This window comes from Erpetoichthys calabaricus, chromosome 12 (genome assembly GCF_900747795.2).
Source record: "Erpetoichthys calabaricus chromosome 12, fErpCal1.3, whole genome shotgun sequence".
Classification (NCBI taxonomy): Eukaryota; Metazoa; Chordata; class Cladistia; order Polypteriformes; family Polypteridae; genus Erpetoichthys; species Erpetoichthys calabaricus.
Window position 1 is genome coordinate 129,243,034 of NC_041405.2, and position 59,515 is coordinate 129,302,548.

The following is a 59,515-nucleotide window of genomic DNA, read 5'->3' on the forward strand; positions in this document are numbered from 1 at the left end:
TGTTCTAATGTATAATGATGCTGTAGCCAGCAGGAGGTGCCAGCTGTCTCGGAAATTGAGAATGTTGCCAACAAGCATTTGTTTGCTTTTAGTAAAGAGAGTATAAAACTGTAAAACCAAGTAAAGATCTGCATGTAACTTTTATTTATTTTTATCTTGCTTTCTTACACTCTCCAGTAAGGACAACCAACACCAGATTCTTCACATCTCATCAGCCGATTTACTGAGGAGCAAATGCTGCAAGAAGGAATTGGTGGGAAGCTGAGCAAGGCAACATAAAGATGATGTCTTTGTAAAGTTGATATTTTCTGCTTCTTGTCTCGTCCTCAGAATTTTGTTCTCTTGTTTTGATAGTTTTTCACAATCAAATCGATATTGATACTAATTTGAGCTAATATATTTTGCTGCCATTTGTAAAATTATCCGGTATCTTCTTGCACTTGATTTAAAACAGGGGTCACCAACTCCAGTCCTGGAGGACCACTGTGGCTGCAGGTTTTCATTCTAACCCTTTTTTTAATGAGTGCCCTGTTTGTGCTGCTAATTAACTTGTGAATTCAGTTTAATTGAATTGCTTTTTTAAGATTTGTTCCCCTGAATTTCTTCATCATTCCTCTGAATTGCTTCATTTCTTTCCTCAAATGGCACCCAAACAGAAATGAAATGTGAAGTGAGTGAGCCAACAGAAGACCAACTATTCAGGGCCTCAAACTCCAACCAATTTCACTCCAATCAGCTGCATAATGAGGCACTGAGCCTTGTCACTAATTACACCCGTTCTTTAATTTCATGGCTTATTGCTGCTCTTGTGGTGCATTAGCAGACATTTTTGAAATTGTTGATTTTCTCTTTTCTAAGAGCTCTGTTAAAATGTTTTGTGGACCTGAGCAGATCATCATTCCTGAGACCTTCATCTTTCTTTATTTTCAGATATTGTATGATTGAAACCAGTTGTTTTGGCTCATTTTGTATCTCATTATTGTTTGGCTGCTAATTAAGGAAAAAGAAACAATTAAGGGGTCTGAGTCTTCAAGAGCAAGTCAATTAGCATGAGTTCAAAAGAAGTTAATTAGCAGCAAAAACAGGTCACTCGTTAAGAAAAGGGTTAGAATGAAAAGCTGCAGCCACTGCGGCCCTCCAGGACTGGAGCTGGGGACCCCTAATTTAATACATATCCCCACAATTCTTCAGCCTCTACCACTGTTGTCACCCGTAGCCCTCATTTTTCTTGTTAAGGTATGTTGCTTTTTAGATGTTTTTCACTTTGCTTTTGTTGAAAACTTATGTTTTCATTCCATCTAGGTAATTATTCATTATTGTATGGTTTTTATTATGTCATTTTGACACCATATTCTATCACAGGACTGCCATTTTTCTCTCGTTTTGTGGCCGCAGACATATTATTTGCAGTTATCATGTCCATTACTGGTCATGTGAGGTTTTGTGTGACATCATCACTTATTTCCTGTTTATGATAGCATCATGTAGCACTTTTGGATTCATATGACAACAAACGAATCTTAATTGATATCAGTGTTCGCCAGGCACTTAAGTAATGGTTAAATTAGAAAAGCTAGTCTATATCTTGATTCGATGTACTTTTCTAATGACATTTTTGTAGATGTTGTTTTTAGGTAATCATCTAGTTTAAAATTAATAACTGAAAATGATCCTTGCAGATCACAATGGCACATACACTAACAGAGAACAGCTATAAAAATATGTGTTTAGTGTGTCTTGACTTAGAGAACCATTAAGTTGATTGACGAATGTGGTAGAAATCAAATATATTAATTAAAGAAAGAAACTTATCCTCTATTAGGATAAGTCTGATTAACCTTTTTGAGTCAGTAATCAGGCAGGAGAAAAGCTCATCCATCTGCGTCCATTAATACGTTTGCAGCACCATGCAGAAGGGGGAGCATCCGTCACAGCAGTCTGTTACAGTATGATGAGAGTGGTCACAGAAACAAAGAATAAATAAAAGTTAATTTTATAAACTATTGGATTTGCATACAGTGTCAATCATTGCATATATTTTACACTGGTTGGATCATTGGTTTACACCAAAATGACTTATATACAATAAAAATCTATTTTATTATTTTTTGGTTCTTCTTATACCCTTTGGGTTGAGCTGCCACCATTGAAATTTCTGTGTATATAACAACTGTCCATTCTGGCTGTTTTATGGGACATCTAATGATTTCTTAGTCATCTTAGTGCACTTTGTGTATTACATCTTTGCCTTTGTTGTTCACATGGACCTTGACTTGGTTTCCTGATATGCCTGAACAGATTTCTGACATTTATGTTATTTCTTTTAGATGAATGCTATGTTTTAATATGGAAAGTATATCAGAACACTTTGTCCTAAATGACTATGTGACCCCTAAGTCTATTTTTTCTTCCACAAGGAACAGAAGAAACAGAAATACCCGTCTTTGGTAAGTGGCTGTCATTGTTCTTTCATCCATTCACAGGCCTTTGTCATTCCAGGCTCTGTGTCAGCATTTTTATTTCCATTGAAGTCCTTGGTCTGTTGGGTTAATATACAAGTTCAAGAGAATGCACATTGACTAGTGCAGACTGAAACTGATGTTGCATATGGGTATGTCAGACATATGTACGACAGCGCTGATCTCGTCACCAGACCATGTCAATTTAATTGCTGTTCAAGTCACATTTACTAATTGAGCACAGTTGTGCAAGCCCCCTTTTTATGACAGCCAATAGGATACTGCCCTACAGAACCAGCACTGTAAGAAGAGTTAACAGGTATGTCAAATTCAGTTGTAATCTCTGCCCTTTTTTAGTCTTTCTTCCCTTTTTTTGGCTACATAAAATACAAGATATCAGACAGAGAAGCTTCTCTTCTATTTGTGAGGTCCTAAACACCCACGTTCCTTATTCCTTGTCACTGCATTCTATGCATTGTGCTTCTGGCGAGGCATTCATTGGCTGTCCGCTCTCATGCACACGCACAGAGCTCCCCACTATGAATAAAGACAAAGTCAAACCTGTTTAATTGTATCAGACCAAATTGTAGAGTGCTGGAGTGAGTCACTGCGTATGTCACCTTTCATGACTGACTGCCTCCTGCCGATTATGTAAATCAAGGCTATGACTGAAATTTACTGGAAGAGTCGCGTACTCTGACAGCCATTAGATACCCACATTGTTGGGCAAAGTCATGCCTCATTCTTGTTTTAGCCATGAAATGCTTTAAGCTGTTTTCTAGGCATTTCTACACTTTAGCCTCATTTTGGCTTTTAACTTCAAAGATGATTTGTTGCTGAATCTTCTCTCCTGCCTTTCAGTAACATCTGGGTATGACTGTTTAAATTGGCTATTAAGTTTTATTTTATAGCACTAATTACCTTTTATACATACCTGTCTTTTTATACGCTACCATGGCTGTTCGTTTGTCTGTCGCAAACCGTTTGACCTACTGACCTGAAATTTGGTACATATATACTACGTGACGTCTACTGTCTGCTTTCAGGGTGATGATTTTTATTGACTCATTTTATTTTTATTTTATTGTAGAATCAACTCTCAGCAGCGCATGCGTACGGGCGCCATTCTCATCCCTACCACCTTTACCGTCACTTCCCCTCCCTCTTCATATCTCAAATCATTCTTGAGGCAGATTGAACACTTAACTGACAGCATAAGTGGAAAATTAAGAAAAATGTACTAAGTAATTGCAACACAATGCTAAAAGATACCGACGGAAGAAGAGAAGAAGCGGGCTGATAGAGTGGAGAAAACAAGAGCTGCTCAGGAAGCAGCAAGCGCATCAACTTCTGAGCAAACGAATGCTAAATGTACAGAGAAAGAGGATGAAAACTACAAGTCAAGTGTATTCATTGCACATTATCGCACATTGCGCCGTTACTGGTACATAAATAACACACAAACGTCAGAGATGAATAAATTAACTTTAGTGGTGAATAAATAATATGGTTAGATTGCTGAATATTGTAAATCAACCCTGATAATAAACTTAGGCTGCCAAGTAAGAAATAGTGTGTCAAAAATATTCAGATATGCGCATAGCAAATCATTTAATACTTTGTAATCTTTTGGCTCCCCGGTTCAGATTAGAACCCGGACATGTCCTATGTGTTCTTTCCTCTCACTCCTCTTGTGTGCTGAATAGGTGTTGCTCCCCTCTCACAGGCTGGACTGGTGAGGTTGACTGTGGCCACTCTTATGTAGTGAGATTTTATTGAAATGGTGTGCAGTAATACCTTAAAAATGTTATTCATTGGGACAAGACCCATTATATGACACTCAGGAATGTAGCAGAATAGAACAACATTCTCAAAGCCACTCAGTCCAATTAGGGGGCTGCAGCACTGGGTGCAAAGAAGGAGCCAGCCCTTGCTTGAAGACCAGTCCATTATCAAGGACACTTGGGCATAAGCCTAAATGGGGCAATTTTAGATTTTACTGATAAAAACCCAGGACAATGAATCTATGAAGCACCAGAACTAATTATTACACCAGTGGTCATGGAAAACAAGGGATTACATTCATTTAGAAAGTTTTCATCCTAACCATTCTTGTTATTTAGTGTTCACCCTGATGAGATGCCATAACTTTTACATTAAAGAAAAACCAAAAGGGTGCACGACGAAAAGCCCAGAGCAACATTCCATTGTCTGTAAAGATCTGAACGGCGGCTCTTCAGGTGTTTCTCCTCCATTCTGTCTAATCTTTTGTCTTGTGATTTCTGGAGGTGCCTTTTTTTTTTGAACTGGCAACACAGATCATAATAAAGTTTTATGACGTGTTTAATGAATTGATTGAAATTGAATTCAACACCAGTTTCCTTTATTTTTATTTGTTCTGGAACGCATACAAAATTTGTAGCCCAGATGTTTGAGCCACTGTCACCCACACACTCCTCGGCCTTGCCACACAGGTTTGTCTGTGTCTCTGCCCTGTTTACCCCAAAAATTATGGACGCCATGCACCCCCTCAGGTTTACTGTATGGACCTGAATATTCAGTCCCCTGCTGGTTTGAAAACACTCCTCATCTGGAAACAAGTTACAATCTTGAGAGACAGCAGATATAAGCTCCAGTTTAGGGGCATGGGGGGCTGGGGTCTGTCCCTTCAGCAGAAATGGATGGAGCACCAGCCCACCACAGGGCACACTTACCATCCTCTCCTTGGTGCATTTAGGGCCTTCAGGTGTGACCAAAGGTACTCTATGTATGCACCTTCTGGTTTTCCTCAGTTCTATGCTGAGGCATTAGTTTATGATTGTCAAGATCCACAAAATTAGGCTTTAATGCTTACAAGATATGAGGACAGAAATAAAATCAGTCTAACTACAAACCTGGGCCAAAATGAATCCACCTGAAAATACAAAAAGGAGATGGTAAACTGTATAAAACTCCTGACCCAAATCACAGAATAAAGTTCATTAATAAAGAATTTATTAACAAACAAAAAAAAATCAATAATTGTCAAAAAGGTAGACTACCAGAAGCAAACCCAAAGATTACCAAAGCCAACCATAAACCAGTTAATGAATCACAAAAACAGGGCAGATGTCCATTAACCAGAATTTTAAAAAATGGCACTGAGATAATGGAGAATTCCAAACACAAAATCCACAGTTCCAGAAAGAACTGAACAACAGGTAGTGAAACTAATGCTGCTGCACAGAACTGAGACAAGCAGAAGGAATATACTTGTATATTGTCATGAAGGACATGGATGAAATTCTTTAATAAGATTTGGGCATAAGTCTTCTTTTATTGGGAACTTTAAGTGACAAAAATGTAAAAATTTATAAGAGCTGAGGGCGCAGGAACTGTGTCTGTCAAAAGCATTCACAACGTGGGAGTGGGCTGTTAACCGGAAATGGTTGAGAGGAGGGCAGGACCCCATCTACCAACTTGAAAAAATCTCTTGGCAAAATAGTCTTGTCTTGTCTCAAGATTTTGTTTTATAATAGAGAGGCATGAATGAAAAATTTTCCTTTTTAAAAACTAGGAGGGCTTCGCTCGCCAACCCCTGTGTTTGGTTTTCCGGATACAAACTTTTAAGATTTTTTTTCTTTCTTTGAATTGTTGCTATTTCATTAGTTTCACTTTTATTTCAGAACTTATGTAAAAACAATATTTGAAATCTTTCGAGTCCCAATATGCTGAATCTTTTAAATGAGACATGTGTTTAATGACTTTGTACCATAATTCAGGATAGGTTTCTCTGTTTAGAATTTCAGCAGACAAAACGATCTACATCATCAGCAGTTAATAATTTTTTTTGCAAAGTAACCAATAAATGCATGTGAAATAAAACACATTTTTGAAATTCCCTGACTTAAAACTTCAAAGCCTTACAATATTTACATACTTCAGACATATCACCTATGTCCATATATTCGATCTCTATTCGCCTTTTAGTTATTTCTCTGAGTAATAATTTCTCTTTTTTTGCACTAATGTGATGTTTACTTTCTTTTTTTGACATTGTCATTTTTTTCTGCTTTCATATTCTGTATCTTGATTTGCATGTATATCGTGCCTATGGTTTTTTTTTTTTGAGTCTTTTGAATTCCAGTTTTCATTATCTCTAACCTGCTCTGCATGTGTTTGGCCCTTTTGTTTTGTAACCTCTTTATGACGTTTTACTTTGTTTTCTACTCTGTCTTTTATTTCTGACCTCGCTTTATCCTGCTTTTGTTTCAATGACACCTGGGGCCTCATGTATAAATGGTGCGTACGCACAGAAATGTTGCGTACGAACGTTTCCACGCTCAAATTGCGGTGTATAAAACCTGAACTTGCCGTAAAGCCACGCACATTTCCACGGTACCTCATACCCTGGCGTATGCAATTTCTCCACTCGGTTTTGCAGACTGGTGGCACCCAGCGTCAAAGCAGTGCTACTGTTCCTGTGTGGTTACCCTTTCTTTCTTAGACCCACATTCCTGACGCAGCTTTATCAATACACTTAAATTAACTGCATATTGTTTATTAGTGTAATGCATCCGATTGTAATTAACCTGTAGCAATATAATGGTCCAGGGAATAGCCATAGTATTCCAAATACCATAACTGCTTTAGCGTTGTTACGCTCACTGCATCTTCTTCTTCTTTCAGCTGCTCCCGTTAAGGGTTGCCACAGCGGATCATCATATTACTCTCACTGCACCACTTGGAGTATTTATATCACTGTATCTGAGTGGGGAATCACAGCAGCAGCTGATCGGAAAGAGAATTATCGGTATACAGTTTCAAGCACACACTACCTCAGCCACGGCAAAACGCATCAAAGGCCCTGTATGGACCTCGCATTTCAGAAACAGTTTAATCCCAAGAACTATAAACACACTCAATCAGTCCATCAAGTGCTCCTTGTAGAACTGTTTGTACTTATAAGTACAATTACCCCACTGTAAACTTGCACTACAGTTATAATATTGCACAACCTGCGCCACTTTATAAACCGCGTATGATGACGATATCATTTTTAAGATGAAATGCAGCAAAATATGTTGCTTATAGTATACAGATAAAACTATAACTTAATTTAAATAATCTATATTGTTAATAATTAAACATGTGAGGACATAGCTCCTGCCTTGCGCTGTATTATTGCTGGTGCTGACGCGACACTGGAAGGACAGACGATTAAACATGTACTACGAAGATATTTCAATGTTCCTTAAAAGTTTTGAAGAATCGGCGTTCTAAGCTTACAGATGGCTTAACATCTATTACAGAGCTGATTGTGTGGTGATTGGGTATTTGGAGAAAGAAAAGGACAGAAATTGGAGGTTAGTACGTTTGAAAGAGACAGTACTTCTGTAATAAATTATTTCATCGAAGGTCGCGCATGGCGCAGCAAGCCTCCTGTGTGAGATATCAACAATCACTGCGCCACCGTGTTCCCATGTTTAATAACATGCTTTCATTCCTATCATCATGAAAAAGATATCACGTATACATCTCAGTATTTTAATTATTCAGAGAGCTGTAATATCACGAATGCAATGGATTCTGTGTCCTGTCAGAGAAAGAGAAAGAACGGAAGCACGTAGTGATTCACACACATAGAGCACATAGAAGATCAAATACAGAACAAAGCATTTAACGTGCTACTTGAGAAACTAGTAAAATAAACGATTTTAAGATAAAGTTTATGATGTTCTACTTTAATGACAAAATAAACTACGTGATTAAAGTGGAAATTTCGAGATTAAAGTTGACGTTTCGTGCTTTTTTCCCCACTGTGTGCCTATTTTTTTTCTCTGTACCCTAATAAGCTTTCATATGACACTCAGACGGTCTGCTACGAGTCACCTTTTCACGCCGACTTTGATATGTGACAACTTCTTTTTTATTTCGGGCACTGTGCGACTTTGTGAACTTGAGCTTTCGAGTTTCTCCGACACTCTGTCACTCGATCAACTTTCTTTTGTTGATTATACCACTGTTTAAACCAACAAATAGTACGTTCTTTCTTTGCCTCCACTTGGTATTCGCTGAAATTCTTATATTTTCCCCCGTGCTTTTCCCATTGTCTTTTCACAGAAGGCTATTTATATCGATTTACATATTCAAAGAGGCATAATTCTGGGAGGAGTTGGGGCGGGACAGAAGGCGCGTGCATGTGCATTACTTTTCACGCTGATCTGGATTTATGTAGTGGAAGAACGTGAAAGTTTGCGTGCGCACAGATTCCTGCATCTGGATTTTTCTGTGCGTACGCACATTCCCGCTTTTGTGCTTACGCCATGTTATAGTGTGAGTTCTACGCACAGCGTTATACATGAGGCCCCTGGTCCGTGGTGATTATTTTCCCTTTTTCGAGTAATAATTTCCGTTTGTTTGCACTACTGCAATCTTTACTTTCTTTTTTTTATACTTTCTAATTTTCCTACTTTCATATTCTTTAACTTTCTCCACATTTGTATCGCGCATACGTTTTTTTTTTTTGAGCCTTTCGAATTCCACTGCTTTCATAATCTGCTCTGCATGTGTATAGCGCCAATGTTTGTGAATGTGTGTATGAAGTTCTACTTTGCGTTTTACTCTGTCTTTTAATTCTGAGCCCGATTGGACGTGCTTTGTTTCAATTGCACTTGTTACGGGCTGATAATTACTTTCCTTATTTTCTGAATTTGCACCTAGATTATTTTTTCTTTTTGCTCTTTTTTCTCTCCAACGGTTTTGAGTCTCTTTTCTCCGTGCTGTTTTCTTCTTCGCTTAGTCGTCGACGTTTCATTCATAACGTATTGTCCTTATACGCTTTATATGTGCTGAGATCCTGGATCTGTGTGTGCTCAAATCCTTCACAAGACTGAATGTTTTGCTGCCCCGTTGTCTTATTTGATATTGATTGTAAGTAGGTGGTGTCGTGCAAGAATCTCATGTTCTACGTCATCGCGAGACGGTCCTGGGTCAATCTCTTGGCATAGTGTCTCATGTTTAAGGTCCTCGCAAGTCTTTTAACTGTCTTCTGTGATCTTAACGTGAAGATCACGTCTCGACGCCCTACTGTTTCTCTCCAAGATTTTTTTTTAATAATAGAGAAATGCATCAAGTAAAAGTTGTGGGAAAGTAAAAATATCTACAAACTAAGTCTGTTTTTAAACCATCTCTAACCTGTTGTGATTCTGTATTTACAACAGAATGAGAAAGGTCTTGCTATTCTAGTCTGTGGTTATTTTTTAGAAGAATTATTAAAAAATAAAATATGTCCATTATTTGTTTAAAACATCTGAGCCATTTTTAGCAATAAAACATCATTAGATTATCAGCGAAAAGCCCAGGTACATCCCCTTGGTGACACCCCACCACACTTCATGCTGTCTCGCCATCTGCCCTTGTGATCGTTTACTGCCCCCCCTAGAGCTGATTTCCATCTTGGTTGTCTGTTTTTGCAACATATGTTTGACCACAGTTTTGCAGATGTCCACCACACTCCTATCCACGTTCTAAACCCTCTCTTTCTTAAGAACTGAATATTGTACTGACAAGAATAGGGGCAAGTCAGAAGGTCATGGCACCTGCTCAGATAACTCTAGGCTGGTTTAGAAATGTCCAGTATGCTGTCTCTGCACAGTAACTCAAGTTCATGTCAATTTCCTTTAGCTTCCCCTAAAATTCTAAATCCATATGTAGGCCTCACCTGAATATTTTTGTTCATTGTATTTCTAAGCCCCTTTTTATTTACAGGGCCATCTCCTAGGCCCATGACCTGTCCTGATAGCTTTGGACACAAGTCAGGAGCCAAGCCTGGCCAGGAAGCCATTCTGAATTATAGCTTGGTCACTCCTGTACTAGCAAGTTTAGGTTAGTTTAACCTATTAATTGTATCTTTCCACAGAAAGAAGTGGTGGCAGTAGCTCAAGAATATTTAGACACCAAATGGAGAAATTAATACAACTAAGTTGCCTACTGACATCAGAAAATCGATAAATTATTCATTCTTAATGCAGAATTTTATGTATAGAGGCTGTCAATACTTTAATGCTCAAAAGTTTGCATGGCAAGAGCTTTACAAAAAAAAAAAAAAAATACCTAGTGACAAGCAATGCATTTCAAAAGACACCATTATGTGAACTCCTGTGTTCTCATCCACTGTCACAGGAAGATGGAGCCAATCATGGCAGCAATGGCCAAAAGGTATGAACTGAGCCCAAATGGCATTTACAGCAGACAGCTTCACACCAGATTAATCCTACCCCATGTCTCCCCAGTGTTTTTATTAAAGTAGTCCACCCACAATACTTAAGAAAAACTTTGATAAAAAAATCATAGGCAGAATTTATTGTCATTGGTAAACTCATTACAGATGGCAAAAGTAAACTCCTGAAAGGTTTATCAATTAATTTGATGCCACAGACAAGTGGCAATGCTTTTGTCCTAAACTCTTAGTAGTGTTCAGTTGCAGAGCAGAATTCATTAAAGAAATTACCATTGTCTTTACGATTCATTAAACAAGGTGGTGTTAAATGGTGGAGCTTTCTGTTAATTAACACATCTTGGAAAAGAACTTCAACTAAGACAGTAATTTTTGTGATGGACTGCGGATCCTCCACATTCAGCTGGCTTTGACCCCTGTAGGAAAAAAAAGTGAAGGATGTGTTAGGAAAGTTTTTTGAAATACTGCTCACCAAAAGTTAGTCTTACTAGATGAGATATAGTGCCTTTCCTGCAAAGTGCTGCCACAAAACTATGACTGCTGCTAGTGCCTTTCCTACAGAGTACTGCCAAAAAGCAGTACAAAAGTTCTGATTGTACACATTATCTTTCCTTGCAGAATACAGCCAGAAAGCCATGATGGTATATTGTGCATTTCCATGTTGAAAATTGCCATACAAATGTATTTTATATAGTGTGTTTCCTGTAGAGCATCATCAAAAAGCTATAACTGTATGTAATTACTTTACGACTGAAAATATCCCAATGACACAATTGTATATAGCTACCATTTAGAGTTCCTCTTAAGTCTTGTGTTTTTGTGATTATTTGGTTCACATTATCATGTTGGTATGTGTACGTCCTAAACTGTCTAAGAGTGTCATTTAGCTTGTGTGGAGGTGAATTACTTACTTGGTCTGTGTTACACTAGCAGGGCTCTAGGGCAAGGGGGTTCTCAAAGGACCAGAATTGTGGAGAATTAGACTTGGCACACATACTCAAATACCGAGTTAATGGGCCAGAACTGGGATGTTTATTGAAAATCGTCATCTTAAATTGAGTACCAGTGTTATGAAAGCTACCCTACTGTACATAAGACAAACAGAATTCTGTCAAACTTGCACTGCTCCTCCTTTCCTTGTTGTAGGCTAATTCTCTATGAGTTCACATGCTGGTCTGAAGTACTGGGTCAGAGCAGGAAGGAGTGGCATAGAACTAAAACACCATTTTTGTCTGCAGGAAAGTCAGACAGGGTGCTGTGTGGTCAATGTCTCAGAGCCAAGATGATTAGGTTAGCTTGTGGACCACCAAGTTACTTAAAACCTGAGCTCCTGTCCATATTCTGTTACTGTCTGTTTAACTAACCAGTTATGATCTGTATGTAAGTTCAGCCTGTCTGTTATAATCCATCTTCCTCCTTCCTTTCTTTTCTTTTCCTTGTATCTCATAACAGCTGTATGCACAACAGCCTCACTGCTTTTCATTGTATTTTTTGGTTTCATCATGTACAGGTCTATGTTCTCCTGAGCCCAACAAATTAGCAGTTACATTTACTGAGGCTGTAGGGGCGTCTCTGATTTTAATTCTTTTTAGAGCTGTCTTGTATAAAGCTGTCATTTAAGTGGTTATTTAATCTTTGTGGATTTCAAGCTGGTCATTTCTGTTTTCTTTCTACTTCATCAGTAGAGGGGCCAAAAGTGTGCACGATTAGCAATTAACGGGAGTGTGGCCTTCAAAGATCCTGTACCCCACATATAAAAGCACTGCACTCCACCAACATCTCTGAGCACATCTGGGAAGAAGAAGAGGACTTGTTGGGCCCAAAGGCATTACATGAGGAGATGGGGAGTATCACACAGCTTTCAGACTGTATTCTTCAGTGTTTCATAAAGTACCCATGATCTGTCCATGGAATAGCAGTATCTTTATATACAGTATAATACACTACCATGGCTGTTCATTTGCCTGTCCAAGATTTTAAATCACTTGTAACTCGCAAACTGTTTGACCTATTGACCTGAAATTTGGTACACATATACTACGTGACATCTACTATCTACTTTCGGGGTGACGATTGATCTCCACGGTTATTTCTCTTTTTATTTTTATTTTATTTTACTGTAGAATCAACTGCGGTGCATGCATACGGGCGCCATTCTCATCCCTACCACCTTCGGTGTCACTTCCTCTACCTCTTCATATCTTAAATCATTCTTCAGGCAGATTGAAGACTTAAGTGCCAGCTTAAGTGAAAAATTAAAGAAAATGTACTAAGTAATTACAACACAAACACTGACTTAATCAGTTTTAACGCGAAAAGATGCCAACGAAAGAAGAGAAGAAGCAGAGCACTGGGATGGAGAAAAGAACAACTGCTCAGGAATCAGCAAGCGCATCAACCTCTGAGCAAACGAATGCTAAACATACAGAGAAAGAGGATGAAAACTAGGAATGCTCAAGTCTAACGTGCAGTACTCTGTTACTGGTATAAAATAAAGACTGATAAATTCACACATCTGATATTCACTTCTCTGTCAATACTGTCATTTGTATCATTTTTGATAAACATAAACTTTACGTCACACTTGAATGGATCTGGGTGAGATTTCGGCTGCTGAATGTTATTATTACAATAGATAATAATTGTTCATTTTATTAGACGCCATTGTTTTGAGCACACTTTGGCTGTAGGTCACATATGGCTAAACCAGTCGATATTATTTAGTGTTCCCCTAGAATTTCTCACTTAACCCTACAGCTTCCAGTACTCTCTTTTTAGTTCAAACTCTCCTGTTGTGGCCTCCCAGAACTCCACATCTACATTGTAGCACTCTGATAAAGAGTATCCATAAATACTCACCTTATAGGTTTTGCAGACCAAAGTAATAAGTGAATTCATGGCTTCCTGTTGTAACTCTTCTGTGTGCTCCTGAAACAATAAGAATAAAGACAGTCAAATGATGCCCCGTCTCCTGAACATTTAATCACAAGCAAATACTGTCTTCTTCTTCTTTCAGCTGCTACAGTTAGGGGTTGCCACAGTGGATCATCTTCTTCCATATCTTTCTGTCCTCTGCATCTTGTTCTGTTACACCCACCACCTGCATGTCCTCTCTCACCGCATCCATAAACCTTCGCTTAGGCCTTCCTCTTTTCCTTTTTCCCAGCAGCTCTATCCTTAGCATCCTTCTCCCAATATACTCAGCATCTCTCCTCTGCACATGTCCAAACCAACGCAATCTCGCCTCTCTGACTTTGTCTCCCAACCATCCAACTTGAGCTGACCCTCTAATGTCCTCATTTCTAATCCTGTCCATCCTCGTCACACCCAATGCAAATCTTAGCATCTTTAACTCTGCTCCCTCCAGCTCTGTCTCCTGCTTTCTGGCCAGTGCCACCGTCTCCAACCCATATAACATAGCTGGTCTCACTACCGTCCTGTAGACCTTCCCTTTCACTCTTGCTGATACCCCTGTCACAAACTACTCCTGACACTCTTCTCTACCCATTCCACCCTTCCTGCACTCTCTTTTTCACATCTCTTCCACACTCCCCGTTACTCTGTACTGTTGGTCCCAAGTATTTAAACTCCTCCACCTTCGCCAGCTCTACTCCCTGCATCCTCACCATTCCACTGACCTCCCTCTCATTTACACACATGTATTCTGTCTTGTTTTTACTGACCTTCATTCCTCTCCTCTCTACAGCATATCTCCACCTCTCCAGTGTCTCCTCAACCTGCTCCCTACTATCGCTACAGATCACATTGTCATCAGCAAACATCATAGTCCACGGTGACTGTCTAATCTCGTCTGTCAACCTGTCCATCAACATTGCAAATAAGAAAGGGCTCAGAGCTGATCCCGGGTGTAATCCCACCTCTACCTTGAATGCATCTGTCACTCCTACCGCAGACCTCACCACTGTCACACTTCCCTCGCACATATCCTGTACAACTCTTACGTACTTCTCTGCCACTCCCAACTTCCTCATACAATACCATGGCTCCTCTAGAGGCACCCTATCATATGCTTTCTCCAGGTCCAAAAAGACGCAATAAAACTCCTTCTGGCCTTCTCTAAACTTCTCCATCAACATCCTCAGAGCAAACATCACAACTGTGGTGCTCTTTCTTGGCATGAAACCATACTGCTGCTCACTAATCATCATCTCACTTCTTAACCTAGCTTCCACTTCTCTTTCCCATAACTTCATGCTTTGGCTTATCAATTTTATCCTCCTGTAGTTACTACAGTTCTGCACATCCCCCTTATTCTTAAAAATCACCACCAGTACACTTCTTCTCCACTCCTCAGGCATCCTCTCACTTTCCAAGATTCTAGTAAACAATCTGGTTAAAAACTCCACTGCCATCTCTCCTAAACACCTCCATGCTTCCACAGGTATGTCATCAGGACCAACGGCCTTTCCGTTTTTCATCCTCTTCATAGCTGTCCTTACTTCCTCCTTGCTAATCCGTTGCACTCCCTGATTCACTATCTCCACATCATCCAACAATCTTTCTCTCTCGTTTTCTTCATTCATCAACCTCTCAAAGTACTCTTCCCATCTGCTCAACACACAATCCTTGCTTGTAAGTATGTTTCCATGTTTATCCTTTATCACCCTAACCTGCTGCACATCTTTCCCAGTTTGGTCCCTCTGTCTAGCCCAGGGGTGTCGAACTCCAGGCCTGGAGGGCCACAGTGACTGCAGGTTTTCATTCTAACCCTTTTCCTAATCAGTGACCAGGTTTTACTGCTAATTAACTCCTTTTCCCTTCATTTTAATAGGCCTGTTTTTAAGGATTCAGTCCTCTGAATATGATTCTTTTCATCATTAAATGGTAACCAAACAGAAATGAAACATGAAATGAGCTGACAGATGACCAGGTAAATTGGGGCTTCAAAGTCCAACCAGTTTCTTAATGAGAAGCTGATTCTTGCTGTTAATTAAACTTGTTATTTAATTCAAACACCTTGTTGCTACTCTCATTCTGCTAAAGCAGACATTTCCAAAACTGTTGATTTTCTGTTGATCAACCTTACTGAGACATCCACCTATCTTTATTTCCACATATTGTGTGATGGGCACAGGTTAGTTAGTCATGCGGTGGCTTGTTTTGTGTCTCATCATTGTTTGACTGCTAATTAAGGAAAAAGAAACAACTAAGGGGCCTGAGTCAAGTTAATTAAAATTAAGGCAAAACAAGTTAATTAGCAGCAAAAACTGGTCACTAATTAAGAAAATGGTTAGAATGAAAACCTGCAGCCACTGCGGCCCTCCAGGACTGGAGTTCGACACCCCTGGTCTAGCCAAACGGTACAGGTCCTTTTCTCCCTCCTTAGTGTCCAACCTCTCATATAACTCATCATACACCTTTTCTTTAGCCTTCGCCACCTCTCTCTTCACCTTGCGCCTTATCTCCTTGTACTCTTGTCTACTTTCTGCATTTCTCCGAATATCCCACTTCTTCTTCGCCATCCTCTTCCTCTGTATACTCTCCTATACTTTCCCATTCCACCACCAGGTTTCCTTTTCCTCCTTCCTCTTTCCAGATGTCATGCCAAGCACCCTTCTTGCTGTCACCCTTACTACATCTGCTGTTGTTGCCCAACTGTCTGGTAACTCTTCAATGCCACCCAGTGCCTGTCTCACCTTCTCCCTAAACTCAACCTTGCAGTCTTCCTTTTTCAGCTTCCACCATTTGATCTTTGGCTCTGCCCTCACTCTCTTCCTCTTCTTGATCTCCAACGTCATCCTATAGACCATCATCCTATGCTGATTAACTACACTTTCCCCTGCCACCACTTTGCAGTCTTCAATCTCCTTCAGATTGACTCTTCTGCATAGAATGTAATCTACCTGTGTGCATCTTCCCTATGTTCCTCCCTCTTCTTAAAATACGTATTCAGCGCAGCCATGTCCATCCTTTTGGCAAAATTCACTATCCTCTGACCTTTTTCATTCCTCTCCTTGACACCATACCTACCCATCACCTCCTCATCTCCTCTGTTCCCTTCACCAACATGTCCATTGAAATCCACTCCAATCACCACTTTCTGTCCCTTGGGTACACTGTTCATCACTTCATTCAACTCACTCCAAAAATCTTCTTGCTCATCAATCGCACACCCAACTTGCGGTGCATATGCACTAACAACATTCATCATCACACCTCCAATTTCCAGCTTCATAATCACTACTCTGTCTGACACTCTTTTCACCTCCAAAACACTCTTGACATACTGCTCCTTCAGAATAACTCCTACCCCATTTCTCCTCCCATCCACACCATGATAGAACAATTTGAATCCACCACTGATCCACCTGACCTTACTCCCATTCCATTTAGTCTCTTGCACGCACAATATATCAACCTTCCTTCCCTCCAAGCAAACACTGTCATCTAAGAAATAAATCTTAAAAACAAACACTCACTTTATAAATAATAGTTAAATACATCTGATTTCTTCACTTTCAGGGCCTGCCTATTCTGTTACAGGTTCATTTGCTTATTTTGGCAATTCTGAGACTGACCCTGGACACACATCAAAATGGCAAGCAATCCAACCTACTTATCTTTGGGATGTCAGAGGGCAAAATCTGTAGACATGGAGACACAGAGAGAACATGAATGCCATACACCAACAGTGGCTTGGCCAAAATTTGAACCTCAGCTAGGACTAGTTCTACCTAGGCAAATTTTGGTGGGCAGAAGTTTTGAAGCAATACAGACCTATGAACATCCAGATTCAAAACGACTGTCCATTTGTATTGCTTTATATTATTTTCGCATACTAGTGATGTTTAGTGTTTACGTCTGATGACCCTACACAATCCAAAGATGGCATGAACAACAACACCAATGATAATGATAAATAATAATAATCCTCAAACTGTGGCACAGAAGACACAGACTTGACAAAACACCATTCAATTAAACAATCAAATTAGGAACAGGACTGCAGCTGATCAACACATTGCTTAAGGCTGATTTCATTCAGACTGAAAAGATCTTCCTAATGGGCTTACATTAAAATTTGACAGATGTTGCTCTCTTGGCATTCTAAAGCAGTTCTCCACATCCCACCTCTCGCAGGAATAAAGGTTGTGGACTGATTGGATAGTTAAATTACATTATTTGCATACACAAGGATACAGTAAAAAATCCTATCTTAAGATAATCATTCTTCAGTTTCATTGAATTTACATTTGTAAATGTATTTTATTAATTTGAATGACACTATATATATATATATCCATCCATCCATCTTCCAACCCGCTGAATCCGAACACAGGGTCACGGGGGTCTGCCGGAGCCAATCCCAGCCAACACAGGGCACAAGGCAGGAACCAATCCTGGGCAGGGTGCCAACCCACCGCAGAACACACACAAACACACCCACACACCAAGCACACACTAGGGCCAATTTAGAATCGCCAATCCACCTAACCTGCATGTCTTTGGACTGTGGGAGGAAACCGGAGCGCCCGGAGGAAACCCACGCAGACACGGGGAGAACATGCAAACTCCACGCAGGGAGGACCCGGGAAGCGAACCCGGGTCCCCAGGTCTCCCAACTGCGAGGCAGCAGCGCTACCCACTGCGCCACCGTGCAGCCCATATATATATATATATATATATATATATATATATATATATATATATATATATATATATATATATATATATATATATATATATATACATATACAGTGGAACCTCTAGATACGAGTTTAATTCGTTCCAGCACTGAGCTTGTATAGCGAATTTCTCGTATCTAGAACAAACTTCCCCATTGAAAATAATGGAAATCCAGTTAATCCGTTCTGCACCCCAAATATATTAACATAAAAATCAATTTTCCTAACAAATAACACTGATAAATTATATATACTGTAGTCTACCTTTAATAAATAACACTGGTAAATAATATAACTGATTATTAAAAGAATCAAAACAGGTGTCCAAAATGCAGTAGAGCATTCAATAAATCTTTAAATAAATAATCCTTAAAACAGTTGTGAAGTGGAGGTTTAAAATACACAAGAATAACAATCCTTTAACACGAGGTTAAAACGTCAAAAGGATGCCATCTTTAAAAAACAGATGACAATCCCCGGTGCTTCTTGTCTGTTAGCGTCTCACCTGCGGGCTCTGCAACATGCGAGACACTCTTAATGCAGCTGACCTTCTCTACACCGTCCTGCTTCAGCCGTTTGGCTCGCCTGTTCAGCTCACTGTTCAGCTACACGCGAGCCTGCCCGCCCGCCCGCCCTCTCTCTCTCTCTCTCTCTCTCTTTTCTTTTACTTTTTCTCCCCCTTAACCGGCTCGCGTTTCTCTATATATGCGGGGAGGACATGGCAGCTGCAGCCCATCAGCCACAGGAACAATCATGGATGTGGGCAGTTTCCCACCTGTGCACTTAAGTGAGAAACGCAGACACCGCAGATCGCGGCTCGCAACTGCTACCACGCCCCCTCGCTAAGCCGCGAGCTATACCCACAGCCTGGCTCGTGGCTCTTTTCGCAAGCCAATGCTTGTATTTAGATCTGAATTTTTCGCTCATACTTTCCTCGTATTTTGAATTTCTCGTATACAGAGGTGATCGTATCTCGAGGTTCCACTGTATATATATATATATATATATATATATATGAGACGTGTATTCTCAAATTTGGTATCCAAACCCCCCTCAATATTTCGCTGTCCCCAGCTCTGGCTCCTCTCTCATGCATCCAGGTTTCTATGTACGGGTCCAGCAGTGATGATTCCACTCAAAGCAAAGAGGATGGCAGGCACCATTTACAGCTTTGTCTAAATGCTAGAGCCAGCTCTGACCACATCTAAAGAGCAAAACCAATCAATATGTCCATTGGCCATTTACAGTTATAAATAATAAACCTGAACTTGGTTAAGAAGGTTTTAAAATGGATGGATGGACTATATTAACTAATGATTTGTTTATGTTGGCAGACTGTGAGCAGATTAGCATTTTGATTCTGTTAGACAGCATTTGATACTGTCAAGCATGATTTCTACTCTCCAGAATGGAGAACATGCTGCTTATCTCTGGCACTGCCCTCCAGTAGTTTTGGCAACAGCAGGTTCAGTTCAGGCTCTGTCCTTAACCCTCTGCTCTTCTGTGTCTACGTGCTTCTCCTTGGCCATATCATTTGTAGCTTTAGACCTGGTTATTATTTTTATGCAGAGGATGCTCAGATCTATGTCAATGTTAAAAGTGAAAATTTATCAGAGCTTTCTCAGCTCACAACTTACCTCAATGAAATTAAAACCTGGAAGGAACAGAACTCTTTAAAATTAAACTGTAACCATTGGCACTAAGCCTTAGCTTAAGAAAATGAGCTCCTTTTCAATCATTCTTGGTGATTCATAAGATCTTTATCTTCTACAGGGAATTTTGATGTCATTTTTGATTACTCCCTTCCTTATTCTACCCGCATTCTTCACATTAAGAAAGTTTCTTTTCTGTGTAACATATCACATGTTTGCTCATACTTCTCCTTTCCTAATGCTGAGAAACTTGTCCATTTATTTACATCCCACATCAACCACTAAAACTCCCTACTGGCAGGTACTCCTTCTAACTATGTCGCAGCTCCAGTGGAGTTCAAAACTCTGCAGCAAGAGTCCTTATGCAGATGAGACTATGCAACACTTATAGAGCGGATTATAAAATTCTATTAACCTATAATAAATGGCCTTGTATCGTATTGCATCAGTAACAGCCTCCATCACTTCTCCCCTTTTCACCCCCCAAGGTCCACTCATTGTGGCAGCGTCATCCTGCCCCAAACCAACCTGTGTTCTTTGGGTGACAGGCCTTCAGCTTTATTGCACCCAGACTTTGGAACATCCTCCCTAAATGAATGAGATCAGCTAACTCAATATATTCTTTAAAGAAACAACTTCATACACTTTTGTTCAGGAAGGCACATAACTTACCCTGATATTCTAACTCTTCTTTTGGTTTACTATCTTTGTCCAGGTGCTCAGGATGATTTGTGTTTGCATCACAAATTATATTATTTGTTCACGGTTTTCTTGTACCATTTTAATGTTATTCTGGTTTATTGTATCTTATCCTAATTCAAAGTTTTCTGTTTCATGTATTTATCTTTTTTTAGTGTTTTATGCGGGTATTATTTGTACCCAAAGTTGTATGTGCACTGTTGTTCATTTTGAATTTGGGTGAAGCACTTTGAGCATGGGAATAGTGATAAATAAATAAAATGTATTATTATTATTATTATTATTATTAATAGCAGCTGCTGGTTAACTTGTACATGTGCACCACAGAGTCTGTCATCACATACTGCATTACAGTGTGGTATTCTGGCTGCATCTCTGAGGACACAAAGGCCAGACATCGTATGATTAAAACAGCTCAGAGAAGCACTGGTGCTCAGCTACCATCCCTGGTAGATATCTTCACCAGTCGCTGCAGTAAAAAAGCAAAGAACATTTGTAAAGATCCAACACACCCCAGCCATAGCATTTTTACACCTCTGTCTCTCTGGCAGGCACTTCAGAGCCCTGCATGCCTGCATCACCAGGCTAAAGAACAGCTTTTACCCCCAAGCAATCGGCCTATTAAATGCACAACAATCAACGGCCCTTCCTGTAACAGAGACAGACCACCACTGATTGAACTGAACTTCTGCATCAACCACACATAGTCACATACTTATACAATACCCATGTGGAATTCATGACCATTGACTCATTGACTGCACTTCTCACTGTGACTTCATTTATGAGTTCTCTATTTGTGCTTAAATATTTACCTTTACTTTTACCTTGTGTATATTTGAAACTGTTAATAGTACTGTAACTGTGCTTCTCACATTCACTTTTAAATTTGTGCTTCTTTTAGTTTAATGTCTACTCTTTAATGTCTTACCTTTATCTAAGGCATCTATATATAGGTCTATTCCAAATGATATTTCATTATATTGTCCAGTGACAATAAAGGAATCTTACATCTTCTTCTTATTATTATTATTACTAGCTGTGTAAAGCATGGGGTCCTAGAAAGTATTGAAATCATCGGAAAAAAAATTGAAATGCAGAGATGTCAGGTAGTGGGCTGCATCAGGAGTGGGCAGGAGGAGGAGTATAGGGACCTAATCAAGGACTTTGTTAAATGGTGTGACTCAAACCACCTACAACTGAACACCAGCAAAACCAAAGAGCTGGTGGTGGATTTTAGGAGGCCCAGACCCCTCTTGGACCCCGTGATCATCAGAGGTGACTGTGTGCAGATGGTGCAGACCTATAAATACCTGGGAGTGCAGCTGGATGATAAATTAGACTGGACTGCCAATACTGATGCTCTGTGTAAGAAAGGACAGAGCCGGTTATACTTCCTTAGAAGGTTGGCGTCCTTCAACATCTGCAATAAGATGCTGCAGATGTTCTATCAGACGGTTGTGGCGAGCGCCCTCTTCTACGTGGTGGTGTGCTGGGGAAGCGGCATTAAGAAGAAAGACACCTCACACCTAGACAAACTGGTGAGGAAGGCAGGCTCTATTGTAGACACGGAGCTGGACAGTTTAACATCTGTGGCAGAGAGACGGGCGCTTAGGAGGCTCCTGTCAATAATGGAGAATCCACTGCATCCACTAAGCAGTATCATCTCCAGACAGAAGAGCAGCTTCAGCAACAGACTGCTGTCAATGTCCTGCTCCACTGACAGATTGAGGAGATTGTTCCTCCCCCAAACTATGCGACTCTTTAATTCCATCCGGGGGGGGGTAAACGTTAACATTATACAAAGTTATTGTCTGTTTTTACCTGCATTGCATCTAGCAGCTAGATGGAGAACTTCTGGCTGCTTTGTCTTTTACATCTTATTACTAAATAAGGAGCCATTAACACACTGAATGCAGCTGTTTAAGATTGAAATAAGCAATTAAGGGCGGGAAGACTTAACAAGCAAGACCACTAAAATGAAGCATCAAACTATCACTTAAGCAATAAGTGTTTCATCAGCAATAATTGATTGCTCATTAAGAAACTGGGTTGGAACAAAAACCTGCAACCACTGCGGCTCTCCAGGACTGACGTTGCCTACCCCTGTCCTAGGAGGATTCGTTTTGCCGACGTGTTCGCATTGTTTGTGCATTAGCAGCTAAGCGACTTTGTCTTACTTCAGAGGTTTCGTTTTGCTGATGTGCTCACCTCGCCTGTGTTAAGTGAGTTGTCTGTTTCCTCGGAGGTGGAGCCCCTACCCCGACTCCACCACTCACTTCTGGGACGGACAGACGCACACACTTTCACGCATAGATGTTTATATATAACATAAGATTATTATTATTAGTAGTAGTAGTAGTAGTAAGAGGATTATTATTATATTTAAAAAGCAAACAGATAACTAGTGGATCACATTATCCACTTTGGCGATCCAGCCAAGTTTGAGTGAGCTATAAAGATTGAATGTCTTGAATACTTTAAATAAGGTCTCTAATTATCTATCTATCTATCTAATTTTCTTTTAATTATATTTCTATTTTATGCAAGCCCATACTGGTTTACTTTTATGTAATTAAATTTTTTGTTTTTCTTTTCTTGCTACTTTCTTTTTGACATTTTGTAAGACACTTTGATCTACGTTATTTGTATGAAAACGTGCTATAGAAATAAAAGTTACTGTTGTCGTTACTGACGAATGGGCAGGAAAACACATCAAACACTTACATGTGAATATGGAATACAAAAATGAAGGACATAGAAGTGGATGAGGTGACAACACAAAGGGACAGTGCAGATTTCCACACTGAAGAGTTTAAAGAAGGAAACTAACATTTATGAGGCTTTGGCTGTTTGTTTGAAAACACAAACCATTTGCTTTTGTTTTCAATGATAAGATTATTACATTTTTAATAAAAGTGATTTCTTTGAAGGTCTTCATGGGGGGGGGCACTGCTCCAACAGACGGACTTGAATTCCTGGCCCAGTCACACTCTATTTGGAGTTTTCATGTTCCTCTGTTGTCTTTGTAAATTATTTCCCAACTCTCCAGCCTTCCGCCCAAATCCCAGAGACACCTCAGTTAGGCCCCATGGCCCATTGTGCACACAATGTCTTGAGACGGTGGGCATACACACTGACAAACATGAAGTGTAGCCACTTGGACACCCTAAGGTGTGCCACAGAGATCAGATGGCAGCCAGACCAGGGAAGTACATTTTCATGAAGAGGATACTTCATGAAAAGAGGATACTGTATGCTCTGATGTTGAAGGGCAGAGAGTGCCAAGATTAGTCAAAGAGAACATTTAGATATGCAAGGGAATGACAAGAGAGAGGAGTGAGGGCAGAATGATGACAGAAAAACCTGGGAGTAAAATAAAAGATCAAGAGGAAGGGGGGAAAAGGTTGTATGGAACTGGTTGTACAGCACAATGGACAGAAATGTGGAGTGAGGAAGAGAACAGGGACCTGGGAAGACCTGAACCAAGAGCCACACACAATATTAAGTGATGGAAAGAGGCAATCAGTCAAAAGGTGTCAGCCCCATTGTCCCGCTTTCTCCTAACTGTGTGACGTCAAGGCTGAGAAGCTGTCGTGAACCCAGCCGGCCACAGGCTCAGTGTCTGACATGGCGCTGATCTCTCATCCTGACCAGTTTCTAACTGTAAGAGTTTCTAAAAGATTCTTTATAAAGCCATAAAGTACAAGTAGATGTTATCTTTTAATGTGTAATATGATTTTTATTTGAGGTTTCCTTCTGTTTTGAAGCAGAGTTCACTTACCCCATTGATTGTTACCCAGGGCACATATTCATGTGGTGGTTTGAGGGCATCAGTCATCAGCGCATTGGCATGCATCAGCTTGTTACCCTGGTCACCCTTCACGCAGTTCATTATGGTATCCCACTGGACATCTGGCTGGTACAGCTTCAGACACTGAAATGACCCAAAAGAAAGAGCAACCATTTGGTACTGAGAGGCAGCCATGTTAGACTTAAAGTGAAGAGATTTGAAACTGGCAATGATGGCCAAGAATAGTTTACATTTGCTGTCATGTGTCTGCGGTACTTAGAAATTCTTACTTGCAGGTCTCCCACAGACTATTGACAATAGTACAGTACCAACAACACACCATGAGCACACACAGTGAATACAACATCAGGCAGCCTGCTCCTCATCAATACACTCCAATCAGAACTTGAGGCGCAGACGTTTGCAGCCCACATGGCTATATCTGGTAATTGAGAAAGGAGGGGTGTTGGGAATGAAGGAACACTTGAGTACAGTTTAGGGAGGAATTGGAGGGGCGGGAGGTGGAATGCTTCTCCCATCTTTGTCCACAGAGACGCTTACTTTCCTGCTCTTTTTCTGTTGGGCACTTGGAGGCCCAGAATGGAGAGCTGCTTGACTGTTTAAACTGATTAAGGAGGACACCAGTAGATGGCAGCACCGTACACTTTTAGCTGGTGTCTTCTTAACTGCACAGCAGATTCCTTTTGACATAATGCTAATTGTTTTCAGTCAAAAGAATTGAGTTACTTTTCACTTTTTACAATAATTGTAAATACGAACAATTCATCAAACGATTTCTCCTGCTCATTCAGAAGAAATCCTGTAGACTCACCGCTTCTGCATTGTTGACAACATCTTCAGATGATTCCATGCAAAAGATAATGGGAATGTACACGGAGGGTTTATGCAGTACGTTCATGAGACATGTCTGCCAAGAGAAATCGGTATTAACAACCATATCACAAGTGCATAAGGACAGTAACAAAGGCGTAGACAACCAGTGGGAGGGCAGGGTGATGGGTGCCCTGTAGTCAAGGGTGCCACCTCCTTCCCCAACCAGCCCCCACTAAATTTCACAGCTAGGTGATGGCATGACCCACCTCAATTAGGTTCCCCAGACACTCCTGTTCTCCATGCTGACATGTGAACTGCCACTGTTTACCATCAAATTGCTCCTGAAATCAAAAGACAAATCTTAAATATGGGACTGCCAGACACAAAGAACACAACACTGTCTCTCACCCCATCAAGGTGACAAGCCTATCAGATGGTAGAAGTCAGGAAGGACCCACCATGACCAAGAAGAGACACAGAATTCTCAGTTTTCTGTAGTCAATGATAGACAGACAAACAGATAGGATAAAATGCTTAATGTAAGATAGGCAGAAAGACAGATAGACAGTGAAAGGCTCTGTGTGATAGATAGATAGATAGATAGATAGATAGATAGATAGATAGATAGATAGATAGATAGATAGATAGATAGATAGATAGATAGACAGACAGACAGACAGACAGACAGACAGACAGACAGACAGACAGACAGACAGACAGACAGACAGACAGACAGCAATTGTATTTAAAAAGCTGACACTAACAGATGGACAGACAGACAGACTTCAAATGTCAGGGAGAACTACAAGAAATTAATCTGCCTATCCATGCTTGTTACAGATTATTAAATCAATGAAGAGGACAGCAGTATTGTTTTTATATTTAAAATGTAAATATATTGAAAAAGAGCAAACACCCAGCCCCAATTTACAATCATTAATCAAGTATGCAAGATGCCAACAATTCTATCTCTAAGCTAAAAGGCTGCCATATTGCACACTCATGTCACATGTTAAGCAATAAAGTCCTCATCCGTATTCGGAAAATGCTCCAATTCAAGGTTTCATGCACGTGTAAAGCAAAGATGTCAACGCAACTTCGTTACAAGGTGTAGTCATAAGGTCTATATCCCCAAGTCTCTCAGGCCACCGCTTTTCAGAACTACGACCCCCCCCCCCCCCCCCCCCTTCATCAGTGCCAGACATTAAAAAAAATTAAAAACAAAACTAAAATGCATCACGTAACTCTAACATCTCTGCAAAATACTGCAAACATGCACATGCTCAAGGTGGGATAGTCATGCTAAAGGTACAACAATTGGAAGACCTCACAATTGTCAAAGCAGGACATCCACCTCAAGTCGCATAAGACATTCTTGAGGTAATCACGTTAACTTCTGCCTTCCTAAGAGCTTTTTAAAAGCTATGCAAACTTAACAAACAACATTCAAAAATTTAGGAGGTTCTACAAACTAAATTGCCTCCAACACTGTAAAAGGATCACGGCCATACAGAGCCAACAGTTAGAATCCAAAAGACATTACACACAAAAGTTAGAGGACACAATAAAGAGCAATGCTTGATCAATGATAGTTTTAATATTTGTAAGATGGTGACTAGGAGCTGGCTCCTTTTACTTTCTCGTAAACACAGCATAGAGAACGTATAGAAACTGTGAAAAAATCTGACCTCAAGATTTTGATGAATCTTGACGTTTTAGACCTTCTGGATTCCGAAAATACCAATTTTGAAATTATGTGTCTGTGTGTAAATACGATAACTCGAAAACGCTTTGACCTCGGTCAGTTAGAGTTTGTACACCTGCTTTATATCAAAATAAGGAATCTTATCAACTTTTGGGTCACTTCTGGTAACCAGACGTGGCACTTTAATTGAATACCTTCGCAAATTTTCAAGTAAACTATGGTTACAATTACAGATAGATGATTCAAATTTTGTTTAGATATTTATAATGATAAAAATCAAATATATGACATTTTAGAAAAATTTCTCAACCGAAAGTAATATTTTATTTAAACAACCATCCAAATTTTTTGTTTCATGGAAATATAAATGTGTACACGATATTAAAAACTGTATTCGATACAACGCTTATTCTTTCAATTACTATTAATTTTATTTTCATTTATACATCAACAGTTTAACAATAATGTGTAAACATTGAACATGCCATGTAAATATAGAGATGTAATGGGAACAATAAGCTGCTACGTCCCGGTCGTGTTCCTAGTAATACATTTAATTTTATGGGTTTTTTTTTTTATTTCCGCCATTGCTATCGTAATTAAATGTAGCTAAATGCAGTTTTACTTATAGCAATTTATTGCAACAAATATTATATAATACTGACACTTTTTCTATGTTTTTAGGTGACTATAACTCTTTTTACTTTGCATGTAATCTAGGTAATGTATATGTAAAAATGAAAACATTCCATCACCATTTTCGACCTGCCTAAGTATGAAAATATTTTAATATAAAGTTTGCTCATAAATAGAGATAAATGATTGTGTATCGATATTATCAATTAGTTATGATGAGAAACAAAGACATATGATATTTGAGAAATATTACGCAATACGAGAAAATCAAGGGGAGCACACTCCCAATTTTTGAGTATAAAGATATTTAATAATAATTTTTATATAAAATGATAGCCTTGTGCTCTACTCTGATGTATGTATAACTACAGCAGATCTTCATTCAGCAGTGATGCTTTGACTGTTGTGTTATGATTATTATAATAATGAAGCTATTTGTTAATCTGTCTTTGTTCAAGATGACTCTCAGTACACACCTCATCTGATTCTTAACCGACGTTATCCACTACCGGGTAGCCAGTAGCCAAAGCCTATCTTGACAGCGCTGGGTGCAAAGTAGGACACAGCCCTGAACAGAGCGCCAGGCCATCACAGGGGCCGCTAAGGAATCCCTCAAACTATATGAGCTGGCTAGAGAAGACTACAGGAGTGAATGTATCTTTGTACCATTCAATCTGGGCTTGTCAGAGATGATTCGAGAAATGAAGCCATTTGTCTGCCTACACCTGTTAGTGGTGTACGCTGGAAGGTTTCTACATATCTTTCTTTGTATACTTATTGGAGATGAATGCAGGAGATAATCTACAGGATCTCTAGTCTTACAGGACTGTGTTTGTGTCAGCCTGTTAGAAATGACCATAGTAATGGATGTATTTATGGCTGTTAACTGGATAAACAGACAGATGAAAAAGTGCTACTGTATATGAAATAAAATCTATGGTGGTATCTAAGCGGTTATGGGCAGATGGACAGGTGCCACTGTAAAAATATGCTGTCTTCATATCTCATTGCCTCTTCAAGGATCTCTTTGTACTTACAGCACATGCAAAAAGAATATCTTTGACAAAATGGTTATGCTCAGAATAATAGGAGGTGAAATGAAACTCCCAGAAAATGACTTAGCCAGACACCTGGAAAGAGTGGGTCTGCCTGTACTACATATGAGTATGTCTTTGGTGGAAAGGCGCTATACTGAAGTGGGCCTCCTCAATTTAGCCTCTTAATTTGTGCTTAGCCTGTTGAGACACAGGGCTTAAGATGGAAGAGGCAGAGCCACAAACACCTTGAAAAGGGAGGCACACCCCATAAACAGGACATGAGGCGGCACCTAAGAACTTAATTCATTTGACAAGCAACAGAATGCCATTCAGTCCCTTAATTAAGCTCATTTTACCGTCTCCCAGTACGTCATCCGATTATATGCTTAAATCTGGCAGTGCCAGAGCTTTGTTTTGTGCTTATTGACACCAGTGAAACGTCTTTGAAAGAAAAACATCAAAAGCAGCTCTGTAGTGTGCCTCTTCTTATTGTGCTGCCCCCCGTGTCTTGTCTGGCTCTTCTTTTGTCACAACCATCAAGATACTTTATATGACGCCTTTACCATTGATGAGGATAAAGAGGAAGGCGTATATGATGTTTAACTAGTAGGGGGTGTCACTAAACCCCAAACCCCCAGATATCAAACAGAAGCAAAACGGTCCCAGGTTCAAATAAAGGTTTTTGTCTATTAAACATTTACAAATGAACAAGATCCACTTACACGGCCACTGATAATATGCCGTCCGTCCGTCCCTCCCTCCCTCCCTTCCTTCCCTCCTTCCTTCTGCCTCCTGACTTTGACTTAACTGGAGGAGGCCGGATGGCTTGCTTTTATGTTGGATCCTGGAGCACATCTGGTGCCATAGCACTGAATGGTGGAAGCACTGCTGTGTCACGTAGATGCCCCATGGAAAAGGGGGAGCTTCTCTCTCTGCAGCACCTTCTGGTGGCACCAAGGACTCCAATCTCAAGGATGCCTGCAGGTGTCCATACTGGGTCCATGCCAGACAAGCACTGCCATCTATTGAGCTGGGGGAGAAATTATTCTGGATAGACAATCTCCTTCCGTCAATCCACTATGGCCTCCTGGCCAGAAAAGACTCCAACGACCAGCCTAGCCGGGATGCCTGTCCATCCACTTTGGCACCTACTGATGTCAGTCATTTGTGTCTCTGTTCATACTAAATCAAATGTTTTAACTGTTTAACAAAAGCCATTCTTTAACTCTTATATTTTTGTCAAGAAGGGGACAATTATACCGATTGGGACTAACTCATGTTACAGCCATTGTAGTTTATGATCCAGGAGTGTTTTTGTATTCATTTTTTCATGCACTAACACTAATTAAACTAACACTACATTTGTGTGCAGAATTCATCCTTACTGCAGCTTAGGCTAACACTGCCACCCCAGTGTGATCAAAAGGCGCTATAAAAAATAAAGAGCAAAGATAAATAAATAAAAGGCAGACATCATATCTCACCTTTGCATTTCCATAAGGAACCAGAGTCACGTTCATAATTTCGGAGAGCAGCAGCCAAGTGGGGAACAGCTGAAAGACCAGGAAGCCCCTGCACCCCGGGCACAGGCTCTCGTAGTACAGGCTCAAGTCCACCATTGCTGCTGGCGGTTCAGTGTCATTTGAAGCTCGGCACCACTGCTCGGCCTGGAAGGAGATGGCAGAAAAAAATCAAAATTGAGTAGGAGACAAAATAAAAATCAGCTTTACACATGGATGTGCAGAAAGGCTTCTCAAATGACGATGATAATGCCACACTGACATTGAAGGGAACAGAGTCTTAGACATGAAATACTTGCACGCCGTAGGAATCATTCGTTTTCAACAAGGAGGCCTTTGTGTTGGTTCTGTTGGCATGAAGCAATGGAAGTTGTACCGTAAGCCAAAGGGTTCTGCAGTACCCCATTAATGCTCCTAAATTGATCTGTCCACTTCTCAGCTACACCTGGAAAGAGCACACACACACACACATTGGGCCAAATCAGAGGCACATGCAGTGCTGTTGGTGCATACAAAGTTTCTGACATCTCCAGAATGTAGTGAAAAGTCAAGCAAAATGACACCTTTTATTGGCTAACTAAAAAGATTACAATATGCAAGCTTTCGAGGCAACTCGGGCCCCATCTTCTGATTACATCTTGCCTGTACAACACCCTAGTACTACTGACATCTCCAGAGAAAATCAACAAAGACACATGAAGAGTGGGGTGTATGGAGGGCACACAGACAGCAGTCAGGCTAAAACCTGAACCCTCCAAGCTGTGAGACAGCAGAACCGAACACGGTGGGCCTGCGTGTCCCTTCCTGTAAACACGAGAGGCTTGTTTTATTTAGGACGTTATTACATTACAGGTGCTGGTCATAAAATTAGAATATCATGACAAAGTTGATTTATTTCAGTAATTCCATTCAAAAAGTGAAACTTGTATATTAGATTCATTCATTACACACAGACTGGTGTATTTCAAATGTTTATTTCTTTTAATGTTGATGATTATAACTGACAACTAATGAAAGTCCCAAATTCAGTATCTCGGAAAATTAGAATATCAACTAAGACTAATGCAAAAAAAGGATTTTTAGAAATGTTGGCCAACTGAAAGGTATGAACATGAAAAGTATGAGCATGTACAGCACTCAATATTTAGTTGGGACTCCTTTGGCCTGGATTACTGCAGCAATGCGGCGTGGCATGGAGTCGATCAGTCTGTGGCACTGCTAAGGTGTTATGAGAGCCCATGTTGCTCTGATAGTGGCCTTCAGCTCTTCTGAATTGTTGGGTCTGGCATATTGCATCTTCCTCTTCACAATACACCATAGATTTTCTATGGGGTTAAGGTCAGGCGAGTTTGCTGGCCAATCAAGAACAGGGATACCATGGTCCTTAAGCCAGGTACTGGTAGCTTTGGCACTGTGTGCAGGTGCCAGGTTCTGTTGGAAAATGAAATCTGCATCTCCATAAAGTTCGTCAGCAGCAGGAAGCATGAAGTGCTCTAAAACTTCCTGGTAGACGGCTGCGTTGACCTTGGACCTCAGAAAACACAATGGACCAACACCAGCAGATGACATGGCACCCCAAACCATCACTGACTGTGGAAACTTTACACTGGACCTCACGCAACGTGGATTCTGTGCCTCTCCTCTCTTCCTCCAGACTCTGGGACCTTGATTTCCAAAGGAAATGCAAAATTTACTTTCATCAGAGAACATAACTTTGGACCACTCAGCAACAGTCCAGTCCTTTTTGTTCTTAGGCCAGGTGAGACGCTTCTGACGCTGTTTCTTGTTCAAGAGTGGCTTCACACAAGGAATGTGACAGCTGAAACCCATGTCTTGCATACGTCTGTGCGTGGTGGTTCTTGAAGCACTGACTCCAGCTGCAGTCCACTCTTTGTGAATCTCCCCCACATTTTTGAATGGGTTTTGTTTCACAATCCTCTCCAGGGTGCGGTTATCCCTATTGCTTGTACACTTTTTTCTACCACATCTTGTCCTTCCCTTCGCCTCTCTATTAATGTGCTTGGACACAGAGCTCTGTGAACAGCCAGCCTCTTTAGCAATGACCTTTTGTGTCTTGCCCTCCTTGTGCAAGGTGTCAATGGTCGTCTTTTGGACAACTGTCAAGTCAGCAGTCTTCCCCATGATTGTGTAGCCTACAGAACTAGACTGAGAGACCATTTAAAGGCTTTTGCAGGTGTTTTGAGTTAATTAGCTGATTAGAGTGAGGCACCAGGTGTCTTCAATATTGAACCTTTTCACAATATTCTAATTTTCCGAGATACTGAATTTGGGACTTTCATTAGTTGTCAGTCTGCGGTGGGTTGGCACCCTGCCCAGGATTGGTTCCCTGCCTTGTGCCCTGTGTTGGCTGGGATTGGCTCCAGCAGACCCCCGTGACCCTGTGTTCGGATTCAGCGGGTTGGATAATGGATGGATGGATTAGTTGTCAGTTATAATCATCAAAATTAAAAGAAATAAACATTTGAAATACATCAGTCTGTGTGTAATGAATGAATCTAATATACAAGTTTCACTTTTTGAATGGAATTACTGAAATAAATCAACTTTGTCATGATATTCTAATTTTATGACCAGCACCTGTATATTATTATTTTACATTATTACACACAACCACAAGAGGAATCACTACTAAAAAGTGACTATTAGAATTGATCATGTTGTTGAAGCTGCTTAATCTGATTTTAGATGGTGGGAGTCAATACTTCTGCATTGATCTAACAAAATGTTAGATCATCCATCCAAATTCATCCATCCATTTAGCACACTCAACAGAGACCAAAGCTGTGCAGAATTAAAATGATAAACAGGTGTGTGCATCCTTAACTAATCTCATTCACTTAGAGTTTGGATATTAACAGAGTCCATATAAGTCCATAGGAATAGTAATGAACGTGGCACAGTGGTCAGAGATGCTACTTCACTTCCCCACAATCATGCGTTCGACTGCCAGCCATACTGTCCCTGAATCTCTGTGTTTTCTCTGGGTACGCTGGCTATCTTGCAGACCCCAAACATGTGCAGAGCAAGTTGACCCCGTGATGAACTGGCATCCTGTCCTGGGCCAGATCACACGTGGAGCCCAAAGCTGTCGGGACAGGCTCAGGCGCTCAACAGTACATAGCCGGTCTGTGCTTTGCCTGTACCAATACACAGCCATTATCAAGCTGTAACACTATTCACTGGTGATGACCGTGAAAGGCACTGGACTTCAACAATGGGTCTCGTAACTGAAGAAAACAGACATCAGCAACAAAACTGCAGCCCAGATCACTCAGACAGTCATTTCCTGCAGCCCCCTGTCTACATTCTCATCATGTCTTGCATCAATGAAGCGGAGAAAGTGTTTTAAATAACTGACATGGAAATGACTTTTTCAAGAAGGCAATGAGTTGATGAGCTCCACTTGTACAAACAACTGAATCTCAGCATCAGGATGGAAGTGAAATGTTTGCAAAAAGAGGATTTGAGAAAGGTGACGTGGCAGCTGCAGGGGCTGTGGAGGCCTTTATCTTCATCCGATTCACAGCCCCAGAATTAGCACAATGCTGAGTCACCGTCTTTAACGGACCACCTTGATTGCCCAGATGGCTCACTACCACCTTCAGCATGCCCACGCTGACTCTGTGTTGGCCTTCATGCATTTTACTCACTACAGTGGGTGGCGAGTCTGCATGTTCTGGTTACAATTAACACATAACTGTCCATTTTTCCTTCGATATGTCCATTATAGAACTGCAGGGAGACAGCCAGGCAGAACACAAAATGTGACGTGACACCAGCGCCCAATCATGTGGACACCCACACCCGTCAGAGGCCATTTTAGAGGTCCATTATAAAGTCCTTGTGCTGATTGAAATTATGAAAACTTCAGTTGTATGCACAATAAAATCAATGTGATAACAACATTGTGAAGCACGATGTGTTTGTTTTCAAATAGTTTAATAATAGATTTGTAATAATTATTTATTCATTTTAATTAGTTCATTGATTTGTTCATCACTCTGTTTTCAGAATCACAATTGACCAGCATCTTCAATAGAAGAGAACAAAAACTGAATCCTTTGGTTGGCCGAGCTAAACTCGGTCATTGGGGTCCAAAGACGACTTAGAACCCCATTACAAGAAAGATGCAACACACAACAAAACTACATCCTTTAGATGAACCGCACACTAGGATAACTAATGTGACTCGGAGGATTACTGAAAATCAACTGCAGAATGCGTTTGTAGAACTTCAACACGTATACAAACCGTGATGGAATTCTGATGGTGGACATGTTGAAAAGTAATCATCTCAAGAATATAGCCATAACATAATGAGTGCGATTTTCACTCATTTTATTTTGCTAAAACCTGTGGTGCGCATTATACACAAGACATAATTTTAAAGTAATAGTTTCTCTCATAAACCAACACAAATCGTCTGTTGCTATGTGCAGTGCGCTGTCGGCGAGTGTTAGCCATTTCTGGCTGCAAAGTCACGGGCAGCGAGTGGCGGGTAAGCAGCTGCCAGTCCATTTTCTGAAAAGCACACAAAGCAATCATTTCACACGTTAATCGACTCAAAATGTCTGTTGGTGATTCTGTAGCCACTCCCAGCGTGTCTTCACCATCCCTGACTACAATGGCAGCAGCTGCTTGGGGGTGCCGGCAGAGGTCGCACTGCAACCCAATCTGGTTTGTAAGTGGTGGTCCTCCCAGGTGAACGTTGCCATAGGAGACTCAGCTACACAAACATGTTCAGCACCACAATCAGCTGGGGACCGATCAGTGTTGCTGGCCCCTCACTTTCATTTTCGATTGGAGTCCAACAAGTCAGGGAGTCCAATTCAAAATAATAAAATGTAAGCAAAATGTCTCTACTGAGTATTTTGCTTTGCACATTCGCTTCACTCTCTCGCCAGATGTTGATGCCATTTTTGCCGTTATTTGCTCGTCGCTGCTCACACTCACACAGGGATTAGACGTCAAGTCAATGAGTCTAACATTCCCCCAAGCCTTTACGGTAATGGTGAGTTTATTTGACGTTTACAGCAGATTATTGCCCTCACCCCTCCTGTCGACATCCTTCCTAAAAGAGTTAATAAAATCTTGAAAAGTTAAATGTATGCATTATATATGAATTTCTTTTTGGACCTGAAGATTTTGGGCTAAATCACCATGCTCATTATACATAAGTGCACATTATATGCAGGATTTTACGGTATGTAAAAATGCAATACATTCTTTCAATTACTCTTTTTACAGATTCATTTTATCATGTACAGAACTGAAGTTATTATTACTTAAAACTACACAAGGACTTAATAATGACCTTGTACACCAAACCACCACATCTGTGGGATGACAGAAGAAATCATAGTGAGAACATGCAAACAGACAGAGGCTTTGGGGCCGTGTGTCCGCAGTGTCAGACTGCCTTTATTTGGCACACAAAGGGCTGCATCAATCACTGGGGGTGACCACCTGAATGTTTGTTTGGGTCACTGCAAATGGATGCAATGAAGATGGGACGCTAAAAGAGGACGAAGAAATGATGCAAAAACAACATAAAAGTGACAGGATAAACAAAGAGAGCACTAAATGAGACCACTAAATGGACTGTGACGAAAAAGATGGGTGGGCAAAGGCCATGGTGCTCTAAAGGGTGAGTATGACTTTCAATTCCTTGGTGCGAACATCGAGAATGACTGGGGATTGGAATTGTATGTAAATATGATTATTCCATTCCTGAGTTAGACTCGGGTGATTTGTAATACAGTAATGCACTTTACAGTGTTAAGCCCTAATAACTCTCAGCACAGTATTCTTCTGCCATCTAGTGACTGAAAAAACATTATGCTGCAAAAAATCATGAATATTTCTATGCATTTTGCCACTCTAAGATAAACTCATTAATATTCATGAGTGAGTAGGAGCCATCAACCAAAACATAATGGTGTATAAACAGAAGTTTGTAAAGCCTGAAACTGAACTGAACCATTAGTTGAATCAAGTGACAGTAATGACATTGTGAATTAGTCGGCGGACATTGACACGGATAGTGAAACTGATGCATACAGCACTACACAACCGGTCCACTGCGATATGCCGGTGAATTTGGTCACCCGAATGTTCACTGTGGTGTTAAGTAGGTGCGTGGCAAAAAAGGCTAAATAATAATAAAATAAGGACAAGGAAGATGCTAGCTCCTTAAGCACTGTTCACAACGCAGCAACTGTCAATGTTTGTGTCAGGGGAAATGTGGATGTCACTAACCCTGGTGCTGTGGCCGCCCACAATAACACAATGGGCACATCGATCATGCGGATCAGGCACTGACATTCTACTCTGTCATGTCCAAGCAACAGAAAACAATATTATAAGAAAAGTGCCCAAAGAAACACTTCTACTGTCCTGACTACAACATCGGGCTGTGTGCTGCTGACTGTCTCAAAACATGTCACACGAAGGACTAGACGCTAGAAATACCTTTCATACTGAATTTACAGTACGTTGACATTTTGGTATTTAAATGTTTTGATTACAGATAATAAAATTTTGTATTGTTTGAAAAAATTCAATGTTTTTGATTCATTATTCTAGGGGTAAAAATAACGACAAGAAGCCCACATTTTCATGATTCATTTTCATACCCTTTCTTACATCCTTATCAAATCCAAATAATATCTGCCACTATATATATATATATATATATATATATATATATACTGTATATTTATATTTACACATACATACTTCTCAATTGATGTATTAACATTTAAGTGCAATAAGAACCTAATTTGTTAAAACAACACACACAAAGGTATTTTTACATTTGGATTGTGGAAGACAGAGGGCACTCTCAAGTCGTCCCCTACCCACATCATACCAAAGTGCTAAAGTAATTCAGAAAAGGCATATTTATTATAAATATAAATCACACAGTGGAGGGAATAAAAACCCACTGCCCCAGATGTACTTGAACCCGTCTAACAGGTGGGCTAGCCTGACATCAAACCCCCACCCAAATGTCGTCTTCTTCTCTCTCCACCCTTGCTGTTTTAGTGAAGTGTCTGGCCTAGTCTCATCCTGACATTTGAGCTCTTGCTACAAGACGGAATGGCTCACAAATCAGTTCTGGGCATCTCGACAGGTTTTAAGAGCAATGGACACTCCTGTGGCCATCCTTCTAGACCTTGCCCCAAGTGGTTACAAGTGACTTTGCAAACATGAAGCCAGTTAAAGGGCCTGGATACCCCCAGGTCACCTGCCTACTCCAGTGGGAAAGAGCATAAAGGGCGACTTCTACTGCCACCTGTCAGATGGGGAACTCCGGCTCTATGTGACTATTGCCCCCGCCCCCCCCCCATTTCAATCTACCCTAGAAGTACCTACTCCCACTGGTGGAGGGTCAGCCACACTCTGTGTGTTATTCTGCATTATTAGAAAGTGAAAAGTCACCAGGCTGTGCTATTCTAGTGGCCATTTCCAGTAGACTCTCGGCCAGGTCATCATTAAGCTTGAACAATATTAGATCAGCACAAGTCCATGCAAGTCCTTCTCTCCACTCCATACTGGGTGTGTTTTGGTGTTCATACTCTCGATGTGTGTGTTCTCTGCTGGGCTTTAATGGACCTAAACAGAATATTACAATGCCGGTCCGGAGGTTGCCTATTCTTCCCGTGTCTGCATTTTCTGGTTTACATCCCACAGACTCGTCTCTTAGTTTACTGGCAACTCTAAATCGGGGTCTTCAAAACTGGTCCTGGAGGGCCATAGTGGCTGCACATTTTTATTTCAACCTAATGTGTAACTGAGAAGTCAATTATTGCTCAAGTGACATTTTTACACTTCACTTGTTTAGATTCCGAACCCTTAATTACATATTTCAGTCTTAAACAGCCGCACTCACTGTTTTTAATGGCTCCTTATTAGCAACAAGATGGAAATGACAAACAAGCCAGCAGTTCTCCATCTAACTTGTTTCCATTTCCACCTGTGTGAGTTCATCATGAATCATCTGGTTTATTAAAATTCAGATCAGGTTGTGGAGCATGCACTGGTACAGTGTGTTGCCGTACCCACTACACGACAAAACAACTTGGGATCCCGGTTGGTAACCCCCCAGGCAGACACACGGTCCAGTCCCACCCTCCGGAAATGACCCTCTATCTGCCGCAGCCAGGTGTCACGTGGGCCGACCCCTTGGCCTGGTCCAGCCACTTGGGTCCCCAACAATGAGGATCTTACGAGGTGGATCACCCTCTGGGAAACGCGCCACATGGCCGTAGTGCAGTAACTGATGCTCCCTCACAATGCAGGTAATGTGCCTCATTCAGGACTCCATGAGCATCCGCTCATTCGACACAAAGTCAAACCAACGGTACCCAAGGATTTTCCGGAGAGACACAGTACTGAAGGAGTCCAGCCTTCGTCTCAGGTCACTGGAGAGCATCCATGTCTCACAACCATATAGCAAGACAGGAAGCACCAGGACTCTAAAGACTTGGACCTTCGTCCTTTTGCATAGATATCGGGAGCGCCACACACCCCTTTCCAGCATCCTCATGACGCCCCATGCTCTCCCAATCCTTCTACTGACTTCATAGGAAGAGTCACCAGAGACATGAATGTCACTGCCAAGGTAAGTAAACCTCTCAACAAGGCCGACACTCTCTCCGCAAACAGACACACTGCTGATGGCCGTGCCTAAGAGGTCATTAAAGGCTTGGATCTTGGTTTTTATCCAGGACACTCACAAGCCCAGACACTCGGCCTCCTCACTCAGTCTCTCAAACGCCCCAATCAGAGCCTCCATTGATTCCGCAAAGATCACAACATTGTCAGAAAAGTCAAGATCCATGAATCTTTCTTCACCAACAGATGTCCCACAGCCACTGGACCCCACGACCTTGCCCAACACCCAGACTATACAAGGAAGGAAAGTGAGGAGAAAAAAGTGAAGGACTGAGAATTATTCATCCACTTTAGGCTTCAAATCATTTGGATGACATCCTTGAAAAGAACAAAAATAAAATGACCCGACATGGCAGAATGAAAACACTAACAACGCATAAAAATAAATAAGATCTGCTTTTGGAAAGGTTTGGTTTCTAATTAAGTAATTGGGGTGGACAAGAACCTGCAGCCACTGCGGCCCTCCAGGACTGACTATGCAGACCCCTGCTCTAACTAGTGAGCGCGTATGGCTGGGACAGATCCAGGTTTGATTGTTAGCGTGTGTCCTATGGTTGCCTCTTCCAAATCCTCAAAATTAGATTAGGCAGCTTTCAAAACAGATGGATGGGAAGATGATGGACTATCAGGACAATTTGTTCCACCATCTTTTCCTTGAATATTTTTAGCACGTTCACCCGAATCAAACTGCGTTAACCTTCAGATGAGTGTGGCAGAGAGTGCTTCACCCAGTCCGAATAATCAATTTTATTTTATTTAATTCGGTCCAAGAGGGCCACAAATGTTGCAGGCTTTTGCTCAACACAATTTCTTAATTAGAAGTCATTAATACTCAAGCAACATTAATCATTCATCAGTGCTTCATCATTGTTAACTCAACTGTTAAAATTCCCAACTCTTAATTAGGTCTTATAGTTTTTAGCAGCTCCATTTTCTTCTTGTTATCTTAACTGACTTCCAGTTAACAACGAGGTTCAAATGACACAAGAGCCAGCATTTCACCGGCTAACCTGGTACCATTCACTCCAGTGTGTGTTCATCATGAAGGATCTCATATGCAGTATATACTCTCATTTAAGTTCTCCCGCAGAATAGTCGGGACTTGATTTGACCGTATAATTTCCGGTATTTTATAATGTCGGTTGTATAAGTTGAATGCGGAAAACTCATGCTATTGGTCCAAGAGATTAACGCCAACCTGAGAGAGTAACCACGGAGCACACGGCCTTTTATTTCTATGTATTGCCTACGTGACCACACGGTAATACCTGAACTATTCCGAAGCAACATTTGCACCGTTTTGTGTTTTTTTGTATCTCACACCCTCATACACCTTTATCATAAGAGCATCCCTTATCAACGATGGAGTGTAAGATCAGAAGGAAATATGAAGCTGGTTTTAAATTAAAAGTCATTGAAATGGCAAAAGAAATTGGCAACTGCTCTGCTGCAACAAAATTCGATGCGTCTGGGTAACTGATGTGAGATTGGAGGAGGCAAGAAGATGTAAAAAAAAAAAAAAGTCGGGGTCTGATTTTAGCTTCTGTAGCCGAGAATCGGACTGCCAAGGTCCCCGCCTTCGGCCACCACCCAACTCACACTGCACCCGACCTCCTTGGCCCCTCCCATAGGTGGTGAGCCCATGGGAAGAGGGACCCATGTTGCCTCTTCGGGCTGTGCCCGGCCGAGCCCCATGCGTGCAGGCCCGGCCACCAGGCGCTCGCCATCGAGCCCCACCGCCAGGCCTGGCTCCAGAGGGGGGCCCCGGTGACCCGCGTCCGGGCAAGGGAAAACACCGTCCAAAGTTTTCGTTCATCATAGGAGGTTTGAACCGCTCTTTGTCTCATCCCTCACCTAGGACCAGTTTGCCTTGGGTGGCCCTACCAGGGGCATAAAGCCCCGGACAACAGAGCTCCTAGGATCATTGGGACATGCAAACCCCTCCACCACGATAAGGTGGCGATTAAAGGAGGGGAGGTGTTCCCTGGTGAGGTGTTCCGGGCACGTCTAACCGGGAGGAGGCCCCGGGGAAGACCCAGGACACGCTGGAGGGACTATATCTCTCGGCTGGCCTGGGAACGCCTTGGGATTCTCCCGGAAGAGCTAGAAGAAGTGGCCAGGGAGAGGGAAGTCTGGGCATCTCTGCTCAAGCTGCTGCCCCCGCGACCCGACCTCGGATAAGCGGAAGAGGATGGATGGATGGGTCTGATTTTATGATCGATTTTTCGGGTTTCAAGACCCAACTTATAAGCAAGTATATACAGTAATAAAAAAAGATGGAAAGAAACAAAAGAGGAAAAACTAAAAAACTGAGTGGTCCACAAATTATTAGGACGATATCCTCTGAAAGGAAATAATCTACAATACGATAAAAATGACCTGATGTGGGACAATAAAATTCACTAACAAGCCGTACGATAAATGACAAGTTCTGCTATCACCACTGATAGGCTTAAGCACAGGCTGGAGCAAAAACCGGAGGGCACTACGGCCTCAGGGACCCCCTTGATCTAACACTTCTACAAAGTGCACAAAAATGCAATTCCAAGGCCTGAGCTTCTCAGGTGCACTACAAGGTCATCGAAAAGCAGGCCAAGTCACAAGAGAGATGCGCACAGTTGTCCCCCTCAGACTTATCACACGGTCATGTCAGGGTGGGATGGTGTGTCAGCCCAAGTGGCTGCTGCAGTGGCGTTCTGGTGGTGTCGACTCTCTGAGCATTTCTGAGTGGCTGCTCATGTCTTCCAGAACAGACACTCAGTTTAAATAAAGGAGCTGCTACCATACACACCCACTGTCTGCATTGTGGCAAAAATTGGCCGCCATGTGAGGGTTGGGAGAATTGAGACAGTAAACAAGAAGATGAGGAACATAAAGCCGCCATGACGCAAAAGGCGAGAAATGACCTGCAAGGGGTGAGGTGGGTGCTCACTTTATGACCCCAGGGGCACCTGACGTGTGTTTCTCAGTAAACGTTGAACTCTCCTTCAATGGCACCCTTTATATGCTCTGGCGGGTAAACTCGTGAAACAACGTGGTGTTGGTACTTAAAAAATGAAACTTGCAAAACTGGGGGTGTATGCGAGGAAAATAAACCTCCACTGTACCTGTCACATTTTATTTTTGCTCACATTTATGGTCCTGATGGATATCCTGTGGGTATTTTTATTATTTAAAATGCAGATCAAAGAGTCTTTCATGAGGGGAAAATGCCTTCTACTCCAAACACATTCTAAGCCGCTTATCTGGAAACTAATGCCATGGGCACAAGGTGGAAACCAACCACCTGTTCGTCACAGGGGCACATTCACCCACTTACCTGTACCATTTTACAGTTCACTTTAAATACAAAGTAGTCTGCACGACGTACATGGAGGTAGAGCAGGTGGCAAGAACTCCTGCAGGGACTTTATCATGAGAGGCCAGTAACCACGAGAAGCACCAGACGTTGGCATTCATTAAGCGGAATGAGAGGCATCACCCACCCAATAAGCTGGCATTCATTAACCGGAATGAGAGGCATCACCTGCTGCAGTTGCTGGCAGTCAGTAACCCAAATGAGAGGCCTCACCCGCCCAGCCTCCAGTAACCCCGTCCTCTGCATGCCCTTTATACAACTTAATAAACTAATAAAATTGGAGCAGGGCATGGCCGTCAGAGGGACAAGAAATAATTTGAATATTCCACTTTAGTTTAGCTTGTGGACGTTATAATAGAATCTCCCATAGACTATGCATTAATATCGAGGCAAACATTTTAACATAACTAAGAAAGTACTTCTTATCAGTTTAACAAATCCTTACTAACTAACAAATGGCTCTTACACTGATGTGTAATGTTCTCTCTTCCCTTCAGTGGCAGTTTGCGTGTATTTTGTAAAGTATGTTGAACTTTATAAAGCCTGTTCCCCATTTTTGGGCCTGTGTAGGTCAAAGCCGGCCTGTTGCAAGGCTCTCTCTTGGCAGGTCAGTGAAGATTCTTGCTTGGTTTGAGATTTTTTTTTGGAAGTCATCACCCTTTTTGCTATTTTGTGTTGCATTTTTTACAACATTATGATCAATTATGGATCTACAAACAGATGGGTGATGAGCAAAGGGAGAATGTAAAGGTTACGCACCAAGCCAAAGGTACTCATTTGATGCCCAGAGCCAGGACTGACTAAGCGATGTCAGGTTCAAGTTGGTGTCCGCTGGCTCTTTAAATCGAGCCATTTTGAGCCCCACCAGTTTCTTCAGACACATCAGACATGTCAGCAGATTGTGGATGTGAACTTTACTTGGGCTTGCCTGCTCTCTCAGCCTGCCTGTTTCGTCACATAGCCATGCCAGGGCAGACTGCTAATTATGGAAATCCCCCAGCAGGAGAAGTGCCACCATTTCATATTTTTATAATCTGGAACAGAAGTGATAGCTAAGACAGAATTCAATAAGTGAGCAAGACACGGGTGACCGGACGTGCTGGGGTTTTCCCTGTAAGGCATCAAAACCTTTTCTTCCTCCCTCTTGTTGTCATTCTTTCTTATCCAGATCATTGTTAAAGGTGCCATGTAACATAAAGCTAAGATTACTGATTTGTGGTCTAGGGAGTCCCCTGCCTTGTGCCCTGTGTTGGCTGGGATTGGCTCCAGCAGACCCCCGTGACCCTGTGTTCGGATTCAGCGGGTTAGAAAATGGATGGATGGATGGGTCTAGGGAGTCCGTCGGCGCCATTTTCTACACTCCGAGGGGAGCTAACACCTAACCCTGATGTAGGGTTCTGCCACTGGATGGCGCCACCTTGTGCTGTGGGCAGCTTGGACAGACGCACACCCTGAAATAGTAGACTGTAGCCTAACTACCGCCATCTTTGGCCCTCTTTGATGGGAAGGGGGAAGGAAGCGCAGTGTGGGTGGATCTGGTGCCTGCTAGTGATGTTTGGATGCACCTCAATTTTTTTTGGTCTATCTTTCTTTCTTTCTGAGACTTAGTGAGAAGTCAAGCAAAATGACACCTTTTATTGGCTAACTAAAAAGATTACAATATGCAAGCTTTCAAGGCAACTTAGGCCCTTTCTTCAGGCAAGACACCATCTTGACACCATCTTGCCTGAAGAAGGGGCCTGAGTTGCCTTGAAAGCTTGCATATTGTAATCTTTTTAGTTAGCCAATAAAAAGGTGTCATTTTGCTTGACTTCTCACTACATTCATAATGGCTAACGCAATACAACACCCTACTTTCTGAGACTTAGAGATTCTGAAATGTACTTTTTGCACGGCTTGACTATGGGATGCTTTCCCGGGAGCCCCCAAGTGGTCACAGTACACATAAACTGCAACTGAAAAATGGTGCAGCTCAGGCAGTGAAAGCGCCTTTAATCTCATAGCATCTTCCAGTGAACAATTTACAAGGCGCTGATTTGGAGCAAGCGTACAATCGTTTGAAGGCTTCAACCACTGTGTTTCCTTAAGAGGCATCAGCTCTCCGGAAATGTGTTCTTTTCAATTGCGGCGTTTTAATTAACCTGAATTTAAATAATCATAAATTAAAAAGGTGTTATCCCCCCCCCCCCCAGCATGCAATATGGCGGTCACAAGTTTACATGAGAAGTATAAGAATAACTTAGCTTTGTTTAATATCGGCTTACGCGGTATTACAGACGGGAAGCTTATGACAGACTCTATCAAGAATGTGGGAGTCTTGATCTACGCCGTCTGCCATCTTTCATCGCCACGCTGAAAGGATTTTCACCGGACGGAAGACATAATCTTCCGCCCGGCAGCTTCAAAGTGTTGGCCGTAGGTCCATCCTTATATTCTGGTTGCTCCATGTGCAGGCTCTTGGCTCTGGATCCAAACAAGAACAGGAAAGGACTCAAACCCCACCTTCAAAAATACAGGAATAGCACAATGCCTACATACAGTTCTCATTCTCCCAACAAGGATTTTGTGCTGACAGAAGACAGAAATATACTCGTCTGTCTTTAGGCCGACTATTCAATTCTCCAGTTGTCTTTGGCCCGGCAAGTCTAAATGCTGAGCCCCTGCGTACCATACTTGGTCTGCCTGTATGAAAGACTCCATAACAGTGTGCACAGAGACAGTGACATTAAACTTACATATTATAACACACTGTGGTGGGTTGGCACCCTGCCCAGGATTGGTTCCCTGCCTTGTGCCCTGTGTTGGCTGGGATTGGCTCCAGCAGACCCCGGTGACCCTGTGTTCGGATTCAGTGGGTTGGAAAATGGATGGATGGATATTATAACACACTGCAGCGAGAGAAATCGCCCTGACTCGCTCAGGCAGCTTGCAGCTCACCATCCAGTGCTTTAACCTCAAAGCCCCGCTGCCATCTCCACTTTCCTGAAATATGCCCAAGGTAAAGCTTTCTTGTCGTTTTAATTATTTTAGGTTTTCTTTTTCGGTCAATTGTGTTGGCCATGCAATGGTTTGGTTCCTGCTTTGCATGCTGAGATATGAGTGTGGCTCCATGCGACCTTGAAATTACAAGTGAGGGATGGATGAAAAGTTAAGTTGTGGTTAAACATTTTTAATCCGATATTTTTCTAATGGACAGGCGTGCAAGGGCATCTTTCACTCGATGAATATCCAACAGCCACTAAAGGAGAGTTGGGGCCTGCCTGCTATTTGTTTCTTCTCTTTCCTTTTCTGTACTGCACCACTCTTTGTTTTTTTTAATCTGTACGCCCTTATTCTTTGAGGAAGTGGCAGTTTGGAATGCGGACTCGTCGGTCGTTTTTTTTTTCCTTGTTGCACTTCCTCCTTTTCTCTTCCTCCTTTCAGCACTTTTTGGATGAATGTGGCAGATCATCCACCTCTGGACTCGTCCTCTTCTTACAACTCCAAGGACACCTGCTGCTTTTAAGCAGACATCCATTTAAAAATGTTGTCTTCCCAAAACACGCTTACTCTGGGCAGAGACTGTGGCCCGGGGCTGCTGGATTTAGACAACAAGACTGCCAACTCCGTTTTTGCCTTTTGCTCCCGGTGTGTCCCCGAGTGACTCGTTTCACCTGCCTGAACTCCATCTTTTAAGAAATGCGCTCAAACCTTACATGTTCAGTACTTGTAAAGTGGCTTAGGACAATATTCACTAGAGGAAGGCGCTATAAAAGACAGCGTTTGCTTGTGTTGTTCCCTCCACCCTGAATGATACAAGGCCTGCTTGGCATGTCAGGCTGCAGCAGAGGTGTGCGGCTCTTAAACTGGGACACAACTCCCCTGTGCCCCCCAGTGGCTCAAGCAGACACAACATGGACCTGCCTCACCTTGGCTTACAACCCCACTTTCTTCTGGAGGACTTGCTCGACACGGCTGGCAGGGGCTTCTAGCAATTCGTATTGGAGAGACAAAATTTCCACCTTTAAAGATCAAATCCATCCATTTATTCTTTAACTTAGACAATCAAAATGCAGGCTTGTAGTAGCCCAGCGCTGAAATGGTGCAGTGTGGGTGTGTGTAACCCTTTGCAGACTGGGGTCTCGTCCAGGACTGCTCACTATCGAGGTGGGCTCTAGTAGCCCGTGATGCAACAAAGCAAAAGGGGCTTAAACTGCAAAGCTGCATGAGATGAGCTGGTGACTCCTGATGCCATGAATGGAAATCTGTAAAATGGGGGGCACAGCGGGGGCACCTCGTCGGATCAGCTCGCTGCCAAGACTAGAATGTTATACTGCAGCTGGAATGTGAAGGAAGCACTTAAAAGCTCAAAAGCAATGAAACAAAATTATTTTTTTACTACAATCCATCCATCCATCCATTTTCCAACCCGCTGAATCCGAACACAGGGTCACGGGGGTCTGCTGGAGCCAATCCCAGCCAACACAGGGCACAAGGCAGGAACCAATCCCGGGCAGGGTGCCAACCCACCGCAGTTTTACTACAATACAGTCTACAAATAATATCATGAAAGCAGGCTCTATGTGGAGCACTTGTACATATAGCGATCACTTATCTACCTGATATGCACACATCCTCACATATGGGGGTCTGAGACTTGTAATAAAGTCATTATTAAGTCTTAGAGCTGCCACAGTACAACATGGCTGCCATAGGTGGTGCTGATCAGCTCGGGCGCAGAGAGAAGAAATGAGCTGCTTAGCCTACTGGGCTAATGAAGGACAGTCGTGTATTGGAGGAAGCTGCCATTATACCAGTAACACCAGCAAATAAATAAGTAAAAAAAGGTTTGAGACACAAATCGAAGAACCAAAGTAGTCAGGAAACCAAAAAGGGTCGACACTGGAAAGAGAGCTGCCAAGTCACGTCATGTCACATCATCTTCTCACCCACATCCAGGGTCACAGGGGGTGCTGGAGTGTATCCCAGCAAAGATCAAAAAGTTGGAGAGTCAAAGACATTAATGGTTTTGAAAAGCAAGCAGGGTGTTAGAAATCCGTCAGAGCGGATGAGGAAGAATTCCCATGTGTGACCTTTCAACTCATCACATCATTTCCTGTGGGTTATGACCTCGGAGGGTAATGTGAATGAATTAGCACCGGCTGAGGAAAAAGAATAACAAATACACTTTTGTGGTCAGACTGGCCCAAAAAATCTTAACAGCTGTAAAAAAAAGTACACAAAATAATTAAAAACTGAGTTCAGAATCGGATCTCCTATAAATGATGGCTGAGAAAAAGCACATAAAAAATGATTCAAAAACCCAATGATAGCAGCTACAGTTGTTCTTCTTCTCCTCTGCTGGGGAGCCATTACTTTGCCAGTCGGTTTTTAATGAAGTTACGCTATCTCCATACTTTAATTCAATATTCAGGATGATTCAAGGTGACAGCTTTGGTGAAATTAGGGAGACAGGATTCATGGGCTTTGTTAGGCTTAACAGCCTGTTGTTCTCAAAATGTTTCTGATATGCGAATGTGAGACACAATCCCACCGCTAACACCAATAGAACAGGCACACTTTTCGAATTATGTTACATTTTCATTTTCCAACCACAGAGAGGGGCTATTCCAGTATTCACACCAGTGTAACCAGTTCTTAATTCTGTTATACTCTCATCACTCTTAATTTCCCAAGCACATCTCCACTTCTTACCACTAATATAATGGAAATGTGCCTCGGGGCCATCCTTTTGGACTTCAATCTTCAATCTCAAACTAAAACCAACTATCATTTGGAGAACGACTGATTTTGTCTCCTGGCCTAAATGATTACTTCTTTTCTCCAGGATGCCAAAGTCATTTTTGTCTCGTCAGGGTTTCTTGTAGCACTATACCAGGGGTCTGCAACACGTCAATCGCGAGCTACCAGTAGCTCGCAACCCCTTTCCAAGTAGCTTGCTAAAGGGTTAATGAATCCTACATAAATTTGAAAACTTCATCCATCCATCCATCCATTTTCCAAACTGCTGAATGCGAACACAGAGTCACAGGGGTCTGCTGGAGCCAATCCCAGCCAACACAGGGTGCAAAGCAGGGAACCAATCCTGGGCAGGGTGCCAACCGACCGCAGGACACACACACACACACACCAAGCACACACTAGGGCCAATTTAGAATCACCAATCGACCTAAACTGCATGTCTTTGGACTGTGGGAGGAAACCCACGCAGACACGGGGAGAACATGCAAACTCCACACAGGGAGGACCCGGGAGGTAAACCCAGGTCTCCTAACTGTGAGGCAGCAGAGCTACCCACTGCGCCACCACTAACACAAAATCTCGATCCATAATCTGAATTGCAATTATCTTCTCAATGTGGCATACCCTTAAGAGAATATCTGGACTCCGACTCATCAAGACCTAAGTAACACTTTATTTTAAATATCAAACAAAGTTGAATTCGCTAGCTAAGTGGAGTTAAGGTACACGTCCTGAAGCTGGCGAGTGAGTGAGGAAGGCCCCTCTCCTCGGCCCGCTGTGTGTTTCTCGGATTCATACAAATAAATCGGTACCACAAGCGACCTGTGATACATAGCAAAATGAGAGAAGTCGCAAAATCAACCTGAATGTTCAAGCAAATTATAGAAAAAAACCCGATCTAAATCCGTTAAGTAGGACTCTCGTGAAAAGCGGACAGACAGACACTGGATTTTATATATTATATATTAGTAAACCTTCAAAATAATGTGTAGTTAAAGTCTCAACAGCATTCTCAGCATTTCTGGAGCTTAGTAGAGCCAGATGACTATAAGAATCTTCACCAAGCAGCTCTGAAAATGTCTGCTTTGTTTGGGTCTCCATACCTCTGTGAGTCTGACATGAATGTCATGAAATCAAAGTTCTGAACAAGACTGACAGACGAACATTTAAATGACTCCAGAAGAGTCAACCTAAGTGGCTCCACTCCACCAGACACCTCTCTTGTTGATCTGACTAACTAAAAACACATCACACATGCAACTGGACATGTGAATAAAGTGACACAGTGACATGTGACAAAATGACAAATGAATAAGGAATATTTGTGTATTTGGAATTACATTGTTTTGTTTTGACAGCATTCATGTTTAAGTTCAATAGTGTGAGATACACTAGAAAATGCATACAGACATACAAAATGCACTTGCAGGTGAACTAAATATTTTTTCTGATGGTTTAATGCAAAATGTAAGTTGTGGACACCAACATTTTGTAAATGTTCAGGCAAAACAAGAGTATTCAGTTTGTTTGGGTTGAAATAACAATGAGAATAAACGTTAGAAAACATGAGTAGCTCTCGGCCATTTACATTTTGTAAAAGTATCTCTCGGGGGGGAAAAAAGGTTGGAGACCCCCGCGCTACACTGTGTGCCGCCGGGTTCGCGCCCATCCATTCCATGCCAGGATGCATTGGTCGAGGCCTGCAATATCAGCCAGAGCCTCACAAAGAAATATTCTCTGAAGAGGCTGCTTTACTGCTGCCCGGCAATTTTTAAGCCTTTTGTCAAAGTTGAAAAACAAACGACTTAAACTACTTTAAGAAGCACTTGAAGACCCAATTATATACTGTATATAAAAAATAAATCAAATCAAGAGGACTTCTTAGTAGCTTGAAATTGCAGTGATATTGTCCATTAGACAAGACCTCTCCTGCCAGAGATACTCCAGCATATCACTTTGCTTCTTTAACTGGCATCTGAGATTTAGGCAAGTAAGGAAGTCAGAAGATTCAAGGTAAGACAGTCCTACTCACAAATGAGGCAGCCAGAGAGTGGCGACATGTCACACGTGGATTAGCAGCTGTAAATTGCCATTTTACTGTACTCTGAACACTGAAGACCCTGCACACCACTAACTTGCCTCATTTTCCAGCCTTGGACTGGACACCGTCCACCACAGGAGACTCAGCAAGAGTCTCCAATGAACAGTACAGGAGTGCTGGGACCAAAGCTAGACAGGCATGACGCGAACATGCAAACTCCATACAGAAGGTGAGTGAGCGAGGAATGAAAATGGCACCTTTATCCACCACACCATGTAAGATCCTAACACACGTCCATTTTAAAAATAACTCCCCCAGTTTTTTTTACCATAACCAGTAGTGTGAAAATGAGCACACGGATCCATCCATCCACCTGTCTGCTTACTGAGTCCACTGGTCACATATGGAAGTGAGAATTTCTCCATGAATTTGAACTGCAATCTGAATAATCCAGTTTTATAAAACGGATTAACACCTCTAACAGTGAAATTAAGAGGTGGGTGGCAGAGTGGTTAGTTCTTCTGTTTGACGCTGTATCAGCTGCAGAGTTTGCAGGTTTCTACATGTCTCCGTGGGCTTTCCTTCAGCTATTGGGAGATGAACATGGAGCACAGAGGGGCATTTTATGTGTGTTGGATAAATGAGAGAAACTGAGCGGACTCCAGAAAGCAGCAGCACTTGCAAAGGTTGTCCAGTCTCAGTCTCTTGATTCTCCCCTCTGGCATAAACAGAATATCACCTTATTTTGTCTCCACTGTCAGCACATTAGCCATTTTAAAGAATCTGGATATGGTTAATTAGGCTAAAAAATAAACTCCGCTATCATTAAGGAATGAAGACTCTGGGCTGCTTCACAGCTCCTTAGTCCGGGTCAGCAGACAGCATGGAGTCTAATGGTCAGCTTCTGTGCCCTGTGATAGACTGACATGAGGTCCAGGCTGGTCCTGTCCTTTCGCCCATGGTAATCAGGTTTGAACCCCTTGCAACCCAGAAATGGGTGTGTTTGACAAAAATTGTCCCCATGTTAATGATAATGTGAGAGAGTGGTCCGTCCTCCCCAAGAGACCAGCATGTTGTCCAGGACTGGTCCTCGACTTGTACACAAGTTTTATTGGACAAAATTAGATATGAAGATAGCCGGATAAGACGAATGAAGGGGCAAATCTCATTTAATGTCACTTCACATATTTTATTTCCTGCTTTTACAGGAGGTCACAAGATGACATTCCTGTTAATGTTTACGGGAAGGTTTCGACTGTAAAAAAAATGCACGAAGAACTTGTTTGGTTAATACTGAGAACAAGATTAACTTTGTACCATCACCCGCTCAAAGTAAATGTAAACTAAGGTTAACTTTACAGTTTCATGACTCTGAAGATCGCGTTCCTCGGGGCCGATGACGTCTTTGGAAATTATGCACCCCGTTTCCTTAAACAGAAACTCGTCCCAAAAAAACAAAAATGTTGTCAAAGTGAACTCACCTGGCAGGCGGAGGCGGTTTCCTGTGAGCGGCACCATTTTAAAGGGGACTGATCGCACACACCTTTGCCTTCGCTACCCTTGGCCGCCACAAGAGCCAGCAACAACAGTCCCAAGAAATACCCCATGGCAGGTCAGCGTCCAACTCGATTTGAAAACGAAACCGGCTTGCCAGGGGCTTTCTGTACCGCTGCCGCGAGCTCCGCCCCTCGTGCGCGAGGTGACGAAAAGCCGGCAGCTCAGCGGAGCAGATCTCCAGAGGCCGGGCCGGAGCTGCGCAAACTGCAGCCAACTCGAATCACGAGCTCGATAGTCAGTTTTCACTTCTGTTTTTAAGTTCCTCAGAATGTGTAGCTTGTATATTGTTAGGAAGAAGCTTTGGGAAACGCTTATATAAACTACGACTGAATTTTATCTTCCTGTTTTATTACGCTCCTGGCCTTACTTCTCCCCAATACAAACTCTGACCAACCTGATGGAAGAAGGCGAGACCCCAATTCGTGCGCGATCCACTGCTAATACAAGTAAAAGACGGCATTAACTCCAGTATCCGTGTATGCCCGCCTGATCAACCGCTTTATCAGCAACAGAATGCGGCTTTGCAGAGACCAGCAGATAACGGACAGGATTAATTAATGACATTTGAACACAGCATATTCATGGGCACCAGTCGTTCTGGTCTGGGAGTATAATATCAGCAACGGGGCGCCGATACACATCAGAACCACGCAACATAGCGAAATGTGCTTCTGCGCATGCGCAGTATATTTTTATTCTAATCCAAGAGTCAATAAGTAAGCTTTTTAAATAAATAAATAAAGTTAATGAAAACGGACCCTATTAAAATTATTTGTCGTTTAAGCCACTAGCAGCAAACGTATCCAATGCCTCAAGCCAATGCTTTCCCATGTTTTTTTGTCCCAGCATTGTTGTGATTGTAAGCCGAACATGATTGGTATGTGCAACCTTAATTGGCTTATGGTAAATAATACCATAAAGATGCTATGTTCATTTCGGCGTTTTCACTTTTAGAAGTGTAAATATTTGCATGTGCAGCTTATTTCGACAAGGCGGTACGAATCGACAGAACACAGAGCTGTACCTTTGCAACAACAAGTCCGTGGTCAGAATTCACAAACTGGGCACTTCTGTTGACCCTGCAGGTTTGCAAGAGCCTCCAGCGTCTGCCCACGAGGATGGGATTGATCTTCTTCACTGCACCACCAGTATTGGAACACCAAGGCCAATGATGTGGCTCAGGGTGCTGGAACTGCAGCCCCGGACCTTTTACAAAGTCAGAAAACATGGAGCCATTTTCACCATGGTCACCAGATCCATTGGGACCGAGACAACATCCTCATAGCCAGCCCTGTCTGAGCCAGTGGTCACTATGAAGCCACCCATGACCAGAGGAGTGTCACCTTGAGAGAAGTGGCGAATAAAATGTCTCTCTCACCAAGATATCACTCACCGTGGTCGGAACATACACTGAGACAACAGACATGGTGTCTTAATCCGGGTCTCATAATACGCTCCTTGAAAGGAGTGACATCGGACACCATTGAAAACAGCCATTCTACCACAGCAACAGCTACTCCCAGAGTATGACAGCCATCAGACCAACCAGACCAATAAAAGGTGCACCCCACATGCAGAGTTGTGGCCACCACTGAAATGTGGAGTTTACGAAGCTCCTCCGACAGCAGATGAAAATGATCGTCATGCCGGAGAGACGCCCAATTGTATCCGGCTGCAGGTCGCAGACTTGGCCTTCCACGCGAATACCCGGATGGGCCTCCTCAAATTAGGACCCGAGTGCTGCCGGACAGCGGGTGACCCCACAGCGCCACACCAGTTCTGATCCCCATTGACTCTTCTAGTGATGAGGCTCCCAAGGACTTTCCCCGTCCCTTTCATAGTGCGAGGCAGCAGAGCTACTCCCGCGGAGAGCAGAAAGGAGTCCGGCCTGTCGTCTCGGAGCTGCGTGGTTTTTTTTACGCCATGATTTCCTTCCAGGTTGGAGGTGCGCTAGCAGGGCCTGATGTACTTTTTAATATCATACCCAGGACAGGGCAATAAATGTGTAGCAAATATGAGTTGGGGTTATTTCCACCTCAACTAACTTTAAGAACAAGAAAGGCCGCTATTTACAACTCAAAATATGTTTGAAATCGCTATTTTGAGCATGAAATGTGTTTACGCCATAACACAAAGGTAACTTACTGGCTTTTTTTTAATTCAAAATGGCGTTGTTCACTGAATATGGTATTTCGCGGAAAGGGTTTGTGGTAAAAGTCAAATTTCAGAAATGGAGTCAACGCACCTAAATCTGCGCCGATATTTTTGCGGGACGATTTTGGTGCAAACCAGTGTTAATGAGCTTGTATGGAAGTGAAATGCAACAAATGATCCTTCATACGTTACGTCATACAGATCTAGTAAGCAGCAGGTGCTATCACAAGGCAGGAATTCTGCAAAATGCGCTTCCGAGCTTTCGCAGTTGTGAGGTCATTAACGAAAGCGCAACATTCACTTGACACCAAGCTTCCATTCAATGGACGGGCTTGAAACCACAGGCTGTATTGGTACATCGTTGTGTGTAAATAATTACAGTATCTGGGATTTCAGCCCCCTGCTTATAGGACCGTCGAGGTGGCCGGCAGTGGGATACTGGAAGCAGGTAGCAGACTTGCATATTGACAGACCCCCGAAATTCATTACGCCTCGCTCCCCCAATTTATAAGTCCTGCTGTGTCACCAGTGTATCAAGAGAGGGGCAACATGGGGGTTGGGGGGGATCCATCCAACAGAAATAAATTTGACAGACCGGCGATGAACGGTGCTTATAGGAAGTTTTCTGTATAGTCAGTCTAACAACAAAAAACAAGATCGGTGCCAAAGAGGGGCATCAGAACGCACTGCACGATGTAGCCAATGAGGATTCGTCGTCGACAACTCAAATACAAGGAATTGTGGGAGTCTGAAGACTGGAACGTTTTTAAAGGTTGGAGGAATCACAGGGGGTGGCACGGTGGCGCAGTGGGTAGCGCTGCTGCCTCGCAGTTGGGACACCTGGGTTCGATTCCCGGGTCCTCCCTGCGTGGAGTTTGCATGTTCTCCCCGTGTCTGCGTGGGTTTCCTCCGTGCGCTCCGATTTCCTCCCACAGTCCAAAGACATGCAGGTTAGGTGGACTGGCGATTCTAAATTGGCCCTAGTGTGTGCTTGGTGTGTGGGTGTGTTTGTGTGTGTCCTGCGGTGGGTTGGCACCCTGCCCAGGATTGTTTCCTGCCTTGTGCCGTGTTGGCTGGGATTGGCTCCAGCAGACCCCTGTGACCCTGTGTTCGGATTCAGCGGGTTGGAAAATGGATGGATGGATGGAGGAATCACAGGGCCTAACGCCTGACGCTAATCCTGTCAGGTTTGAACAGTGTTCTGTATGGAAGGAGGCGATGTAACGATATATGGGGTGTTTTAGGGGTTAGGGCTGCGGGTACGACCAGATCAATGCTGAATACTGCAGAGTTTGTGCAAATCATTTCTCAAATCGGCGATTTTTTTTCTTCTCAGGAGTGTCCTGGAATGGTCGTATTTATGGCGTTAGTCCAACAGCCAAATCGAGTATCTGTGGGATGGAATGGAATGGAATAAGCTATTTACCAACACTTCATGTGGCAGCACCCCCGTCGCTCTAGGGAATGTCGGTCCTGGTGAGCCGCAGTGGCTACAGGTTTTCATTCCAACCCAATTGCTTAATTAGAAACCAATCATTGCCAATCTCAGACCTTATTTAATTTTATGGCTTGTTAGTCTGTGCAATGTAAGGCTCTTATATCGTAGATTTTTTTCCTTTCCAAGGATATCATCCAAATGATTTGAAGCCTAAAACAGAACATTTTCAGTCTGTCACATTTTTCTACTAAGTGTTTTATTAAATCAAACCGTGCATGATGAACACACACAGATGTAATTGGAAAAAAGCTAGCTGGAGAACTGCTGGCTGCTTTGTCTTTTACATCTTATTGCTAATAAGGAGCAATTAAAACACTGAATGCAGCAGTTTAAGATTGAAATAAGCAATTAAAGTTGGAGAACCTTAACAAGCGAGACCACTAAAATGAAGCATCAAAATGTCACTTAAGCAATATGTGCTTCATCAGCAATAATTGAGTTCTCGTTAAGGAACTGGGTTGGAACAAAAACCTGCACATACTGCGGCTCTCCAGGACCGACATTGCCCACCCCTGTTCTATAGCAACACTTGATAGAATCGGCAACCTAAAGAATCCAACCAGGCAAACTTATACCCGCGGCTTCGCTCGTCAAGATCTCTTTTAATAAACAGGTTGCTATAAAAATAAGGACACAATTTTATTTCAGCTTTTTGATTATGTACCAAGTCTGCGCTGTATACGAGAATCACACAAAAGGAGCGAATATACTGAGCAAGCACCTACAATACTTCTCTGTGGTGTCAATGAATAGGGAGCGAGGTGCGGGGGTGGCCTTAGGCATGTGCAAACTGTGCACCTTTACAGGGCCGCCACGCCAATATATATTGAATATAAAACAGAAAGAGAAAATAACGACACAGCTGACGGCAATGTGGCCGAAAAACATTGTGTTTCTTGTTAATTAGTACGCTGTATTTACTGATGTCGCTCGAGTCGGAGCAGTAAGCTATATGTAGTATTATAACGTTCTGCCGTAATGAGAATATCGTGGGCCGCCGCTTGGTTTTCAAGTTACGGACACGCGCATAGAGAAGCGAAGCTAGTCAAGTGGGCGAGTCGTCTCACAAGTTAATAAGATACCGTGCATCAGATACCATATTGACACTGGCGGGCGAAGGGGCCACCGCTTCTTTCTCCGCCACGAGCCTAGAGCCGCCCCTGCGAGGTGAACTCACTCCGGAGCACGCCACATAAAGCTGGCCATGAGAAAAGCAATCATCCCTTAAATCCACAGCACTCTTTTAGAGACTGGCTTTGTGCTTTATTGAAAGTCATTGCAAAACACACTTTAATTGGATATTGCAGGCGTTTGAATTGAAAAGAAAAGGGGAATACGCGGTAAGACAGTTTCTCCCTGACCAGAGCCAGTAAAGATATACAGTATGGTTTCAATTATATTTTGACTTGCAGTCTTGTGCCCCTGCCCAGTTTAGGATGATTTAATTCTCTTAAAAGCATAAGTGGTGCACCAGTCTTCAAAATAAGTTTGTACTGAGGAATGTCTGGAGGATCTCCACTTTATAGCGTACAACCTCTGCTACCGAGTCAACTGAATCATACGGCATCTTGTATGTAGTTAACTGTCGTTTAGCAAAGCTATCAATTTCTGTGACTGTCATTTAAAAGCTTTAATAATAGCTCGTTCCATTAGCTAAGATACAGGTTTAGAAGGTAATTTTTTATATCAGGATATATCTTCTCCATTGATATCTCTGTTGTCTAATATTTGTCCGGGCTCTTTATTTTTCCTTCTTTCTCCTCTATTCTACCGTCTCCTAATTTCAATAATAGATCGTTAAACTCTTGTGCTTTCAAGTCACCAATCAAATGCACTCTCATAATATATATATATATATATATATATATATATATATATATATATATATATATATATATATATATTTTTTTTTTTTTTTAAAGTTCAAGTGTTTTTATTTTCAGCCCCTTAGGGTAGGAGTTTCGTAAACTCCGTTCTTATCTCTCACCTAGACTCTAAGACAAGCCTACATGCCAAATTTCAAAATTCTAGGACTTGGGTTTATGATATCTAGTGATGAAGGAGTCAGTGGGCTTTCGCTTTTAGATGGGGAGAGCTCGCTGTTAGGTAGGCTTCATATTCTGACGAAAGTCTCACACAGCAGCCTCTTACAATCAAAGTGAGGTGTCATTTAATGACTGAAGTTTCAGAAATGTACCATCCGATCCAATCGTCATCTTGAACTTGAAGCATCCTTTTCATTCTACTTCCGCCTGTATGATTTGATGAGTTTGACAGATCGCCAATAGACAGGGCAAGGAATCGACATAATAAACAAAATAAACGTTATCTCAGCGAGTACGTTAGACTATACCAAAGCCTAGTTGTTGATCATGTGAACGTGTTAATCAGTGCGAGGACCTGAAGGCTGCCAAAAGTCACGTGACTCACGCCTGGTCAGCCGTATCCAGAGCTTGCGCTCAAATCTGCCAGTCGCGCTCGCACCCTGTGTCCGCTCGCACCAGGGGCGCCGCGAATGATTTTGGGCCCTAAAGGATATCGTAGTGGGGGTTCCGTAACGTTTATGCCAAAGGCTGAAATTCGTGCAATGCAGTTTATTTCATGTAAAGCATATGCCTGTGTGTCTTCATTTGAACTGGCTTCTAATTAGATTCTTCTGATGTTTTGGTTGTTGAAATAGATTGAATGATTCCGAAAAGTGTTTGTTTTTGCACTACTTATGGGTAACGGACCAACATTAATAACATTTGTATGAGAAAAAATGGATGACTCTGTCCCCAACTCTTCTTTCTTTCAAGCCTTCATTGCCATTCTTTTCTTTTTGCCTTATCTTACTTTTCTGAACCCGCGAACAATTCCATATACTGTAAGTAAAACGAGCACACAGCTAACATTGGGTATGAAGTGTGTGGATTACCGCTCTACAGGTCACGTTCATGAGGTCCAGGCTGAACCAATCTGCCAAAAAGGAGGGGGGGGGGGTTACTATAGAGACTGCCTATATGGTTACTTTTGGCAACAAACAACAAAATAAACAAACCACCTAAAACATTACTTTTAATTGCTAAGTAAAATAGTACTTGTGAGGGCTTCTGTCAGTAAGAGGCTCTTAGAATTGTCGCAACTCGTGCCCCATTAGGAGACGCTTCCTTCTTTCCTTCCTTGTGTCTAGTTTGTGCACAGACAGCTTCACTTCCCAAATTAGATTTGGCATGTTTTGATAAAAAACTCCTTGGTGGCAGGGCCCCGGGGGTGGATGAGATACGCCCGGAGTTCCTCAAGGCTCTGGATGTTGTAGGGCTGTCTTGGTTGACACGTCTCTACAACATCGCATGGACATCAGGGACAGTGCCTCTGGATTGGAAGACCGGGGTGGTGGTCCCCCTCTTTAAGAAGGGGGACCGGAGGGTGTGTTCCAACTACAGAGGGATCACACTCCTCAGCCTCCCTGGAAAAGTCTATTCGGGGGTTCTGGAGAGGAGGGTCCCTCGGATAGTCGAACCTCGGATTCAGGAGGAACAGTGTGGTTTTCGTCCTGGTCGCGGAACAGTGGAGCAGCTCTACACCCTTAGCAGAGTCCTGGAGGGTGCATGGGAGTTCGCCCAACCAGTCTACATGTGTTTTGTGGACTTGGAAAAGGCGTTCGACTGTGTTCCTTGGGGGATCCTGTGGGGGTACTCCGAGAGTATGGTGTACCAGACCCCCTGATAAGGGCTGTTCGGTCCCTGTACAACCGGTGTCAGAGCTTGGTCCACATTGCCGGCAGTAAGTTTCCAGTGAGAGTTGGACTCCGCCAGGGCTGCCCTTTGTCACCGATTCTGTTCATAAATTTTATGGACAGAATTTCTAGGCGCAGCCAGGGTGTTGAGGGGGTCCGGTTTGGTGGACTCAGGATTGGGTCACTGCTTTTTGCAGATGATGTTGTCCTGTTTGCTTCATCAGGCCGTGATCTTCAGCTCTCTCTGGATCGGTTCGCAGCCGAGTGTGGAGCGGCTGGGATGAGAATCAGCACCTCCAAATCTGAGACCATGGTCCTCAGCCGGAAAAGGGTGGAGTGCCCTCTCAGGGTTGGGAGCGAGATCCTGCCCCAAGTGGAGGAGTTCAAGTATCTCAGGGTCTTGTTCACGAGTGAGGGAAGAATGGCGCGTGAGATTGACAGGCGGATCGGTGCGGCATCCGCAGTAATGCGGGCGTTGCATCGGTCTGTCGTGGTGAAAAAGGAGCTGAGCCGCAAGGCGAAGCTCTCAATTTACCGGTCGATCTATG

General features: G+C 42.3%; 1 protein-coding gene across 1 annotated transcript; it reads right to left on the reverse strand.

Moving 5' to 3' along the window:
* Positions 1-10,780: 10,780 nt before the first annotated feature.
* On the reverse strand, positions 10,781-51,698 carry ifi30a (IFI30 lysosomal thiol reductase a). Its single transcript, XM_028816177.2, has 7 exons — positions 51,522-51,698; positions 30,164-30,346; positions 25,568-25,642; positions 25,300-25,395; positions 24,459-24,611; positions 13,537-13,605; positions 10,781-11,093 (listed from the first exon to the last, which is right to left on the reverse strand). The coding sequence occupies exons 1-7, from the start codon at positions 51,645-51,647 to the stop codon at positions 11,031-11,033; spliced, it is 765 nt and encodes a 254-aa protein (XP_028672010.2). The 5' UTR covers positions 51,648-51,698; the 3' UTR covers positions 10,781-11,030.
* Between the last annotated feature and the right edge of the window lie 7,817 nt (positions 51,699-59,515).

What these genes read in the sequence shown, in the direction of transcription:
- ifi30a (XM_028816177.2), bottom strand. Translation starts at nt 51,647, where the DNA reads ATGGGGTATTTCTTGGGACTGTTGTTGCTGGCTCTTGTGGCGGCCAAG. An exon ending in GTCTGGGGAACCTAATTGAG is followed by an intron (nt 25,396 to 25,567) that starts GTGGGTCATGCC and finishes TTCTCTTGGCAG; the next exon opens with ACATGTCTCATGAACGTACT. An exon ending in CCTGGGTAACAATCAATGGG is followed by an intron (nt 13,606 to 24,458) that starts GTAAGTGAACTC and finishes TTATTGTTTCAG; the next exon opens with GAGCACACAGAAGAGTTACA.